The sequence below is a fragment of the Schistocerca americana genome, chromosome 4 (genome assembly GCF_021461395.2).
Source record: "Schistocerca americana isolate TAMUIC-IGC-003095 chromosome 4, iqSchAmer2.1, whole genome shotgun sequence".
Classification (NCBI taxonomy): Eukaryota; Metazoa; Arthropoda; class Insecta; order Orthoptera; family Acrididae; genus Schistocerca; species Schistocerca americana.
In genome coordinates, this window is record NC_060122.1 from 705,923,463 (window position 1) to 705,995,551 (window position 72,089).

General features: G+C 43.7%; 1 pseudogene; it reads left to right on the forward strand.

Moving 5' to 3' along the window:
• The first annotated feature begins 27,948 nt into the window (after positions 1-27,948).
• On the forward strand, positions 27,949-28,066 carry LOC124614392 (annotated as a pseudogene).
• Positions 28,067-72,089: the final 44,023 nt, after the last annotated feature.

Genomic DNA, 72,089 nt, shown 5'->3' on the forward strand with positions numbered 1-72,089 from the left:
CACGGGGAAGGGGTACAGTGTCAGCCCAACACCTCCTGACACATATCGCTATTTTGGCCATAGCAACCCACGGCGGTCGTCAACGTGGGAACACGCTCCAGGTACCTCGCAGATGAGAGTGGCAGACTCACCATCGCACTCCTCCAGGGCGAGGCGCTGTCGCGGGAGCCGACGCCACCACACAACCAATGACTACGAAGACTGGTGGGATGATTCATTCCCCCATCTTTTCCATTAATAACTGAGTCGTGTCAACACACAGTCAAATAGACCCTAAGATTTGTAATTTTGTGTAGGACATGTTCTGTAATAAATGCAAAAATTCATGTTTTAATCCTCATATTAATCTGTTCCACCCACTTATCAATCTCTTAATATCATAACCTTTTGCTGTTTGATATAACCTAACTATTGATGTTAAGCAAAGAAATGCAATTCTCAATCTAGTGCTTCATTTCCAAGCGTTGGACCGTAAGGATTCGTCCATTTAACATAGAACAGAAAAAGAATGACAAAGCGACGATCGACAATAGGATGGAAGTCAGGATCAGATTCAAAGTCAGCAGACTAAGTAGGCAACGGACGAAAGAGATTCCACGTGCTTTCGCGATGTCTTTCTGACTTTCACTGCTCTTCCTCTCCCTCTGCTTGGCTGACAGACTTAGCTCTCTTTGTAACGTCCCATTTTTCATAACCTCCTTTTGTAAAAGTATATTTGACTGTGTTCGCATGTGCCTAACAGAAAGAAAATCTGGCAAGGCTATCCTTTCCGAACACCAATAAGTGAGCGAGAGGTTTACAACAAATTATTTCTGGGGATAACTTATTCCATCTACACAACTTTCAGTTCAGTTATCGAAAATTGTGGACTCGTTCACGTATTGTTTCAACGAAAAGGAGTACCACAGCACTGGGGATAAAAAACAATAAAATTTACTAATACTTCTCAAATAAATGAAAAACGTTCGCCAGCCCAATTGGGCACAGTAAGGAATAATTTGAATAAGTGCAGAACCGGATGGCTACAGTCACAACTGAAGTAACAAAACACGGCACAAAATAACAACGAGAAAGAATTTTCGTCACTACTACTCACGTTATTAAACACACTGCAATGAAACCGGAATAATTAAATCTCATTGACTAATTGGACGCTGCCTACTGTTATGCTAAATAGTTGTATAACTTCAGAGTAGCGTTTCTGACTTTTGCTAACTTGGAAATCGGCAATGAAAGAAAAGTTCAATGATTTGGAATTATTTAGATAAAAGAACTACCACTGAATATCAACACAACTGCAAGGCCGAAATACGAACCAGGCCAACACACAAAACAGCATCACAAGTTTACGTATAATTAGCAAGTATTGTTACGGAATAGAATATTAGCGGTTTAAAAATTACAAAATTTTATTAAAACTCGTTCACCTCGTTACAATCAAAGCACGGCCACGCCAGAGGCAGAGACAGAACTAGGAAATAAGCAGAATGTCGCAAGAACCAGTAGCACACAACCTACACAGCAGTTAAGAGCCTGTTTAGCGAATACAGTAGAATAAGGGCACATGCGGTCATTACGAACCGAGCATCGCGTCATAGCCTCACGTTAGCTCTCGTTAAATACTCGAGCTCCCCAGCTCTCAAGGAGTTGATCATTGGGATCGACGGCGTTAACGGTAATAGCATTCGATTCTATGATTACGATACTGTACCGAATCTGTATCCTAGATACTCCAGAACAGTCTATGAACCAGCTGAAGATATACGTGAGCTGACGGTCTCCATCTGATGAACTTCGTGCCGTTGGCCGCCTGCGATTGCTGATGGAGAAACTGACTGTCTCCCGACAGCACATCGCGGAGTGCTGACAGCACCGAACTTCAGCGCGGAAATCGGCCGAAGGGACTCGTGGGGTCCACGTTCCTGTTCAACACTTGGGCGCATCTGGGTGCTGAAACCCACGTGGCCGTCAAGAAGGAGATCGACCCACCACCCGACTTCCGATAGCACCTCATCGTGTATGAGTCGTCTAGGGTCAACATAGAATTCGGAGTGGAATCGAGCCACACTCCAGCCTCTAGTACGAGACCATTCGTGCTAAATCTTAGCAAAGCCGGCAGCGCGCCGCAACGTGAGGTCACTCACTCTTCGCCTGGAACTGCAGACGAGAAGTTGGTTCGGGATCCGTAAGCGGGAATCCGACACGTAGCTGAATGAGGCATTGACTGCAAGGCTAGTGTGGTACAAGACGACCGTAAAAATGGTTAATAAGTCCAATAGCTGAACGGTCAGCGCGTTGGATTGCCACGCACGGTGGCCCGGGTTCGATTCCCCGCTGAGGTAGGAGATTTTCTCCCCTCAGGGACTGGGTGTTGTGCTGTCCTCATCATCATTTCTTCCCCATTGTCGATGCGCAAGTCACGGTATGTGGCGCCGCACTCAATAATACTTGCACTTGGAGGCCGAACTTTCGCCTGGGAATTCCCGGCCACTGACAACATGTGCTCATTTCCATTTCCATGGTTAATAAATAACTGAACTTTGACAATGTTTTACCAGCGCCAGGAACGCTTCATAGGTACCCAAATGCAATCCCGACTTGATGCAGAAGTGTCTCCACTCGGCCCCTCTGTAGTATGAGTAACTGTTCTCTTTTAAATAAAATATTTGTGTCAACAGTGAAGATACCGAGGTGATTAAAAATACTTTTACTTCTGTTTTCAAAATTTTTAAAAATATAGAAACTAACTGCACTGAAATTAATTTTTACATATTTCTTTCTTTTCAAATAAACGATACTTGGATTGTTTCAATAACAGGAATGGATGTGGGACCTACTTGGTAACAATGACTTGGGATGATTATTAAGCTGAATTTTCTAGGTTTTTTAAAACTAAAAGATCACCAGTGTTATTGGGTAACCCCGTATTAGTTCTAAAAAACATAAAGAAAGTAGAACAGTCTTGCAGTCATTTTTTGTTGACGAGTTGAAGCCGTAACCGTCGTCGACAATAATGCAGTACCTCCAGAGAAAATTTGCGACCTCAGATTTACTAGTGACCATTGTAGGAGCAGGATCTCGATGTGAATGGAGCTGGATTTTTGAGCTGCTCACGCTCGTCAGTTGCTATTGTACCCCTAATGAAAACTTCTCCTCGCACTGACTTAGCATGCAACTCGAGCGTCCGATCACATCACAGTGCGCACCCAAGTACTTGTGAAGTGTCCGTATTATGACGTCACATTACTAGCGTCAAGAGATGGCGCTAAACAGTGGGTTTTTACTCTTTGGTTCAAATGATTCAAATGGCTCTGAGCACTATGGGACTTAACATCTGAGGTCATCAGTCCCCTAGAACTTAGAACTACTTAAACCTAACCTAAGGACATCACACACATCCATGCCCGAAGCAGGATTCGAACCTGCGACCGTAGCGGTCGCGCGGTTCCAGACTGAAGCGCCTAGAACCGCTCGGCCACACAGGCCGGCTTTGCTCTTTGATAAATTTCCATAACATTTCCTTAATCAGCACTGACCCCGTATAAATTGTAGTTATTTATATGATTATTTACAAAGCTTCTTCATCTCCAAGTACCCACTGCAACCTACATCCTGCTGAATCTGCTTAGTGTATTCATCTCATGGTCACCCTATACGATTTTTAGCCTCGACATTGTCCTCCAATGCTAAATTGGCGATCCCTTGATGCTACAGAACATGTCCTACCAACCGATACCTTTTTCTGGTCAAGTTGTTTCACAAATTTCTCTTCTCCCCAGTCCTATTCAGTACGCCATTAGTTATGTGGTCTGCCCATCTAATCTTCAGCATTTTTCTGTAGCACCATATTTCGAAAGCTTCTATTCTCTTCTTGTCTAAACTATTTATGGTCCATGTTTCCCCTCCACACATGGCTACACTCCATACAAATAATTTCAGAAACGAATTCTTGACACTTTATACTCGGTGTTAACAAATTTATCTTCTTCAGAAACGCTTTCCTTGCCATTACCAGTTTACATTTTATATCCTCTCTACTTCGACCATCATCAGTCATTTTTCTCCCCAAATAGCAAAACTCATCTACTACTTGAAGTGTCTCATTTTCTACAATAAACGTTCTTTGCACGTATAAATATCCTTTAAGATTTACGAGGATATCGAAATACGATATTTGTAGCATATAAAAGAAAAAAATTAATACGTACATCTGTATTACAGTGTTATAACTTGATTTTAGGGTCCCAACGTGCGTCAATCTCATTGGTAATTTGCATGCTATGCACAGACCGCTTTTGAAGGATTCACTGCATTTTTGGCTCCCAGCGCGAGGCGATCTTGTTAGCAATCTGCTTGTCATTTCGTGCAAGAAGAAAGAATTTTGATTTTATGACAATGTATATGTCTAAGTAAATCTTATACATGTATTATGCAGTAGTAGCGGAAAATTATTATTACTTTCCTCTCTTCCTATATGTCTCCGTGTATCTCTCCTGCCTGGCCGCCACACAAAATGCACAATGTAGTAGTTGAACAGCATTACAGTCTAGCCGAAAGAAAAGTTATTACGTTAAAACAAGTGTATTTAGTCAGAATAATGTCATCATACCTCTAGGGATTCCAATTTAAGTACTCTCAGATTATTTTTAACACCTCCTGTGGACTACTCTGTTTACATCGCTATCGGCCGACATCACAATTCGTTTGATCTCATGCTTTAGGCAAGCCTCATGATCATCTCAAATACTAGACCAAATGACAGAGACGCGTTGTACGAGAGTCTATTATCTCTTACTTCTCAATTGCCTAGCTTTCTTGGCAGTGATATAGCAAGAGCCAGAGAGTATTCTGCTTGTATACAAAGAGTTGTATATATCCACAGTGTTAATATGACCTCGCCAAATGGAAATATATTCTAATCTCGTCCGTTTATGTGCAATATTTCGCTGCACCTACGTCTAAAGAGATATGGCCATAAGTATACTAAGTGGATATTCTTGATAAGCCGTTCTTTGGATTTCTGCTTTCTAACTTTCTTTTTAAATTTCATTCAACAAAAGCGATGATTTTGGACATCCTGCAAGTACATCAATACTAATTAAAATAATAAAAGCAGCTTTATTATTTAAATTGATATTTTTCATACCTCATACAGTATCATAAATTGAAGTTTCCTACCAAAAAACCGCACTATGGTTATATTTACAATATTTTTCAGCATTTTAATGCAGATAGGGTTCTGGTAGTCCACGTGCAGTTTGTGCGTTATTTTCGAAGTGATTAATTCAGTCAATAGCGTCTCACAAGCAGAGACCAAAATATACAAAACCCAATGAAGTCTAGTTATTGAGAATGAACAGTATAATATCACCGTCGTAAACCTGCGGAATGCGTAGATATGTCGATTCAGGTTCCTGTGTCAAATTAGATGTTAAGCACATAGAACATCTACACAAGAGCCTCTTATTTACAGTTCTTTGTTAAATGCTTACAGCTGTTCAAAGATCAGCAGATAACTTCACACCTGAATAACATCGCGGGATATCTTCTTCTATTGCCTCAATCAACTAAAAATAACACAGTAGCAGTTAACCGGTTTAACCCACAGCATGTTTGTCATTTACAAAATAAAATCGTAAAAGCTGTATTTTGGTAATTCCGCGGAAAATATAGGCAATAACTCGAATTTTTGTGTGTGATACAGCACTCATTCGAAAAATAGGGGCAGAAGAATTAATGAATCATTATTTTTCCGCAGCATCGGTTTACCACATCGCTTAACGCTGCCTCGGTAATGAGACCCAACTGACATGACATTACAGCTGCGCGATTAATTTCGAAATCAGAGCGATCGTGATGACTTCACGATTAGGCCACTAATTAACGCCGGTTACCATGATATGGACATTTATCGGTCAACAAAAGCCAACAAAAAGCCCTTGTAATGCTGATCCATCATTCACACACAGCAAGGGGAAAAGTACGTTAAGGACCGGCGTCATGTTATCATACTTCATAACTTAATTTCAGGAAGATACTTTTCAACGCCAACCTCAGTACGTCTGTAGTTTTAATAATGCTCGCTTTCTTCCTAGCTGTTGATACCATTTGTCAGATCGGCAACAAGTGAATAATCTTTTGTGGCACCCTGTTTCAGACACTTTTTAAGAATGAGGTAAATAAGCTACACAAATTCCGTAAGAATTATTAGTACTCGTGCTTCTGCAGGTAGTGATAAAATCTTAGCTTCGATCTTGATATTACTGCAATCCATTTTACTTTGGTTACCGCAAATCATTCCAGGGAAGGACGAAGGAATGGGTAAAAGTGGGCGGATGTTCGTAGTATGGTTTTTACCAAATTGTCATTCAGTAATTCATAAATAATTTCTGGAGTGTCCCAGGCAAGTGTAATGCAGTGACTAATGTGCACACACTCTATTAGTGAGTTAACTACGAGAATTCGATTAAGATTTCAGATTTTTCGTAGATATCACGGTTGACTATGGAAACGAATTACACGATAAAAATGCTAATAGTGTTAAGTGAAAGTTTTACACAATGCCTGCACAGTGCCAAAACTGACCACTTCGATATCGAACCTCACGACCAGCAATTACATCACTGGTTATTTTAGCTGTATGGACTTAAGGCCAGGTCTAAAGCACTTTTCTGTGTCTAACGTTTCATCTGCTAATGCTGGAGACATCCGCAGAGGCTATAAAGTCATCGGCAGAACTTGTACAAACTCAGCAAAGATGGTAACGTCCAAACAGATTGGATTGGTGACCGCGTTTATATTCTAAAATCATCTAACGAAGTCTGTATATCCTCCATGGATGTCCCCAACATGCAGAGACGAAACGTTGCCTTAGATTATGTTCTAGCACCTTACTACTGAAAGCAGCAATATTTGACAATTTTGTCTTAGTAGGCCTTATATGAAATGTAAATTCGTTGGGCATCCGGCCACCCTGTATCACTATCACTGCCAAATCCAAAAATTAGTATGTCGACTCTGTGAAGATATGGGATAAATGCCAGAAAAAGGAAGAAGACTATGAAATGTAAATTTATGCCCATCTAGAAATTAAAATTGTGACTGCTTTTCACAACCCAATGGATGAATAACAGTTTTTGTAATGAGTCATGTGATACAAACATTTGGGTGAAACAATAATGGTTGGGAGAGAGTCCCACAGGGTTCAATTTTGGGTCCACTCCTGTTCCTTATATATGTGAATGACCTTCAACTTAAATTCAACAAGCAAGATTGGTAAATTTGGACATGATACTAGGCTTATAACAAACTCCGTTAGAGAGAAAGAAACAGAAGAGATTCTAAAATATATTTTCCAAAGAATTATAAAGTGATACTCAGAAAATATACTCTCCTAAATTTTAAATAGCACGCTGTACTCGTTTCTGTACAGCAAATAGTCATACTACCAATGGATGTAGCACATGAGCTGGAGTCAGTAAGTAGGGTAAAATGCTGCAGTTTTTTGGTGTACATAGTGATGAAAATTTGAACTGGAAGAAGCATATTATTGAGCTTCTCAAACAATTAGGTTCAGCTACTTTTGCTCTTTGTATAGTTGGAAACACTCGAATTAACCTCCTGACATATTTCCACTCAGTAATGTCTTGTGAAATAATTTTCTGGGGTAACGCACTACTTAGGAAGGAAATGCTGATTGCACAAACGCGAGTATTGTTCACCCAAGGACGTCATTTAGGTATCTCCTTAAGGATCTAGGCTTTTTGACTTGTCACTTACAATATGTATACATTCAGTAGTTAAATAACCCATCACAACTTTAGAAGTATGGTGATATCCATACCTACAAAACTAGAGGGAGAAACGATCTCTAGCACTCATTACTAAAGCTGTCAGTGTCTCCGAAAGAATTTCAGTATGCACTAACATAGGATTTTGATCATTTATCTAGTACCTTTAAATTTCTGACAGCTAACAAAGCAAGCATTAGACCTAACTGAAAATAATTTCTCGTAGACATTCCATTTTATTCCATTGACGAATTTCTATTTAAAAACTGGCAGATAGGAAAAAAGCGCTTGTTTTTTAGGTGTAGTTGTATAAGTACCAGTAAGAAAATAATGTGCTCATTAACATCAACACTACTCGTGTACACATATCCTATAAATTGACCCCATTTACGTCATTTCGATAAAAAAAAACTATTTCAAATGTAATACTGAAATGGAACGATCGCATAGGCTCAGTTGTGGGTGAAACGACAGCGGGCATACACTAGTTGGTAAGGTGCTGCACAACTATTCCTCCTAGAAAGATTCTGCTTTTAAAGCAGTTCTACTTGCTGCTGTAGAGAACTGTTGGGGTGCAAAAAAAAGAAGAGCGGGAATGGTCGAGAGATTTCTTAACTAACAACTAACGGGAACGTGTAATGGAAATGATACAGAACTTATTTACTTAATGTGACAGATACTTGACGACAAAGTTGTAATACTTGTGGAAAACTGACCTAGAAAATCGTAGACACCATTTGTCTGGCCGGAGTATGTAGACATTCTACAACGTGCTACATAACTGCTTTCCTGACGGTCGTCGTGAAGATGAAACTAGACTGAAAGCACCTTGCAAGAAGCGTACGGGCAGCCATTCTATCCACAATCCATTCTTAAATGGAACCAGAATAAACTTCAGTATTTAGTGTCCTAAGGAGTCTCCTCTGAAGCTTTTTTTACATTTATAAGGTGCGGTAAAACATGCTCCCTAATTTAAAGTTCAAATAAAAAACAGATGGATCAAGATAAAGAAACTGTATTGACATGAATGATATCTGTACGGTGGGAATTTTACATTTCTTACACAATGTTTCACTCGTGTGATGTCCTCCACTATCAGTGTATTGTTGCAAGTGACTTCGGTAATTCTGCATCACTGTAACGAGCATTTATTGGGCAATAAGACTAATTTCTTAATGTGTTGCATTTCTTGGAGCTGGCAAAGTCCTCGGCCGATGTTTGAAAATCTCAGCATTAAGATGCGCCCATAAAAAATACTGAGAGTGTAACGTCCGGTGATCGGTATGGCCACAGGAGGCGCTAAGTGAAGAAATTGAGCCTCCGGGCAATGGCTGTCTCTGCACTTGGAGAGATATGTGAGCTGTGTGAGCGGTGCCCTCGTCCTGCTGAAACCATAGCTTATAAATCTGCAGCGCACTGAATCTCGGTGCAGAAAAAGCATCATCTTCAAAAATTGAGAACCAAGTATCTCGACTCTCCTAACAGTGTACGATACACTAACACTGTCTTTATGTAGTGGTTTTTCATGAAGTTCACGAAGGTTCTGCCCACTTTAACTTCGGGAATTTTGACGGTTATCGCATCTTCCCAAGTGGAAATGTGCTTCGTCACTGCAGAGGACCACTGTACCTTCAGACACATTTTCAAGGATTTTTCCACATCCCCGGACAACTGTGATAATCACATTCAAACAATTGTTGAACAACGATCGTCTTGGACAGGGTGAAATCGCAAGTCACGTCGCAAAATTCGGCACACTCTCCGATCAGATAACTGAAGAGCGCTAGTGTGTTTCCGAGCAGATCTCTTTGGAGACTGCTGGAATTAGCGCCTGACAGCATTATTGTTTTCTGTAGTTCGAAGGTGCGTGGCCTTGCTCCTCATTTTCAACCATGTCACCACTTGTAAACAAAACTTTGCAGTCCATAGATATAATTCATATTAATACAGTTTCTTTGTCTTGAGCCATCTGTTTTTTATTTGAACTTTAAGTTAGGGGGAATGTTTTTTTAGGGGGAATGTTTTGCCTCTCCCTTTATATATATAATATAAATGTTGTGGTGTCTGTTGATATAGAATCATACTGAACACGCAGTATTCCGTCGTTCATTATGACGTCTCCATTAGAGGACGCTATTCGAACAGCATACAAGATGAAGAAATATGTAAACACGAAATATTTAAGTGGTTTTTCAGTCGATAATTGACAGAACATGCCACTAATATTAAATAGGCAACGCATTCCAAATGTTCTGAAAAGAATGGTGCCTATAGACGCCGCGTGCGGCACGTGATCAAATAAATAATATTAGGTAGAATATCAAGAAAGCTTTTGCTATTTAAGTAGAAAGGTTTACTGTTGGCTGGAACTTAGCAGGCTCGTTGAAGGATTATAAAAGGTTTTAATCAACCCCACCAGTCTATCTCGATAACTGGTGAAACGTTAATTTCAATTTGAAAACCTAAACATAAATGTTTTTTAATCAGTTGGGAGCCAGTGACCATTTAATTGAGTGTAAAAGTACCACCCTCTCCATTTACAAGGGCGGGCAGCATGCCAACGGCTATCTCACGTTTATGAGATGCCGTCAGCGTCACAAACCCCAATATTTCACCATCTCGACAAAAGACACTCAAGGACAGTCTTGCTAATCCACTCTCGTAGATACACTTTGTAACTAACCAAATCATAATCATGTTGAGTGGTCTGGGATTTAGGGTAGATTAGCCACGAATAAAAATAAATGAATTGCAATAAACATAAAATGTAACTGATTGGCCCTTTTTCCTCTAATAAACAGCCCTTGCAATAGCAAGGGATTGATAAAGTTGATTTTTGGCAACTATTGTTTAACACGAGAGCAATCGAAAGACAGAATTATCAGGTGAGCGTATTCACGCCTTTTATGATACTCCCATCAGGCATGTTAAACATAATTCTCTTTATAAATCACATTCTCACAATGAAGAGAACGCTTGCTTACGTTAGCTATTTCCAGAACTCCAGAAGCCTGTCTCAAGCACTTGGTATTTTAACTTAGTTACAACACGAAAAAATAATATGTAAAGAAACGTTCACTTACATTAATCAATTTTGCACTGCCACGTGGGTCTTTCAGTAACTATTCCGAACTATACTCATGCACATCTGCATATAATAAAGAAATTAAAAAATCGGGATTCAATACTTCCATCACGCCACCAGCCGGCCACCTGCGTAATTAAACACTGAAGACGCAACCATAAGAAATCTCGCATGCACTAAGCCATGCGCCGAAGTCACTTACCCACCATGTCATCATGTTGAGAAAGCATAATGACCTGTGAACGCGGTTCTGTCGTCGTTCTAATAAGCGTCACAGTTGGGAATGATACTTGTACGCACATTCAAAGTCACTTCTTACTGGTACATGTTACTGGTGTAATATTTTCGGAATAAACCGTCGCTACTTAGATGCTGTGTACGACGTTCAGAGCAGTATACGAAAAGCGACAGTAATCTAAAAGCACTACACTACACCGAAATGAAAATTTCTGCCGAACTTTCGTCTACATTACCTGTTTGTCAGGCAGCCCAGTAGTAACTCAGTGTTTCGAGCACGCCAACACCTTAGTTGGTGTCCTCTCCCACTGAGCATATGCTTCTACGCACATGAGTCACAGTAATGAATGAAAACATAAGAACTGAAACATAAGAAACTGAGCCATTAGGCATTGTCCTCTATTACCTCTTTAATTCACAATTGAACGAAATAGTTCCTAACTTGAAGGGTTAAGAACTTCTGGGACTATTTTATGCTTTGTGCGATATCTCGATCTACTGCACAGCAGACAAATTTGGGGATTTCCCTTCAGCATAGCCATTCCGCCTGCTTTTAAGCTGACGGAAAGGTCTACCTACGCAAAGATCCTTCTAGAACAGTCAAGAAGTTTTCCGTATTCCCGTGCAAATGCCATGCCGATATGACTTCCAGCTACTTCACTCTCCACTTCCAGCGTTAAGCAACTGACCAGCTTCCATGCGTAACGTTCAGCCATGCGTCAGCCTAGTGTCATTTCAAGTGCTCCCTCTTACTTTCATTGGAGTATAAAGTAAATAGTTTATTTCATGTCGCCTTGTGGGAGGTGTGAATTCCTTATCTTTAAATTTTGGTGGATCCTTTAGTTATGACTATTACTGTCAAATGCAAGTAAAAAGGAAAATAGACGAGAATACATTAATACATTACTATAACGTAATTGTTGCGCTACAGTGCCTTCGTTCAACAATTATCGAAAAATTAGAACAACGTAGTTTATGCAAGTATAGATTTTGTATGATAGACAGTTGCCGTAGATGATGTCCTTTCAGAACTTAGTTTAAACTGGCCATTTACTGAGAAATCTAATCAAGAACGCAGAATACACACAGTGAGTAACAAAATGAATGGAATTTCCAAAAGAGGGCTATCAAGTAGCAAGTAAAGGAGGAAATAAATGTATGATGAGTAAACAATAGATTTACGATGGACCGATACAGGCAAAAAGAGATGACGTATCATGAGGATGATGTTTATGACACGCCTATGTCCCTGATCACTGTCTTTTACCTCCATGTGACAGCTCCAAAAGTGAGACTAATATTGACTGTTTAAAGGAAGGTATACAGTAATGAGCAAAGACGTTATGACCAGTGACCAACGCCTGTTGGCGTTGAGGTCATATGACGCGGTAAGAAAAGTATGTCAACGAAACAGGGACGAATGTGTAACAATTCTGGTGACGATCCGACCACCGCAGGCAGAGAGCCACTGATTTAGACGATTTTGACACAAGAAAGACTGTTACGGACCAGCACGTGGGAATGATCGTCTCGGAAACGGTGGATGTGATCGTGTGTCCACGCGCTAGTTTCGTGGGCATCTATAAAAATTGGTTGAAGCATGGTGAAATCACAAGTAGACAAGGTGTTGGACGTCCACACCTCCCCACGGAACGTGGAGATTGGACGCTTTCCCCTCTATATATCTGGATACGCAGCGATATCCGGCATATCTGACCACCGAGCAGAGGAAAATGTTTGACACTGGGAAACTTCTCAGATTTTCGCCTACTGCCCGCCCTGTAACAGAAGTTTAATATATTTTATTAATCCAATTTAAAATTAAAAACAATTTCCAACGTGTGTGAATCCCTAAGATTCAAATGGCTCTAAGCACTATTGGACTTAACATCTGAGGTCATCAGTCCCCTAGACTTAGAACTACTTAAACCTAACTAACCTAAGGACATCACACACATCCATGCCCGAGGCAAGATTCGTACCTGCGACCGTAGCAGCAGCGTGGTTCCGGACTGAAGCGTCTAGAGCCGCTCGACCACAGCGAATCCCTAAGGGACCAAACTGCTGAGGTCATCGGTCCCTAGACTTACACACTACTACAACTAACTTACGCCAAGAACAACACACACGCCCATGCCCGAGGGAGGACTCGAACCTCCGGCGGGAGGGGCCGCGCGATTCATGACATGGCACCTCTAATCACGCAGCCACTCCTTTAAAATGAGGTATTCACTCTATGCAGGCTGCAGCCTTTTTCTGAAATTACAATAATTACTCCCGAAATGTAAGATTTCTCCAGATGTGAAAAACTGTTCCAAGATACAACATGGCATGCACATAGGAACACCTCAAGTTTAAAAATGCTGCAGAGGAGAAAATCGTTTCAGGACTCTATTAAATAGACTACGTGTTACATCATTACTCTACACAGTAAACGAAATCAAATTAAGAAGAAGTAGTAGTAAAAATCTGTTACAAGTTCAAAATATTTTGGAGCAGAAACTGTTGGCAACCTAACTCAAATTTCCATTTTCAAGAGAAGAAAAGTTGTTAAGACATTAAGGAAACTCAGCTCATTTTCAAATATGGAAGAAGAACTTTCATTTCAAAATACAAGATGGTGCACGACGGAAGACGTATGGCCGAACCGGCATGAAGTTATGTAACTAGTCTTACAAATATACAAAATCTAATCCACCATACAACTCTGTAACTGAATAATTAACAATATCCTCCAAACAGCTTTAGTATGTTATACAGCACTTAAATATGTATGATTTGTGATACATTATTTACAAACGCTGCACAAAACACAACCTCATGTCTCACAACACCAAAAACATTAGATAACGCCAGTCTATGGTGCATCTTACTTCGTGTGATTCTAAAATCGGTCACTGGGCTGAAAGACCGACCACGGAACATCGTGTATTCCTAGGTGCACATTCCGCAAGATACAACACTTTCCCCTATAGTTCTGGTGTAATCACTACTGTACTGGAACACAGCGTTCAGCACACGTTGTGCAACACGGGGCTGCACAGCAGACGACCGACACGTGTTCCCTTGTAGACCAGACGACGTTGTCAATTACGGTTGCAGTTAGTCATCCAGGCGAACGGTTGCGTACAACAGTGGCTTCAAGATTATGTTTGTAAGGTGGCTATAATTTCGCACCTTACAAGCACACAGCCACATACTTTTCCGTGACCTACAAACACAATTAAGTATCATGTGATAGGTTGTACATCGTATATATGAATATATAAAGGAGACTGACATTGTCACATACGCCTTGTAAATAATTGTTAACGCTTATTGCATGAAAGGTGACGAAGTGTCTTTATTATCATACTAGTAAAGGTTGGAATGACAGGGGAAATGAAATGGTGGGCGGAAGTCAAGCCCTGGGTGGAAGGCCCACACAGGTGTGTTGGTCCTGTTGAAACACAGAAAGTAGCAAGATGGACGTTGGGACAGCTGAGCGCTGGGGCACAATAGAGTTGCGACCGGCCGGTTTTGTAGCCAGATGGGAAGGATTATACTTCGAAAACTACGAAAATCTTGGACACGACTGAGAGGAACGAGGAAGCGTCACCTCGGAAACCATGCAGGCTGGGTTATTTCCAAGGATTTTTACTCAGAAGCGTACCATTGTAAAAGTATAGGTTTTTCCTCGCAAGCTCTCCGCGTTGGACGACAAAAGGCTAAAATATGGTTGTTCGGCGTTCGGAAGGCTCTGTAGAAAGGGGGAATATTCCGTGGTTTCGGGAATATGATTCGTCTTCGGAATTACGATGGTGGGGAGCGGAGCCTTGCTGGGGAGCCAGCAGTGGAGAGACGAGGTCTTCCATTGTGAGCGCCCGTGTGTGACAGTCGCTTGATGTCAGCTTTGTTAGTACTGACGGACTTGCTGTCTTTGTTCTCAGGAGAGTTTATAGTTAGAACAGTTAGGCACTGTACTGTTGCGAACCTATACGATTCCGGCCTTCACCTCCGGGTTGGAAGTCGTCGTTGAGTACGCAGCGTTCCATGATTGAGAGCACTTCTTCTGTCTATACTCACGTTGAGACGTTATCTAAATTCCGTCCTTGTAGCTGGGAGTTCGCGTTTCTCGTCTTTAGAACACAGAGAGAAGACAGTATCAGAGTATATTAGTCAGAGGACCGCCTTTTGCCGTCCTAGTGTTTGAAACAGTTTATTTGTAGCTGGAGTTTTTCCATCGTCGCAGACAAGTAGCAAAACCTTCACTTCGACGCACCGGACGCAGTACATACGGTGATATCGCAAACTGCTCCAGCTTATTACGGCTATAAAAGCGGAACAGCTGTGATCACGTTAGTTTATTTCCACTGAGGTTCCACACCATCGTAGACCATCTTTGAAAGTAGTGTCTTCTAGTGTTTGGTACGTAGATATGTCACTCATTTCGCGTTATTGATATTAGACCACGCACTCATAATAAGGGGCAGAGTTGGGCAATTGATTAGTAATTTTACTTAGGAAATGTAAACTTTGTAATATAAAGGTTTTTTTAATCTACAATAAATATATAAGCAGGAACAATGTTTATCATTTAGTAGGATTAGTTGCCTTCATCATTCACTTATGTTTAGATTGTAATTTATAGAATTAAGAGATCCTAAGATCTGCTTCAGGAAGTAGTCAGACAGGGCCAAATCTTCATTTTAGCGCTTATTATTTTCCTTTGGGCACATACATTTCACACCAGCCTGAAGTAGCATCTCGGATGCTATGGGGGACATTCACACTGGGTTACCGTGTGATATGTGCTAGTAATCGAAGGCACCCAGACAGCTGTAAACTAAGTGAACATTGTTGTTCCTTCAACTTCCAGAAGGGTAACAAGGGCAGAATCGTGCTGCAGTGGTTTGAGGAGCGTACTAGTGAAATCACGTTGATTACGTGCCCAGAAAATTCAACAGATCCGAACCCGATGGAACAAATGTGGCATTCTATCTGCCGCTAACTCTGTGCACACTAAAAAACTGCCCTCTAATTTAGAGAACTGCGTAGCCTGTGCTTAGACATGTGGTGCCACATCTCTCGGGAAACCTATAAAGGACATGTCTGATCCGTGCCACGTAGAATCGCTTCTCTGTTGCGTCCCAAAGGTAGTGTTTTGGATATCAACGTCCAGCATATAGGCGAGTAGGAAAGTCATGCTTAGCAGTGTTTCCCTACGTATTATTGTGTTCAGGCTGTCCCCCATGTTGCCAAGGTTATTCCGACTACGCTGCACAAGTTTCAATGGGAAACCGTTACACACCCTCCGTACAGTCCCAATTTCTCCCCATGCGCTTCCATATTTTTTTGGAGCCCCGAAGAAAAAGATTCATGGTCGTCGGCTTACTTCGGAAGGCCTAGAAGACCAAGATACAATTACGGTCCGGTAGGTAACCAGAAACATTTTTCTATGAAGGCACTGACCATTTTTTCTTACAGTGGGATAAATCCATTAACAGATATGGCGATTACTTTTGAAATAATAAACAGTTTACCTGGTTTTTTCCATTTGTCTAATTTTCATTTGACTGCCGTTTATAATTCTTTTCTAATGGTATCAGTCCTCGAGAAGGGTAGGATACCATTCCTATTCCTTCAAGACATTCCTGAAGGACAGTTGCTGCCATGTCACCCAATGAGGCGTTCGTTTGAGCACAATCAGGTATAGCCAGCAAAGGTGCACCAGCCATACCCTTCTGCTGACCCTGGAAGGCAATTTGCTGAGTATCGTCCCACTGAAATTTGCAACCCTTTTTCCTTAACTCGTACGATGTACTAGGTAATTGAGCAAACTTAGGCACTGTACCCTTTAAGAAACTTACGTCCTGGTCCTCGTGTTTTATTATTGTATTATTTATTACAATACCTTGTAATGCCTACATTAAAGGTTATATGTGACTAGTTAATAGCTCTGGTCGCCTTCTGGAATAAATCTAGCAGTGTAGCGTTCAGTGGATGTTAAAGGTTGTGTTACAAACTTTACCATCATCTTATTTCACCCGTTTGGTGATCAGTTGCTTGTTTTTTAATTAGCCTTTCCTATTGTATTTGCTGTTTTACAGCAGGGTTCTAAATTTTTTATGTTATTGCCGCTCCTGGCATTGTAAGGCCTTCAACCGTGATTGTGGTCATTTACCTTAAAATTCTAATTTGGTATTGTATTTTAGCAGTAAGCCTTAAAACCTCATTTACTGCCATTCCTGGTGTGTGACGCCTTCTGCTGTGTTTTTGGCGACTTGCCTTAATATTTCAATACCTGTAATTTGTGAGTTGCAGCGAGTCTTGAACAATTCTTAATTTATTCCCATTCCCGGCGTGTAAGGCCTTCTGGCCAGATCACAGTGGCCCGGAACTGCGCGACTGCTGCGGTCGCAGGTTCGAATCCTGCCTCGGGCATGGATGTGTGTGACGTCCTTAGGTTAGTTAGGTTTACGTTGTTCTAAGTTCTAGGGGACTGATGACCTCAGATGTTAATTCCCATAGTGCTCAGATCCATTTGAACCAGATCACAGTGGCTTGCTTTTAAAACATTATCTGCTATATCTGTATTTAATAGTGATTTGCTAAATTGTAACTCACTGAAAACACTATTATTTACACAGTTGTTGATTCCTTCATTAATAACGGGTGCTATGTTTTATTTATTGTTGAGTCTGGAATTACTGGTCTAAAATAAATTGTGTGTAACTGTAAAAGGCAACCAATAGTAACTGATTACCGCCCCGTCCACAATCGTAACCGAATCCTGCCTTCCCTTGACTGCCAGGCTACACATACATTAAATGATTACATTTTCATATCAATAGCTCCAGCGATTCTGGAGTATCGACCCATGCTGAAACACTCATATTAGTAATGTGGTTTACCCTTCACAGGCGGGGGTTGTAGGAGTTGACTCTCGCGTCCAGTCGATCGTACAGATGGCGAAAACTGTCGTGGGATATGTTATACGACGCCTGCTCGATCTGTTCACGTAGCTCTGTAAGAGTTGTTGGTTGTCGAGTCGCACGAGTCGCTTCTCGTCCCGTCATACCCCACACGTGCTCGCTTGGAGATGAGACCGGAGATCGTGCTGGCCAAATAAGTTTCTCCTCATGTTTCAGAGAACGTTGAGTTTCACAGGCAGTGTGTCAGCGAGCATTGCCCTGCTGGAACAACATTTCATCTTACTGTTACAAGAATGGGTCTAACAACATTCTGCACATACCGAGTGCTGGTTAGCGTCCCCTCCAGAAGCACCAGAGGTGAATGAGAGTTGCAACTTACCGCCAAACCATACGGCCTGGGGTGGGGCCAGTGTGACTTGCGAGACTGCACTCTACGAGACAGCGCTCACCAGGTCTAGGTCGCATGCAAAAAGACCATCACCTGCGTGCAGGCGGAATCTACTTTCATTCCGTCTTACAAATGATCATCTGACGGTACCAGTCGAGCCCTGCACGTCGATGGTGTGGCGTCAGTGGAAGACGGGCTACAGGTGTGCATGTCCGTAGTCCGACTACTGATAACCGTTTCACAACAGTTCGTGTTGACACGTGTGGCTCACAAGCGCTCTCATCTGTGCTGTACGATATGCCACAGCTGCCCATACAATACGACGATCCTGGCAAACGTCCGTGCTGCGTGGACGCAGAAAACCTCCTCTACGGGCGTGAGAATGTTCACGTGACCACTGATACCAACATGATTGCACAACTGATTCAGCACAACTAACTTGTGTGGCAATTCTCCGAAAGGACTGTCCAGGCTTTCGAAGGCCACAATTTGCCCCTTTCGAACTCGCTCAGTTGGCTGCAGCAAGCGCGAGTGCGTCTCCGTGGCATGGCTGCCTGCTTGCTTCACACGTTTGCACCACGTTGTGCCTTTTGTCTGCGAGCATTCCCTGTAGAAAGGATAGAGACAGAGGGCGCTCTAGTAGCTATGCCACTACTCTATCTGTCGCTGGACGACGTTGAAAACATTATCCACATTTACTGTTCCCAGATGGCACATGTCGTGATCGGATCACAATCGACGTCGTCTTTCGAGGTGCACAAATTTTTTTCTGGCAATGTACACTCATGCTCAAAAATTAAGGATAATGCTGATACATGGTGAAACAACGCTCTGGTGTGCGGTTTGCGGGTTTAAATCACCTCAGGATATGACCATGCGGTGCATTTGATCTGCGGTCGTCGCACGGTGGCTCTGGCAGCAGAGGTGTGTTGGTGCATGTCAGAGTCCGGTGCAGCGAGTCAGTGTGCAGATGTTCTCAGACGTGCTAATGGTGACTGTGTGTTGAAAATGGCTCAAAGAACACATAATGATGACGTTATGAGGGGTAGAATACTAGGGCGACTGGAGGCTGGTCAAACACGGCAGGTTGTAGCACGGGCAATAAGTGTGCCACAAAGTGTGACCTCAAGATTATGGCAACGATTCCCGCAGGAAGGGAACGTGTCCAGGCGCTACAGTGCGGGACGTCCACAGTACACAACACCACAAAAAGACCGATATCTCACCATCAGTGCCCGCAGATGGCCACGGAGTACTGCAGGTGGCCTTGCTCGTGGCCTTACCGCAGTCACTGGGACAGTTGTCTCCAGACACACAGTCTACAGACGACTGAACAGACATGGCTTATTCGCCCGGAGACCTGCAAGGTGGATTCCACTGACCCCTGGTCACAGGAGAGCCCGTAAAGCCTCCTTGTCAAGAACACAGTACATGGTCATTGGAACAGTGGTCCAAGGTTATGTTCACGGACGAGTCCAGGTATAGTCTGAATAGTGATTCTCGCCGGGTTTTCATCTGGCGTGAACCAGGAACCAGATACCAACCCCTTAATGTCCTTGGAAGGGACCTGTATAGAGGTCATGGTTTGATGGAGTAGGGTGAGATTATGATTGGTACACGTACACCACTGCATGTCTTTGACAGTTGAACTGTAACAGGTCAGGTGTATCGGAACGTCATTTTGCACCAGTATATCCGCCTTTTCAGAGGTGCAGTTTCTCCCACCTTCCTCCTGATGGAAGATTTCGCACGGCCCTACCGAGCTGCCATCGTGGAGGAGTAGCTTGACACAGAAGATATCAGTCGAATGGAGTGGCCTGCCTGTTCTCCAGACCTAAACCCCATCGAGCACATCTGGGATACTCTCGGTCGACGTATCGCTGCACCTCTTCGAACCTCTAGGACACTTCAGGAGCTCCGACAGGCACTGGTGCAAGAATAGGAGGCTATACCCCGGCAGTTGCTCGACCACCTGATCCAGAGTATGCCAACCCGTTGTGCAGCCTGTGTAGGTGTGCATGGTGATCATATCCCATATTGATGTCGGGGTACACGCGCAGGAAACAGTGGCGTTTTGTAGCACATGCATTTCGGGACGGTTTTCTCAACTTATCACCAATACCGTGGACTTACAGATCTGTGTCGTGTGTGTTCCCTATGTGCCTATGCTATTAGCGCCAGTTTTGCGTAGTGCCACGTTGTGTGGCACCACATTCTGCAATTATCGTTAATTTATGAGCATGAGTGTATATTATCCAGTACAGAACACGCAATCTTGACCTACAACGGGCAACTAAATAAAATTTAAAATGTAACATAGATGAATCTCGGCCCTTAGTAGTCACAACAGTTGCACGTTCTTATATTTGAAAATATACATTGATCTAGGATACAAATTGAGGAGCATAGTCACGAAGCACTCCCTACTCTATCACACCCAACCACCAAGGCACTAACTGTTAGCAAGAGTACTCACCTACCTACACTTATGTCTAAATGATCAGTAATTCACTTACACATATGACTAATCAGTCACACAAATCAATAAACATGTTAGTTCACATACATAACACAGTTTCGATATCAACCCGCACGGTTCAAAATAACTGTTTACAGGGCAGTACGACTGTTGTAATAGAAACAATTTCGACTTCTAGTGAACTGGCGCAGTCACTTGCCCAGAGGCTTGCTTACATTCACTATTACACACCCCACGTCCATACACAAACAGGCAGCTACATAAAGCTCGAATGTTCTGTAGCACAATGAATTACAATTACACTCAAGTGCCAAAAAAACTGGTATAGGCATGCATATTCAAACACAGAGATATCTAAACAGGCAGAATACGGCACTGCGGACGGCAACTCCTATATAAGACAAGTGTTTGGCGCAGTTGTCAGGTCGGTTACTGCTGCTGTAATGGCAGGTTATCAAGATTTAAATGAGTTTGAATGTGGTGTTATAGTTGACGCACGAGCGATGGGACACAGCATCTCCAAGGTAGCGATGAAGTGGGGATATTCCTTTACGATCATTTCAGGAGTGTGCAGTGAATATCAGGAATCCGGCAAAACATCTCCGACATCGCTGCGGCCACAAAAAAGATCCTGCAAGAACTGGGCCAACGACGACTGAAAAGAATCGTGCAACGTGACAGAAGTGCAATTCTTCCGCAAATTGCTGCAGATTGCAATGCTGGGCCCTCCGCAGGTGCCAGTGTGTGAACCATTCAACGAAACATCATCAGTATGGGCTTCCAGAGCCGAAGGCCCACTCGTGTACCCTTGATGAGCGGATGGACGTTTACGGGCATGAATCCATGGAACCTGCATGTCAGTAGCCGGCCGTAGTGGCCGTGCTGTTCTAGGCGTTACAGTCTGGAACCGAGCGACCGCTACGGTCGCAGGTTCGAATCTTGCCTCGGACATGGATGTGTGTGATGTCCTTAGGTTAGTTAGGTTTAATTAGTTCTAAGTTCTAGGCGACTGATGACCTCAGAAGTTAAGTCGCATAGTGCTCAGAGCCATTTGAACCATTTTTTTGCATGTCAGCAGGGGACTGTTCAAGCTGTTGGACGTTCTGTTATGGTGTGGGGTGTGTCCAGTTGGAGTGATATGGGACCCCTGGTACATCTAGATACGACTCTGACAAGTGACACTTACGTAAGCATCGTGTCTGCTCACCTGCATCGATTCATGTCCATTGTGCAATCCGACAGACTTGAGAAAATCCAGCAGGACAATGCGACGCCCTACACGTCCAGAATTGGTACAGAGTGGCTCCAGGAACACTCTTCTGCGCTTAAACACTTAAGCTGGCCACCAAACTCCCCAGACATGAACATCATTGAGTATATCTACTGTGCCTTGCCACGTGTTGCTCCGAAGAGATCTCCATCCCCTCGTACTCTTACGGTTTTATGAACGGTCCTGCAGGATTCATTGTGTCAGTTCCCTCCAGCACTACTTCAGACATTAGTCGAGTCCATACCACGTCGTGTTGCGACACTTCTGCGTGTTCGCGGAGGCCCTACATGTTATTAGGCAGGTGTACCAGTTTCATTGGCTCTTCAGTGTATATTGTAGTTTTACGTTTTCATTTATCAACATAGAGTAAGCATATTTGGTTCATGCATGATGTAGTATAGTTCATTTGCGCCTCACACATAATTAATAGGCACTGGATTGGTCGGGTAGGCCCATCACGTAGGCAAGCTAGTTCCCCTGAACTTCATCCCTTGGGTTTTTAGTTGTCGGTACACTGAAATCTTTGTGCATGCAAGACCCAATAATGATGTACAAAAACTATAGGAACGCGTGCCTGCCAGCTCATCCGTGACCAACCTGGAATTCTTCAGAGTGGGTGTAAGTCCCTAAGACATCGGACAGAAGCGTTGTTACTATGAACGGACATCGTATTAAGGGAGGCGATGTTACGTCCGCAGCATACCCTAAGCTGTACGTAACCCCTGGGTGGTTCCAAACGAGTAGCAATTCTGACGTCAGCAAATCCCAGTATTCTCCTGGCATACATTACATCGTCACACATAAAGTCGATATGACAAAGTAGAGCAACTATCTGTATAGGAAATTTGGTCCCTGTGTTAAAAAGTGTCAACTTAACTCGTTAGTAGAGCCAAATGCTAAATTCTACACAAGAAACTACATGAGAACAAAATTTATTTGGTAGCCATCGCAGGAACTCATGCATAAACTGTAGAGTAGCTTGCTTTGAGAGGTTAAATACCTGGATTTTATTTAGTTGGTGCTGCATACGACAAGGTTTATTGTGTAGTAACGCACATTGTGAAAGATATAAAAAAGGCCCACACAGTTGCTACCAGAACAACGAATAATATCAATGAAGCCACTGTCAGACCTGATGAAATAAATGTTGTGAATGTCCATCAGAAGCTATGTGACCTGCACATTTACTAAATACTCATAACCGTCCGACTTCAACTTGGACTAGGTAAATATAAACGTAACGATGTAAATGGAACATGGTGGTTGACTGGTCTGAAGAACACAGCCTCGACCTTGTTTCTGCCGCTAAATATTGGTGTAAATTCTGTTCTAGTGCCTGGAGAACGGCTCACAACTGTGATTTATGTTTCGTGTCCTCTGACAACAATGGCCAGCCGTTACCAGTGTCAAGGAAAGTCCTGGACGACTTGCCGCACAGCCACCGTCGCCCAGTGTTTCTCGAATTAGGTATCATTTCCCAGACCTATACGGAACTTTAAAAAAGCCGACTTCTCTTCATTTTCTGACAATGTGGACAAATGTGTGGGCTGAATCCCACCGGTAAGCACAAACTACAAGAGGTTAATTTGAGCTACTCTGTACGCAACAATGAAATGTATCCCAAGGGGTTTCCGAAAGGAGTATATACCTCGATAGCCCGCGCGGTTGGCCGTGCGATCTAATACACGGCTTTCCGGGCGGGAAGGAGCGCCTGTTCCGCGGCACGAATCCGCCCGGCGGACATGTGTAGAGGTCCGGTGAACCGGCCAGTCTGTGGATGGTTTTTAGGCGTTTTTCCCTCTGCCATGGCGAATGCTTACTAGTTCCCCTTATTCCGCCTCAGCTGCACTATGTCGGCGATTGCTGCGCAAACAAGTTCTACACGTACGCGTACAAAAAAAATGGCTCAAATGGCTCTGAGCACTATGGGACTCAACTGCTGAGGTCATTAGTCTCCTAGAACTTAGAACTAGTTAAACCTAACTAACCTAAGGACATCACAAACATCCATGCCCGAGGCAGGATTCGAACCTGCGACCGTAACGATCTTGCGGTTCCAGACTGCAGCGCCTTTAACCGCACGGCCACTTCGGCCGGCGGCTGCGGTAGTCGTCGTGGGGTTGTGCACCACTGCGGCTGCGGCGGGGACGGAGCCTCTCCGTCGTTTCTAGGCCTCCGGTTAACATACAATACAATACATACAATATACCTGGATGGACGGAAATCTGCGAAACTCTGTACAAACTGTTTTGCGACAACAATGACTGCGAAATAGCTGATGAACATCTGCACAGTGTCGACGCAGCTCGTCGCTTGCCGTGGACTGGAAAAGTTGAAGCCTTATACTTCCGCAGCTCATCAGAAAATGCTGGAACCTGCTGAGAAAACTTGGTGCCAACCACTAAACCGCACGAAGGAGGCTGTTACTCAAAAAAATGGTTCAAATGGCTCTGAGCGCTATGAGAGTTAACATCTGACGTCATCAGTCCCCTAGAACTTAGAATTAATTAAACCTAACTAATCTAAGGACACCACACACATACATGCCCGAGGCAGGATTCGAAACTGTGGACCGCAACGGTCGCGCGGTTCCAGACTGAAGCGCCTAGAACCGCTGGGGCTGCTACTCCCAAGCATGTAGCAAGTAACATCCCCTCCACCTACAGCAAATCCAAGATTCGATCGCATACAATTAAGGTCATAAAGGAGTTGAAGGCTCTCAAACTATGAGGGTATTCCCAAAAGTAAGTTCTCCTATTTGTTTATAAGTACACAGACCTGCTTATTTCTACGATGATTTACATCAGTTTACAGTTTGAACATTTAGCTATTTTTCGAGATAATCATCATTCCTGTCTATGCACTTTTGTAGACGCTGTGGCAGTTTTTGTATGCCCATGTCATACCAGTTCGCCACCTTGCTGTTAAGAAAGTTATGAACCTCTTCTTTCACCTCGTCGCCGGAGCTGAATAGTTTCCGGCCAAATGTTCTTTTAACCTAGGGAACAGGTGATAGTCACTGGGCTCCAAGTCAGGAATATAGGGTGAGTGGGTGATTATGTTCCACTGAAACTGTTGCAGGAGAGCAACGGTTTGCCGAGCGATGTGTGGGCGAACATTCTCGTGGAGAATGTGCACGCCCTTGCTCAACATTCCTCTTCTCCGGTTCTGAATTGCCCGTTTGAGTTTTTTCAGAGACACACAGTACCTGTAAGCGTTAATTGTGGTCCCAGCGATTCAGCTCCGACGACGAGGTCAAAGAAGAGGTTCATAACTTTCTAAACAGGATGGCGGCGAGATGGTATAACATGGGCATACAGAAACTGCCACAGCGTCTACAAAAATGCATCGACAGAAATGGTGATTATGTCGAGAAGTAGCTAAATGCTCAAGCTGTAAACTGATGTAAACCACTGTAGAAATAAACAGGTATATGTACTTAAAAAAGACTAGGAGACCTTACTTTTTGGATTACCCTCGTATCCTGTAAGTGCGACTCAGGCTACTCCATAATATCAAAGAGCTTGCAATAAAAGAAGTATGTTTCGCACTAGTGAAGATGAACAGGTACGCATTTAGAGCACATGTTTACTGGACATTTTCTCTCTTTTTTGTCGATATAACACCACCCGAAAAGTGGAATACTTTTTTTTTAAAATTCCCTTTACATGTCAGCATGTCAGCTGGTAGAAGAGTTAATTGCTTCCAAGATTCTCGGGTGTTCTGCCGGATCCAATAGTCGAAGGTGGACATTCAACGATTGGTTCCACCACCACATTCGAGAATCTTCGAAACACACATACGGCGGGAAAGCTCCAGAGCATATAAGAGTTAATTAGATAAACATGCAATTAAGTTACGTACCTTACCTTGAACGGTTAGCAACATAAGATTTAAAATTTTAGGCGTTTCACATACCGTTATAAGATTTAAAGTCTGCGGGCTATAACATGATGTCGTTTATGAAAGCTGTGGACTACATCTTAAAGAATATTTTATCAGTTACCGTGACTTACTTTCGATGCACCCTCGTTTGTATTTACGTGCTACCAGTTTTGAGCCTACGACGGAGACGCTCTCGATTGTAGTTTGCATGTCCCGTTCAGAAGAGGGGTGAGCCCACGCCGGGGTGGATAGCGCTAATGCGGGGGCAGCTGATGAAGCAGAGCACTCGGCCCTGGGGCGGGGTTGGGGAGCTGAGCTGTCACGCCGTCTCCCGGGAGCGCGGCGCCAGCTGCGGCGCGCGCACCGACGCCGACGCCGACGCCGACGCCTGGCGACGGCGGCGCCGCAGCGCGGTAATTGCGCCACCTGCTACCGCGGCGGCGGTACAGCCCACGCCGCTGCAAACGGGCACAGCAGGGGCGTCCGGGATGGCTCGCTGCTGAGGTCGGCGCCCTCGTCTTCTGCTGTTCGATTGCTCGTCTGGCCGCACAGCTCCAAGGCTCAGTACGGGCTTTGGCTTCCTTCAGTATTAGCCTCCGTTCCTACCTGTTGTAAATTCTACTTTCCAACGAAATACAGTATAACACAGAGCATCATGAAGGAATTGTCCGAATGGGACAGAAATCGGTAGATGTGATGTACATATACAGACAAGCAATCCAGTTTCTGAAAAAAATGGATGATTCATTCAAGAGAAGAGCTTCGCGAATTGAGCAAGTCAGTTACGAATCGGTCCACCTCTGGTTCTTATGCAAGTAGTTACACGGCTTGGCTTTGATTGATACAGTTGTTGGATGTCCTCCGGAGAGTTATCGTGCCAAGTTGTATCCAGTTGGCGCATTAACATGTTTGAGAGCCCTGGTCACAACACTTCAAACGCTCTCAGTTCGGAGGAGATCAGGCGACCTTGATCCCAAAGGTAGGATTTGTCACGCCAAAGACGAGCAGTGGAAACTCTAGTCGTGTGAGAACTGTAATCCTAGGATGGCTTGCCATGAGGGGCAACAAAACGGGGCATAGAACATCGACGAAGTACCGCTGTGCTATAAGACAGGTGCGAATAACAACTGAAGGGCGACCCAGACAAACCACTCTTGGTTGTCCGGCCATATGGCAGGCGACGGTCGGGTTGGTATCCCTCACCTCTCCAGGGTGTCACCAGACACCTCTTCGCTGGTCATTGGGGCTCAGTTCGATGCGGGACTTATCACTGAATACAATTTTACTCCAGTCAGATTCCAGGTCGAAGACGTATCTGGAGACTGCCCGTACAGTGGTGGGATATCAATCTGCCTGACTCCCAGCTGACGGACTGACAACCAGGAATGATGGTCTAGGGTGCAGTTTCTTTTCATAACAAGACTCTCATCGCTTGTCATCCGCGGCACCCTTACAGCAAAGCGGTACGCCAACGATATTCTTCGCCTCGTTTAGTTGCACTTCAAGGCAAGCCATCCTGGGCTTACAGTCCAGCAAGATAATGCCCGTCCGCACACAGAGAGAGTTTATACTGCTTGTCTTCGAGCTTGCCAAACCCTAGCTTGGCCAGCAAGGTCTCCTGATCTTCCCTCAACTGAAAACGTTTGGAGTATTATGGGCAGTGCTCTCCAATCTGCTTGGGTTTTTGACAATCTAACAGGCCAATTGGAAAAAATTTGACGAGATAATCCTCAGAAGCACATCCAACAGCTCTATCAATCAGCGACATAAATGCTTTCGTAAGGACCAGAGGTTGACCAACATGTTATTGACTTGCTCAATTGTGAAGCTCTTCTCTTGAATAAATCGTCCAATTTTTCTGGAACTGCAATGATTTGTTTGTCTATACATATCTATTCAAGGCAACGGCCTTTCCGCAGTGGATACACCGGTTCCCGTGAGATCACCGAAGTTAAGCTCTGTCGGGCGTGGTCGGCACTCGGATGGGTGACCATCCAGGCCGCCATGCGCTGTTGTCATTTTTCGGGGTGCACTCAGCCTCGTGATGCCAATTGAGGAGCTACTCGACCGAATAGTAGCGCTTTCAGTCAAGAATACCATCATAACGACCGGGAGCGCGGTGTGCTGACCCCACGCCCCTCCTGTCCGCATCCTCCAGTGAGGATGACACGGTGGTCGGATGACCCCGGTAGGCCACTTGCGGCCTGAAGACGGAGTGATTTTTTTTTTACACGTATGTATTCATATCTACTGCTCTTCATCTCATTAGGATAATTCCATCGTGGTGCGCCGTTTTTTATCTTAGAGTGCACATCATTAATTCCTGGTAGTTTCAGACATCTCTGTTTTGGTTCACCATTGTTCATCCTCTTCCGTAGTATTTTTTTGGGAAGAGATCTACCTGATATTTATCGAAGATGGCATCATCATATTAGTCTCTTAATATAAGAATGCAGAATCCTGAGGCGGTAACACTGAGAAAAAAGTTTTCGGCCTTCCAGCCGCATCAATTGAATAAAAAAAATATGCCGTAGAAGACGGTCACCGGATCAAATTTGACGAAATCTCTGCTGTGGCTTACCCTAACGGTTTATGGAACTGTGTAATTAAAGAAGCCACTCCAATAACGATCCTTGATAACACCCATAAGAGACACCAAGGCCTACAGCTCAGCGCGGGCTGGTATCCTGCGACCACGCATCAGAGCCGGCCGAAGTGGCCGTGCGGTTAAAGGCGCTGCAGTCTGGAACCGCAAGACCGCTACGGTCGCAGGTTCGAATCCTGCCTCGGGCATGGATGTTTGTGATGTCCTTAGGTTAGTTAGGTTTAACTAGTTCTAAGTTCTAGGGGACTAATGACCTCAGCAGTTGAGTCCCATAGTGCTCAGAGCCATTTGAACCATTTTGAACCACGCATCAGACGCGGAGTCAACGTATGCCCTGTACAGCGATACCGCGGACACCAGTGAAGTCACTTCCAGCAGGTAGAGTACACCAGTAGCCCATCTGCGGTCACCGCACCTGACAATCACCAGCGAGTTCTTTCTCGAAAGCTCGTGGTATTTTAATCACTTGATTTGGCTGGCAGCCGGATAATAATTTATTTCGTATTAGCACAGGCTAACATGCACAGTCCGCGACACATTGCTGTGGAAGTTATTACCGTCTGACAATTGGAACGACAGTACTGCACATGTCGGCAAGAAAGTAGTAAGATTAATGTCTTCTTTTAACTATTTTTCTACATAATTAACAAAATAGTTGTTATATTTCTGTCTGTCAAGCTTCACTTAAATATTCAAAGAGATGAATCCTCTCGAAATAACAACTGAAAGTCACTGATTCATATTCAGGAAGAAATCCTTTCGAATATGTGTACAATTGCACTGAAATCAAGAGAAAGTAAACATATTTCATGTATGAGGAGCATGTATTTCTGTTGTTGTCTGCCGGCCGGAGTCGCTGAGCGGCTCTAGGCGTTACAGTCTGGAAGCGCGCGACCGCTACGGTCGCAGGTTCGAATCCTGCCTCGGGCATGGATATGTGTGATGTCTTAGGTTAGTTAGGGGTAAGTAGTTCTAAGTTCTAGGGGACTGATGACCTCAGAAGTTAAGTCCCATAGTGCTCAGAGCCATTTGAACCATTTGTTGTTGTCTGTTCTTATTATGATAGGCACTTTCCTTGAAAATAACAGTCGATTCGCAGATTCTTAAGCTTCACTCGACTTTCCAACCGACGAATATTATTGTACATGACACTACTTTTGCTTCAAAAGCGGAGTTGTTGAAGATTCTTGTCCTTTGCGGCTCACATGTGACAGCAATAGAGGAATTGGTTTCCTCTGTGTTGAGAAACAGTTTGATTACTTTTGACGTTTTGTTATCACGACTGTGTGGTTTTCCGTCCAGTTACAGTTGTGGTGGCGTATTTGGTAGTTTAAATAAAGTAGGGTATTGCATTCGATACAAGTTTCCTACGTCCCACATTTTCGGATTAGAAGCTCCCAATGGTCAGCACTTCGGCTGTTTATTTGCCTTGTTTAAAGAAAACGATATTCTTCTATAAATAACTGTACAAGATAATCGTAAATACTATTCTGTAATGCATCAATTCACACCACCCATCGCTCATAGGAAACCAAAAAAAAAAAATGAAATATGATGTCATTTTTTAGTCAGTGTCGATTTTTATGGCACTACATACGTTCCCCATAGCAAAAACCATGTTACAGATAGGCATAAACGATACTATTCGCACAAACCGATATCGTATTCAGAAGTGTAGTTTGCTGGCCACTTGGAACGCTGCTGTCGTATAGTAGAACAGGGATGAACAGTAGTGCGGTAACTAAGTGTGTTACACTGTGATATTAGTCCCTCGATTTAAAAAATATGACGATTACACTTTATAAAGCATTATTAGTTTCTTCATATGTGGGCAGATGGGACTCGTTATTTGATAGATGTTCCGTATTTCCCTTTATTCAGTAAATTATTTGTGTCGGACCCTGCCTTATGGGTAACAAGTGACGTAACTTAATGTTTAACAACACTTAAATTCGCCTTTTAGCTAATTTGCTGTCAAAAAGGGTATTTTCCGGTGTTTCACTTCTACCTCTGTTTCATTCTTTATGTTTGGGTACTGCTTTCATTGTGTTTATAAACTGACCTACATATCTGAATTTCAAAATGGGTAGAAAGGAGAAAATTTACGAGGCAGCACATGAGTAATACACAAAGCTTTTTTAAACACTCTATTTTATTTTTTTATTTTTACGTAGAAATGCTCGAAAGACAGCCAAGGGGATACTTTGTTAATACACTCCTGGAAATTGAAATAAGAACACCGTGAATTCATTGTCCCAGGAAGGGGAAACTTTATTGACACATTCCTGGGGTCAGATACATCACATGATCACACTGACAGAACCACAGGCACATAGACACAGGCAACAGAGCATGCACAATGTCGGCACTAGTACAGTGTATATCCACCTTTCGCAGCAATGCAGGCTGCTATTCTCCCATGGAGACGATCGTAGAGATGCTGGATGTAGTCCTGTGGAACGGCTTGCCATGCCATTTCCACCTAACGCCTCAGTTGGACCAGCGTTCGTGCTGGACGTGCAGACCGCGTGAGACGACGCTTCATCCAGTCCCAAACATGCTCAATGGGGGACAGATCCGGAGATCTTGCTGGCCAGGGTAGTTGACTTACACCTTCTAGAGCACGTTGGGTGGCACGGGATACATGCGGACGTGCATTGTCCTGTTGGAACAGCAAGTTCCCTTGCCGGTCTAGGAATGGTAGAACGATGGGTTCGATGACGGTTTGGATGTACCGTGCACTATTCAGTGTCCCCTCGACGATCACCAGTGGTGTACGGCCAGTGTAGGAGATCGCTCCCCACACCATGATGCCGGGTGTTGGCCCTGTGTGCCTCGGTCGTATGCAGTCCTGATTGTGGCGCTCACCTGCACGGCGCCAAACACGCATACGACCATCATTGGCACCAAGGCAGAAGTGACTCTCATCGCTGAAGACGACACGTCTCCATTCGTCCCTCCATTCACGCCTGTCGCGACACCACCGGAGGCGGGCTGCACGATGTTGGGGCGTGAGCGGAAGACGGCCTAACGGTGTGCGGGACCGTAGCCCAGCTTCATGGAGACGGTTGCGAATGGTCCTCGCCTATACCCCAGGAGCAACAGTGTCCCTAATTTGCTGGGAAGTGGCGGTGCGGTCCCCTACGGCACTGCGTAGGATCCTACGGTCTTGGCGTGCATCCGTGCGTCGCTGCGGTCCGGTCCCAGGTCGACGGGCACGTGCACCTTCCGCCGACCACTGGCGACAACATCGATGTACTGTGGAGACCTCACGCCCCACGTGTTGAGCAATTCGGCGGTACGTCCACCCGGCCTCCCGCATGCCCACTATACGCCCTCGCTCAAAGTCCGTCAACTGCATATACGGTTCACGTCCACGCTGTCGCGGCATGCTACCAGTGTTAAAGACTGCGATGGAGCTCCGTATGCCTCGGCAAACTGGCTGACACTGACGGCGGCGGTGCACAAATGGTGCGCAGCTAGCGCCATTCGACGGCCACTACCGCGGTTCCTGGTGTGTCCGCTGTGCCGTGCGTGTGATCATTGCTTGTACAGCCCTCTCGCAGTGTCCGGAGCAAGTATGGTGGGTCTGACACACCGGTGTCAATGTGTTCTTTTTTCCATTTCCAGGAGTGTATTTAGATAAGACAGCAGTAGCACAAAGAAGACATAATATACAGTGTTCTAGAAGATGATATTAGAGAAGTTGTTGTTGTTGTGGTCTTCAGTCCTGAGACTGGTTTGATGCAGCTCTCCATGCTGCTCTACTCTGCGCTAGCTTCTTCATCTCCCAGTACCTACTGCAGCCTACATCCTTCTGAATCTGCTTAGTGTATTCATCTCTTGGTCTCCCTCTACGATTTTTACCCTCCACGCTGCCCTCCAATACTAAATTGGTGATCCCTTGATGCCTCAGAAACATGTCCTACCAACGGATCCCTTCTTCTAGTCAAGTTGTGCCACAAACTCGTCCCCAGTCCTACTCAATACCTCCTCATTATTTATGTGATCTACCCATCTAATCTTCAGCATTCTTCCGTAGCACCACATTTCGAAAGCTTCTATTCTCTTCTTGTCCAAACTATTTATCGACCATGTTTCACTTCCATACATGCCTACACTCCATACAAATACTTTCAGAAACGACTTCCTGACTCTTAAATCTATACTCGATGTTAGCATATTCCTCTTCATCAGAAACGCTTTCCTTACCATTGCAAGTCTACATTTGATATCCTCTCTACTTCGACCATCATCAGTTACTTCGCTCCCCAAATAGCAAAACTCCTTTACTTCCTTAAGTGTCTCATTTCCTAATCTAATTCCCTCAGCATCACCCTACTTAATTCGACTACATTCCATTGTCCTCGTTTTGCTTCTGTTGATGTTCATCTTATATCCTCCTTTCAAGACACTGTCCATTCCGTTCAACTGCTCTTCCAAGTCCTTTGCTGTCTCTGACAGAATTACAATGTATCGGCGAACCTCAGAGTTAATTTCTTCTCCATGGATTTTAATTCCTACTCCGAAATTTTCTTTTGTTTCCTTCACTGCTTGCTCAATATACAGATTGAATAACATCGGGGAGAGGCTACAACTCTATCTCACTCCCTTCCCAACCACTGCTTCCCTTTCATGTCCCTCGACACTTATAACTGCCATCTGGTTTCTGTACAAATTGTAAATAGCCTTTCGCTCCCTGTATTTTACCCCTGCCACCTTTAGAATTTGGAAGAGAGTATGCCAGTCAACATTGTCAAAAGCTTTCTCTAAGTCTACAAATGCTAGAAACGTAGGTTTGCCTTTTCTTAATCTTTCTTCTAAGATAAGTCGTAAGGTTAGTATTGCCTCACGTGTTCCAACATTTCTACGGAATCCAAACTGATCTTCCCCGAGGTCCGCTTCTACCAGTTTTTCCATTCGTCTGTAAAGAATTCGCGTTGGTATTTTGCAGCCGTGACTTATTAAACTGATAGTTCAGTAATTTTCACAGCTGTCAACACCTGCTTTCTTTGGGATTGGAATTATAATATTCTTCTTGAAGTCTGAGGGTATTTCACCTTTCTCATACATGTTTCTCACCAGATGGTAGAGTTTTGTCAGGACTGGCTCTCCCAAGGCTGTCAGTGGTTCTAACGGAATGTTGTCTACTCCCGGGGCCTTGTTTCGACTCAGGTCTTTCAGTGCTCTGTCAAACTCTTCATGCAGTATCATATCTCCCATTTCATCTTCATCTATATTCTCTTACATTTCCATAATATTGTCCTCAAGTACATCGCCCTTGTATAGACCTTCTATATACTCCTTCCACCTTTCTGCTTTCCCTCTGCTTAAAACTGGGTTTCCATCTGAGCTTCTGATATTCATAAGGGTGGTTCTCTTGTCTCCGAAGGTGTCTTTAATTTTCCTGTAGACAGTATCTATCTTACCCTAGTGAGATAAGCCACTACATCCTTACATTTGTCCTGTAGCCATCCCTGCTTAGCCATTTTGCACTTCCTGTCGATCTCATTTTTAAGACGTTTGTATTCCTTTTTGCCTGCTTCGTTTACTGCATTTTTATATTTTCTCCTTTCCTCAATTAAATTCAATATTTCTTCTGTTACCAAAGGATTTCTACTAGCTCTCGTCTTTTTACCTACTTGATCCTCTGCTGCCTTCACTACTTCATCCCTCAAAGCTACCCATTCTTCTTCTACTGTATTTCTTTCTCCCATTCCTGTCAGTTGTTCCCTTACGCTCTCCGTGAAACTCTGTACAACCTCTGGTTTATTCAGTTTATCCAGGTCCCATCTCCGAAAATTCCCACCTTTTTGCAGTTTTTACAGTTTTAATCTACAGTTCATAACAAACAGATTGTGGTCAGAGTCCACATCTGCCCCTGGAAAAGACTTACAATTTAAAACCTGGTTCCTAAATCTCTGTCTTACCATTATATAATCTATCTGATACCTTCTAGCATTTCCAGCTGTATACGTAAATAATGAATTAACGAAGAATATGAATAATACATTAAGAACAACGAATAAAAATTTTCTAACCTTTTAATCGATAATAAAGATTTCTGTACGCACTTAGTGTCCATCTTAGTTTCCGCGCAAATTACATGAATACCTCCGTCTCTCTCCCACAGATGAAGGAAGGTGTCGCAGCGCGAAAAGCAAAGGACTCGCATTCGGGAGCATAAAGCAGAAACTGCACATCGATAAATCATGGGACAGTTTCGTTTGTCTGAGTTAATTACTCAGGACTGTGTCAAAGGACTGGAGCGCTTCCACTGATGTGCCGCAGCTGTTTTGACATAATACCCCTGATTTTGTAAAACAAACACAAAAGTAATTAAGACATTTCACGAGTGCTCAATACGATCCCATCAACTGGTCCTTCAAATATCGAGTTACCAAACAAAGTCATCCCTCACTCGAAGAAACAAGTTCATCGAAATCTCTTTGAATAGGCACTGCCTGAGACGAACTCTTAGTTTCGGTAGGCCTGCTGGTGAATGAAGCACAAACACAGAAAGTTGCGGATTAAAAAAATGAATGAGGTCATGATTGAGGCCATGCCAGGAATCGCACCACGAGTTATTCAGACGTTTGTGAGAATCGTGTTTATGATTCACGAACATCGAGAAGTGACGCGGAGGACTGCCGGGTTTCTAGAAATTTTAGGCTTCAGTCCTTTGCATAAGATCCAAAAAATAGTCAGTGACGGAGCGTTCAGCCCAGTGTCTGACCCGTTTTTAACTTCAACGACATGAGACGATCACTGTGGCCACGCGCCAGTAGACGCTAGGACTGACGTTTTAATTAACTTACGCGTTAATAACACGAAACTTTTTTAAAATTAAAGTGAATGGAATATTATTGAAAAACTTTTGATGAAGCCTGATAATAATCAGATAAGCAGCTGCAGTTGCAGGAGTACATTAATATATAGTTAACCGAAACACAGCAACGGCACATCTCAGCGCGTGCAATCTATTGTCTCACTAATTAACATGTATATCTTCTAGGTTCAACTATATTAACTTACCTAAGGCGGCTAACACACAAAAATTAAAATTGAATGTTGTTGTGGTTGTTGTTGTGGTCTTCAGTTCAAGAGACTGGTTTGACGCAGCTCTCCATGCTACTCTGTCCTGTGCAAGCTTCTTCATCTCCCAGTACCTATTGCAACCTACATCCTTCTGAATATGCTTAGTGTATTCATCTCTTGGTCTCCCTCTATGATTTTTACCCTCCTCGCTGCTAAACTGTCGATCCCTTGATGCCTCAGAAACATGTCCTACCAACCGATTCCTTCTTCTAGTCAAGTTGTGCCACAAATTTCTCTTCTCCCCAATTCTATTCAGTACCTCCTCATTAGTTATGTGATCTACCCATCTAGTCTTAGGCATTCTTTTGTAGCATCACATTTCGAAAGCTTCTATTCTCTTCTTGTCCAAACTATTTATCGTCCATGTTTCACTTCCATACATGGCTACACATACAAATACTTTCAGAAACGACTTCCTGACTCTTAAATCTATACTCGATGTTAGCAAATTTCTCTTCTTCAGAAACGCTTTCCTTACCATTGCAAGTCTACATTTTATATCCTCTCTACTTCGACCATCATCAGTTACTTCGCTCCCCAAATAGCAAAACTCCTTTACTTCTTTAAGTGTCTCATTTCCTAATCTAATTCCCTCAGCATCACCCTACTTAATTCAACTACATTCCATTATCCTCGTTTTGCTTTTGTTGATGTTCATCTTGTATCCTCCTTTCAAGACACTGTCCATTCCGTTCAACTGCACTTCCAAGTCCTTTGCTGTCTCTGACAGAATTACAATGTCATCGGCGAACCTCAAAGTTAATTTCTTCTCCATGGATTTTAATTCCTACTCCGAATTTTTCTTTTGTTTCCTTTACTGCTAGCTCAATATACAGATTGAGTAACATCGGGGAGAGGCTACTACCCTCTCTCACTCCCTTCCCAACCACTGCTCCCCTTTCATGTCCCTCGACTCTTCTAACTGCCTTCTGGTTTCTCTACAAATTGTAAATACCCTTTCGCTTCCTGTATTTTACCTCTGCCACCTTCAGAATTTGAAAGAGAGTATTCCAGTCAACATTGTCAAAAGCTTTCTCTAAGACTACAAATGCTAGATTCTATCTTCTAAGATAAGTCGTAGGGTCAGTATTGCCTCACGTGTTCTAATATTTCTACGGAATCCAAATTGGTCTTCCCGAGGTCAGCTTCTACCAGTTTTTCCATTCGTCTGTAAAGAATTCGCGTTAGTATTTGGCAGCTGTGTCTTATTAAACGGATAGTTCGCTACTTTTCACATCTGTCAACACCTGCTTTCTTTGGGATTGGAATTATCATATTCTTCTTAAAGTCTGAGGGTATTTCGCCTGTCTCATGCATCTTGCTCACCAGATGAAAGGCTTTTGTCACGGCTGGCTCTCCCAAGGCTGCCAGTTGACTATAAACAATTACACAGTAGAATCTGTGTGGTTAATTTAACTATATTTAGTAGCAGAATCACAGTTACATGATATATTTGTCATTAGCAGTCGCTAAACGATTCAGAATGTGGCAGCCCTGTTTAGATTGTGAAAGGTAGTACTCTCCACAAAGTCTTTGTACTGTCACCTGTGTTTGACATGTGTATTTGTCTGGCAGTGTTGTTGTTATTATTATTGTTAACTATTTAGCAGTAAACCTAATTTTAGTCTGATATACTTCATTATGAAATTAGTTTTTATTGTACCATTTATTTTGTGCAATTATGGCGTGCTAACACAGAATGTTCCCCATAGTATCAACAAAGATAGACTACTGCCAACAACATGAACAATAATTAGGATTGCATCAAGAAATCAGGGCAGTGGTTTCTCGAAAATGAACAATTTAAAATAATTAAGCCTCGATAATAAATGAACAAGCTAAAAATATCAACAAGTTATCAGAAAGAAAGTGAGATAACAAATTGAACTTCTGTGATGGAAAGATAAGGAAATAGGTGGAAGCGAGGACTAGGAGGAAAAGAACAGAGCAGTAGGGAAAGATGACTGGCCAGACGTGCGCATGACATTGAGTCTGTGTTTGTGATCGAGACTAGGAAAAACGCCCGGCTGTATTTTGTAGATTACGAAGCCATAAATTCAATAATTTACACTCGGAAAGGTTAGTTACATCGTAATAGAACTGATATAAGAGTAACGTTCACAGTAGTTTAACTGTAAGACAGAATACATTACACAGAATCATCGTCTGTGTGTTTAATAATTCGTTTCATGGTAACGGACGAACGTCTAACAAAAGTATTTGTTACATATCTAGCGTTGAAGGGTTGCAAGGTTGACGCATCTAGTAGGTAGTGAGCTAGGGAAGTACGGACATGCTAACGTAAAATGAAACAAGTGCGCGAATTCTGTGAAGGGAGCAAATAAAAGTGTATGGTAATCGCTAATTACAACGTGCTGCCTTGTTACGCCGATTAGTTTGTCGGCCATATATCTGGGCGCACAGCTAAATCACGCTCCGCGGACAGCGGACAACGGCCTTATTAGACGTACCGCGGCCGCGCGCGCTGATAATGAAACAACACGCCGCACGCCAGCGCTGCCGTGCGTGGGCCGCGACAGCGCTCCGTGGAGCGCCCAGTCGCGCCTGATTCTGGCTACCGTGGAGATGTACCTCTGTCACGATAATGCACCGAGGTGACAAGACTCACAGGATACCTCCTAATTACGCGACGGATCTCATTTTACGCGGTGTAGTGCAGCAACTCACCGGAGGTCCCCTGTTGAAATACAGTGTCACGCTGCCTCTACAGCCGTCCACAAGTGCGAAAATGTTTCCGGTGCAGGATTTTGTGCAACAAACTGACCTCTCGATTATGTCCCATTACTGTCGGGCGACCTGGGAGGCCAAATTATTCACTCAAATTGAGTAGAATGTTATTCAGCCGAATAGCGAACAATTGTGGCCCAGTAACATGTCACACTGCCATCAATAAAAAATCTATCGTTGTTTGGCAACATGAAGTCCACGAATGGCTGCAGATGATCTGCAAGTACCCGAACATCACCTTTTCAGTCAATCATTGGTTCAGTTGGACCAGAGGATTCAATCTATTCAATGTAAACGCAACCCACACCATTATAAAGCCATCACCCTAGCTCGCACAGTGCCGTGCTGACAACCGGAGTCCACGGCTTCAAAATGGTTCAAATGGCTCTGAACTCTATGGGACTTAACATCTGAGGTCATCAGTCCTCTAGAACTTAGAACTACTTAAACCTAACTAACCTAAGGACATCACACACATCCATGCCCGAGGCAGGATTCGAACCTGCGACCGTAGCGGTCGCGCGGTTCCAGACTGAAGCGCCTAGAACCGCTCGGCCACACCGGCCGGCTCCATGGTTTCGTTGGGTCTGCGCCACATTGGAACCCTACCACCAGCTCTCACCAAATGAAATCCGGACTTATCTGTTCAAGCCACGGTTTTCCAGTCGTCTACGGGCCAAACGATATGGTGACGAAACCAGGAGAGGCGCTGCAGACGATGTGCTGTTAGCAAAGGCACTCGCGTCGGTCTTATGCTTTGTCTCCTGCCATAGCCTATTAACGGCTAATTTCGTCGCACTGACCTAACGGATATGTTCGTCGCACGTCCCACGTTGATTTCTGCGGTTATTTCACGCGAAGTTGCTTGTCTGTTATCACTGCCATCTCTACACAAATGCCGCTGCTCTCGGTCGTTAAGTGAAGGCCGTCGGCCACTGTGTTGTTTGTGGTGAGGATACTGCTTGAAATTTGCATCCTCTGCGTACTCTTGACACTGTGGAACTCAGAATACTGATTTCCCTAACAATTTCCGAAATGGAAAGTCCCACACGTCTAGCTCCAACTGTCGCCCAGTCTGGCCAAGCGGTTCTAGGCGCTTCAGTCCGGAACCGCGCTGCTGCTACGGTCGCAGGTTCGAATCCTGCCGCGGGCATGGATGTGTGTGATGTCCTTTGGTTAGTTAGGTTTAAGTAGTCCTAAGTCTAGGGGATTGATGACGTCAGATGTGTAAGTCCCATAGTGCTCAGAGCCATTTGAACCATTTGAACCATTTGAACCGAACCACATATTCTATTACGATTGCAATGGCACGGGATCATCGAGATTGCAAGGAGAATCTCAAAATCCTAATGAAAGTTACAACTCTCTGAGAGGGGAACTATGTCACAGGACAACATTTGCTTCCACAACAGCTGATGAAATTGCAGCGTATGATGCTTGTCTAGTTTTTAGCTGCGCTAATCTTTGCAGACCACGGAGTCTAGAGAGGCTAGGACTTGATCCAGGAGCATCACACTGTCGATATTGAGGGTAATCGATAACAGGAGTATTGATGCTGCTGACATTATTGCTACTCAGTTTGAAAATCAGGTTAACCTAAGAGGGCAAGCGATGCAAAGAATGCTTGAGGACGAAGAGGAGAATGCATGTGGTTTGCTCTAGTTCACCCAGTTAAGATAATCCATAATACAAAAACTGTCAAATCTTTGATTAAGCTTTCCCCTAACTTACACTTTGGAAACATTACGTACCTTTCCCTCAGAAACCACGGTGCTTACATTTGTAACGCAATTATTCAGTACTGTAGTGAAACATTCTGTGGAAAGAATTTTCAGTTATTAAAATAGTAATGCGTTTATGTAAGAGAAAAATCCCAACGATTTTTTTTCAGAGAAATTTGGCAAGCAGTAAAAATATTGCAGAAGCAGATATCAATATTACGTCACACAGATATTTGTAATAATGGTACATCGAACTGTATAAAAATGCAATAATTTCATTCAGACAGATATTTCGAAAGATGAACATTTGTACTCACCCTACTGAAAAAATTTCAACTGTTTGTATTTAAAAGCATACAATTTCAGTAAGCATGGAAACATGTGTGGAACCACATAACATTCCATAAAAACTATGCCAAATTTAGTTACATTGCCTTGAAAACATTGGACTTTATAAGGTTTTTGCAAAGTTCTGCAACTTCGCATACATCCCGCCTTAAGCCCATCAGTTTGTGTTCTGCTGTAGTAATAATCAGGTAGCCTGCTCATCAAGCTGTTCAGTCTTTTAAAACGTGTAAGACAATCGACAAAGTGGAAACGGTTTTCGCTAAACAGAGCAGGGGTGACTGCGTATGCTAAGAGGTGTACTTACCGTGCCAGGCCTTCAGGCCTTTTGAGTCTGCTTTTGCAAATATTTTGAAAAAGTTCACAAATGAAATACTCCAATGAAAACTGATGACAGACATGTAACTAACATTTTAGCAGCGAAACACAATCCTCATTTTACTCTGAGGCACCTTTAATTTGTAGCTAGGATCAGAGAAAGGAATGTTCCAAAAAATTTCATTCTTTTCACGTTTCGCTTTATCAGCTGCTCTCTGCAATGGCTTCCAAAATCGGTTACAGGCCGGCGAATGATGCCTACGAAAACTGCAAGGTGATGCAATACATCCTGTTTTGCTATGCAAGATTGTTTTTTTACAGACGATACACAATTAACAAATGACTCTTCCGGGCAGATTAAAACGGTGCGTCGGTCCAGGACTCGAAGTAAGGACCTTTGCCTTTCGTGGGCAAGATTTCAAGGTACTGGGGGAAGCAAAAAAAAAATGATCGTATGGCATTGTTGGTCGGGAGGTCGCCATATTGCAAGTCCTTTTTGGGTGACGCCACGTTGGCGACTTGTGAGTCAATGATGACGAAAATGATGATGAAGCACACACAACACCAAGTCCCCTGCCGGGATCCAATCTTTTTTTTTTTTTACAATATCGTAAAACTTTATTTCTTGTAACTATGTACAAAGATAACAGTGAGGTATAAAATTTATTAATTTCGTCTGTTACAATTTTTCCAAGTAGTAAATTTTTCTTTTACATTTTCCTTTTGTTGTTTGTTTTCATATCAAGTGTTCATCGCATAGTTCCTCCGTGTTATTTGCTTGCCTTCAGTTTTAGGTACACAGTCCGCTACAGTCAATGTCAATTTTGTTAATTTTGCGGTGTCGCAGTAAATACAGTAACAGTAGTGGCAAATATACAATACAAATTATTACAATGAAGGTTATTATGTTTAACAAGGATTACATGAGGCTTGGAGCGTAGAGACACAACACATATTAACGTCACAAAAAAAGAGAAAAAAGGAAGGAGGGCTCCCCGCATGGTAGGAGGTAACGCTACCGCTACGCTGCGGAGACGGACTGGGGGAAGCAAAGCTGTGGGGATGGATCATGAGTCTTGCTCGCGTAGCCCGGCTGGTAGAACACTTGCCCGTGGAAGGCAAGCATCACACGTTCGAGTACCACTCCGGGATGCAGTTTTAACCTTCCAGGAAGTTTCATATGAGCACACACTGCGCTGCATAGCTATAAATTCATCATTTACAGATGATGGGGAAATAAATCCTTGCAATATAGAGTACAGTCTGTTGAAAATCCATGTTGGTTGAGAGATGTGGCTAAACAACGAAACTGGGCTGTTAGCGTCAGGCGCCTCATTGGTTCTCTGTTTTATTTATGGTCCATTAAATAGCTACAAGTGTTAGCGGATATGCCACCGAGGTTTTGTAGCACATTCCATGGAGATAAAGCAATACATGTGGTACCACCATGACGGATTTCTCGCCCATTCTATACAGATAATTACTGACATTCTTAGCAGAACATTTGGAAATCGCTGGTCCGGTGGTCTTGGAAACACATAGTCGCTTAGCTTTCTCTGTAATTTTGTCTACGAGGAAATTAAAAATAAAATAAGGGGCATACAAGGAAACACTAACGATTACCGAGGCTATGAAATGCCAGATAACATTGACCTGTGATGCATTTAGTCCGGATGATATTCTAGGTGCAACAGAATTATTTTATAGCACGTATTGCAAAACTCCTCGTGTGTAAAAATGTTTACCCTGACACAGAAATTTAATCAAGAGCCGGACGCGCCTTTAAGACCCAAGCTGTAATTATTACGCACCGTGGAATGGATAAAGCGAAGAATTTGCAACCCTAGCTATCGATCCCTACCGATCCTGGAGAATTAGAAAGAAGTGAATTTGATACGAACAGAGAGTGGGAACAGAGTCAAGCTTTGCATTAATGTATTGATTAATTCAATTAAAACGACCCCATCTCCTGACAGCAGGACAGTGCATTTCGACGTCGTTATTTGCTGCCTTTTGTAAAGTTCCACATATGTCATGTCATTGACGGCCTCTTTGACGCAAATTTTTCTATTGGCACAGAAAAAAGTATATCGTCGATTAAAAAACCGTTTTCGTGTTATAATTCGCATGCCAACCACAGAAAAGTTGCCACGTCTTCCACTATAAGGTAGCCAAAACCACCACACCTTGATAGTATTACTCGTTCTGGATGTATCTCTCTTAGCTGCTTCACTCTCCATACAGGTTGTATAATTATAAACAGTAAAGTGTTAATGTAGGCTAATCTGATGTAAGTAGAATCCTTAGGAAAATTACAAGGCAAAACATATGCAGAAAATAAGACTCAAAGTGTTTTCTGTGCATGATTGTGGAACTTTGATAGGTAATTTATACCGCACTTGGAATAACGTATTGATTTTGCTTATTTTTCAAAATTGTAACATTTGAGTAAATTTTCTCATTTTGAGAAAACCAAAGGAGCGATCTGTTTTACTTGTAAAAAGCTTCAACGCCCTAGATGGGTTAAATATTTCTTTATTTAAAACAACCGGTTTGACAAACTTTGCTGTCATCTTTGGGTTTTAACAAATATTTTATTATGAAACGTGTTCATTTTACTCTGGATCAGTTTACGTTGGCGTGAGATCCAATGCAAAGTGAACCCATTTCACAACAGAAAGATTTTTTAAGACCTGAAGACGACAGCAAAGTCTGTCGAAATTGATTGTTTTAAACAAAGAAATAGTTATGTGATCTTAGCTGTTGAATGCTTTAGATTGTAACATTTGATGCAACTCATAATTGTTTATACAAGAAGAGGCGAAGCATTTGCTTTGGTAACTTCAAAGCCTGTTCTCAAAGTAGACAGCTATCCTGCAAAGTAAAGGCGAATTCTACTGTCGCTGAAGGACGTGGGGCTGATTTTGTGAAAGATGCACATGCAATAGCCAGCAGTTAGTATACCAGTTGGCACTGTTTTCTCGCATGAAAGGAGACTAAACGTTAGGCCACTACAAAAGTCTTAGTTTCTCGCTTACATCACAATCATTCCTGTTCGTTAATGAGGGTTCAGTTTGCAACACCAGTCCTGTTCCAGCAAAGTCATCGACGCCATGACAGTTCTATGTATGGAAGGGTAGTCAGTATGTAATTCGATATATCTTACGTTTGGATAGGGTTACTTTCAATTCACGCTCAAATCACTTTTGATTTTCGAGTCACAAGTGGATCACTACACTTCGTCACGGCAATTGGCCATGTATCTTGAAAACGTTTGTAGGTCTTGTGTCCTCTCAATAAACAGAAAGTATCTCGAAGGGAAAAAATGTAAAATCCAGGTTTAACGTTGCTGTGTTATCTTGTACCGAGAATTTCCAGTTTTCCACAGAATGTATACCAGCCATGGAATGAACCGGAATATTCCGAGATAATGAGAGAGCCAGTTTGCTGCGAATCAAGTACTATCCAGTGGTATGCTGACTGAAGACTCGTCCTGTACTCGTACACAATGACCTCTTGAAAGCAGTGTTCTTCGTTTCACGATAAGGAACAGGAAGTCAGGACTATGAGTCATATCACTTGCCTCTTTCTCTTCGAGAATCAAGAATGCACTAAATCTCAGTTATCTTATTACCCGCAGCTGATTTGGCATTGTCCTTATGTAAAATCAGCTCCTTCTGACTCACGGCTAGATAGGCTACTAAGTTTGGGTAAAGATAAAGGAGTGTCAATCCATCGACATCCTCGGTACATTAGCTGTCTGTAACTAGTGGCGTCAGCTTTGACGCTACTGAGCACTGTCTAATAGAAATATCGTTTCTAGAATCCTTCAATATTTTTTTGCTAGGCTGCGAATTTTTATCGTGTTGGGACGATTCCTTCCACAGGACAATCGTCTTATTTCACCACAAAAAATAAAATATAAACGAGATAAGGAGTCAACAAAGCAAATTTGTCTGACAGCTTTGTTACAATAAAAGCCACAAAATTTTAACATAACTCCAGTAACATATATACCGAATAAAACCCTGGGGATAACATCACATTTTGAAGTTCCTTTTAAAAAGACAAATGAAATGGCAAATACATTTGTCATGGAACTAAGAGCTACTCGGAGAGTAAAATAGACCTTAATTTTTAAAATATTATGCAGTGTAACTGTTCTTGGACAATGAAATTATCTGAGACATTTTCAAAGTATTGAGTGAATAGATTAAAATAAGGAAGAAAATTTTATCAATCCTGTATAGTTGATCACACACAATACAGAAAGAAGAGGCCTATTCGTATATAATAAATAATATTCGTAATTTTTCATGCCGAAAGGTGATTACTTACAGTGCTCTGTCGTATGGTATAGGGAGCTATCACAGAGTAGCAGTTGGCGTGGTTAGGCAAAGTTCTCAGCCTACTTAAGTTGGTAAAACCATCATCAATGATGAATGCCTAGACTATAAAAGTGAAGGAATGGAACTAGAAATCAAAAACTGATCTTTGACAAAAAAAGCGGTAGTAATCGAAAGAGATGGATGTCATTTGACTATTAAAATATGTTCCTGTGGGCCTATGTCAAGCAATGGACGATGCCCCTCGTAAATGTTATCGGAGAAGGTATTGGGCCCTGGAGTGAGTGAAGAATAACAAATAAATAAATTTAAAGATGAAAAATAATGAAATTAATGTATAAAAATACATTGAGTAAAATTATTTTTTAACCGTGTTCGGGTGGACCACCAGTTAACGAAAGGAAGGAGATTATTCTGAATATCAAATTCACCGGAAACCGACACGCTTATGTGTGTTTGTCCCCGACATAGGACAGAACGGAAGGATGTGTTCAGGCACGCAGTTCTGCTCATGGTAAGTATGGTCCTCCGTCGTTACCGTACGAATGGTCAGCCAATTACGTATAGTCACGTTGATGTCTTTTCCACTCAATTCGCCTGACGTGAAGCCAATGGAACATATCTGTGATGCAATAGGGGACCACCTCGGCGTCCATAAACCACTGCCCTTAGTTTACAGGAAGTGTGTGACCTGTGGCTGAACATATGGTGCAACGTACCTCCGGCAAACTCCCAAAGACTTGTCGATTCCATGCCTCAGAGAATCACTGCTGCATTGCTTTCCACGCTATTAAGGAGGTTGTTGTAATGTTTTTGCTCATCAGTGTATTTATATTTTTGAGCGTTGCATTTGTGATGGCAGGAGATGTCAGTTATGGGTTTACCTTACGTAGTTAGTGATACAGCGTGAAAGCAATGTATGTAGAAACATTCATCCGTAGACATTACTTTTGCTCGTTAGGCATACCGACGTTCGGTTCTTCCCTTCACCACTTTTATTCTTCTTATACGTGTTGCATCTACTGTATCAGATGGCGCTGAAACACGAATAAGAATTATCTCTGAAGATAGCTGATGAAAGATGTAGAGGGTTAAATAAACGAGTTTAGAGGCTCGTGAGTTTTTATGTTTCCCTCTGTCTTTGTTGCTGCCAATACGTTTCCCTCTTCAGTGGTAAGGAATGCGCAACGATCGCAGCAGATGTTCCAGCGCAGCGCCTGCCTCGGTGTTCTTCGAATTGTCTCCTTCGTCCGTAGCTGAGTTTTTGTGGCTGCGCCGTTGCGGCGGATCTAGATAGGACGGAACGGAAAGATGGTTTCGGAGGCGCAGCTGTGTCCAGGATACGGTCCTCTCTCGTTGCCGTGGCAACTTATGTACACGTCAGCGATATACAAGTACAGCGTCGATCACACCAAGGCGTATGGACGGTGTCAATCGTTTTCAAGCCCTGTCCCGTATCTTTAAATTTACTTTTCAGGGACACTCAGTTGCAGCGTTCTTTGCAGGAAGATATTTCTGAATCACAGAAATTTTCCAGAAGGTTGCTCTCAGACGCATTGTCCTTTCTTACGTGAAAGAGTGCCAAGCCAATTAGTGTTCAGAGCTCCTGTACTAATCTTCAGACAACTCGACATTATCTGCACTGACTGGTTTCTGCAGTGTAGCGTTTTCTGCGTCTGAACTATCCTCCGTGGCCTCTGACAGTCGGTAGCTGGATGTTTCTACAGTGGCCATTGGTTAAATCTCTCTCCATGTCCCGCCACGTTTTCCTGATGTTGAGGAGGAAAGTTTCTTCTTTTTATTTTAACACGAGGCTGGTTCCAGGCATCTTTATATCGACATGTATACTCCGAATGCCGTCTTCCGGTATGTGGTGAACGGTAGTTTGTGCACCAGTGTCAGCTGCCCCTTTCCCTGTTTCTGATGCTTATGTTTCGCGGGAGGGAGGACCGCTGGTAAACCGCAATGTGGGCTTAAATTTCTCCAATTTCACCTGCGTGGTCTGTTCGAGAGATAGACGAAGGAAGAAGCAATATATTGGCTGGCTCTTCTAGAAATGTTTGCTGTCGGAATTTAAATCATGCCGTGATGTAGAGTGCCTCTCTTCAGCATCTGCCACTGGAATTAGCTGAGCATCTCTGTAACATTTTCGCGCATACTAATGAGCTTGTAACGAAACGTGCTGCTCTTCTTTGGATATTCTCGGTTTCCTCTATCTACCCTGTCTAGCTGGTATGTCATACTCAATATTCAATTACTGGCCCTACCAGTCTTTTATACGTTACCTCCTTTGTCGATGGACTGCAGTTCCTGAGGATTCTTCCAATGAATCTCAGTGTATAGTTTTGTGCATCTCTTCGACGACCCTACTTTGAAACGGAAATGACCTGTACCTTTTTCTAGTCACTAGGAGCGCTTCGCCCCTCCAGAAACTTAGGGTACATTGCTCCTAGAAGATGGGCGATTTCTTTCTCATACTCTGTGTATAAAGAAACTGATGTGAGATCCAGCGACCTTTCTCTGTCGAATGATTTCAGTTGATTTTCTATCCCTTGGTCGCTTATTTCGATATCTGTCGTTTTGTCTCTAGTGCTGCTATTTAAAGGTGGAAGTACAGTGTAATCTTCCCCTGAAATAATTTCTTAAAAAGGGATTGGGTACTTCGGCCTTTTGTGTGTTAAGTTCTGTATCAGTTCTAATATGGTCATAGAATGTCTGGACAGATAGCCTCGATCCACTTACTTGATTTTAAGAGACCAAACGTTTTAAGATCTTCTATCAAATCGGTTGATAGAGTTTCGCTTTCGAATAGGCTGAAAACTCCTCTCACAACCTCCCTTACGCTAACTCTGGCTCTATTTTTTGTTTGCCTGTGAGGTTTTGGCTACGTTTCAATTTGATGTGAAGCTGTCTTTGCTTTCGTATCAGCAGGTTTTCTTGTGGAATTCCATGTTTCTGGTACCTCCAAAAGCTATCATTGAATCTCTTTCAACAGAAGCTGTTAAAATTATGTCAGACACTGCTCATTCACCCTCATACAGTGTAGTTTGCTTCCTTCTGTGAGTGTTATCGTATTTAGTTCCTCAGTCAACGAAGGCCACAGCTGTGAAACCCTTCTCTCAAATGTCATTGAGGTATTGTGTCAAATGTTGTACTTGCCCTTTCAAGATCGGAAAGATGGACGAATCTCTCTTGCAGGATTAGATGGAACTTCAGTACTTCAGGATCATTAGGAATGAAAGGTTAAGGGCGAAGACGTTCAACTTCTTCCATGTCTTTGACATTTTCCAACTGGTGACTTAGTGAAGCTCAAGTTTATCGATTTCAAGATCCGTTTACATGTTCTAAAGTCAAAGAGTTTTGATAGATCCTTAACACATTAACTCCAACTTCTTTCAGTTTCATGTTAGTAAGGGGTACCAGACGACTGCAAAGTTCGCAAGCTCCAAAGTCGCCACACAAAACTATTAGGTTGGTGCGTAAGTTCGTAGCGTTTTTGCGTAAGTTTAATAAACACAACAGATACACATAAGAGAGACTTTGGTGGTCAATAGTATTTTCTCCTTCACTATTTACCCCAGTCTGCAAGCTTCGCGACTGTAGAAATCACTTGGGTTGACTCGAATTACACATCCAGCTATCGTAGCGCGTTTTCATCCGTGAGAGACGTTCCTTGAAGACTGTTCGACAGAGAGCGGAAAAGTTGAAAATCTGAGGGCGTAAAATCAGTTGAAGAAGACGGGTGTGGAAAGACATTTCAACCCAATGTAGTAGAATGTGGGAGGGTGTTCCTGTGGAGTAGCATTATTTCACGCAATCTTATTGCTCGTTGTTCTTTGACTGTGTCTGCAAGACGTCCCAGTTGTTGACAATAAACGTCAGCAGTGATGGTTACACTTCGGGCAAGCAATTCATAGCGCAGCACTCCGTCACTGTTCCACCAAATGCATAACATTATCATTAGCGTATGCACGACGGTCTTCGTACGGGGAGTTGCCGCTTTGTTTGGGCTCAGACATTCCTTCATTTTCCTTATATTAGCATAAAGATACAATTTCTGGTCGCCAGTAACGATACAGGATAGGAATGATCGTCACAATCCAACTGATGACGAGCCATCAGAGATGCAAATATGACCACCTGCAGAGTTTTGTGATTTTGATAAGAGCATGCACCCGATTTTTGATCCTTCCCCATTGAATGCAAATGTCGCACGATGGTGGAATGATAACAGTTCGCCACATGCGCCGGTTCTCGAGTATGCTGACGTGGATCGTTGTGGATTTATGCGTTTAAATGATCTTCATCAAACCCCAAAAGTCTTCTTGAACGCGGAGAGTGTTCTGGCTGCTTCCACTGCTACTGAAGTCGAACAAAAGAATATGTTGGAAATCTTCAAAAATCTGTACTTGGCACTCGATTTTCTAGCGTCCACAGCTCCTGTTGGTAAATCCAAATGACAAAATGACAACATGTAAGCTCAAATATCCACACTGAACTACAAATAAAAATGAAGGTTAATAAATAAATCCATAACAACCAGAACACCAATACAAAAAACAAAAATGCTAAAAACTTATGCACCAACCTAATATTTTACCACCCATCCTTTCCTTTTTTCCCCAAGCGAATCTTGTAAACTGCAGACAACCTTCTAGGGAGGGCGACCACAGCTATGAGTAGTCATCTTTGTTATTACTGACTGCTTCAGTTGTATTTAGTCCTTTGTTATTGGATCACTACCGGTTTCGTGATACTAAAAGTCACATCTTCAGGTGAACATATGACTAAAAGTTTATAGCGGACAACGAATGTTGGGTAAAAAGTTTCCGAGATTTTCCACTCTAATAATTTAGTCATATATTCACCTGAAAATGTGGCTTTTAGTGCCAAGAAATCGGTAGCAATCCAATAACAAAGGACTAAATACAGCTGAAGCGATTATTAATACCTAAGAATATTGTAAACGTCTGCCATCACCGGAGAGAACAAAGTAGGCCCGACCAAAACCAATTTATAGAGGCTATGAAGAGATCGTCATTCCAGGCTGTAAAAATCCCTTTACTCGAACATCAGAAGCTGGCCCTGACGTCAGTACCCTAGCAAGTGAGCCCCCAGACGCGTACTGAAACAAAAAAATGGTTCAAATGGCTCTGAGCACTATGGGACCTAGAACTTAGAACTACTTAAACCTAACTAACCTAAGGACATCACACACATCCATGCCCGATGCAGGATTCGAACCTGCGACCGTAGCGGTCGTGCGGTTCCAGACTGTAGCGCCTTTAACCGCTCGGCCACTCCGGCCGTCTCGTTCTGAAACAATGTGTTAGAGTCAGTTCTACATCTACATCTACATACATACTCCGTAATCCACCATACGGTGCGTGGCGGAGGGTACCTCGTACCACAACTAGCATCTTCTCTCCCTGTTCCACTCCCAAACAGAACGAGGGAAAAATGACTGCCTATATGCCTCTGTACGAGCCCTAATCTCTCTTATCTTTGTGGTCTTTCCGCGAAATATAAGTTGGCGGCAGTAAAATTGTACTGCAGTCAGTCTCAAATGCTGGTTCTGTAAATTTCCTCAGTAGCGATTCACGAAAAGAACGCCTCCTTTCCTCCAGAGATCCCCACCCGAGTTCCTGAAGCATTTCCGTAACACTCGCGTGATGATCAAACCTACCAGTAACAAATCTAGCAGCCCGCCTCTGAATTGCTTCTATGTCCTCCCTCAATCCGACCTGGTAGGGATCCCAAACGCTCGTGCTGTACTCAAGAATAGGTCGTATTAGTGTTTTATAAGCGGTCTCCTTTACAGATGAACCACATCTTCCCAAAATTCTACCAATGAACCGAAGACGACTATCCACCTTCCCCACAACTGCCGTTACATGCTTGTCCCATTTCATATCGCTCTGCAATCTTACGCCCAAATATTTAGTCGACGTGACTGTGTCAAGCGCTACACTACTAATGGAGTATTCAAATATTACGGGACTATTTTTCCTATTCATCTGCATTAATTTACATTTACCTATATTTAGAGTTAGCTACCATTCTTTACACCAATCACAAATCCTGTCCAAGTCATTTTGTATCTTCCTACAGTCACTCAACGACGACACCTTCCGGTACACCACACAATCATCAGCAAACAGCCCCACATTGCTCTCCACCCTATCCAAAAGATCATTTATGTAGATAGAAAACAACAGCGGACCTACCACACTTCCCTGGGGCACTCCAAAAAAATGGTTCAAATGGCTCTGAGCACTATGGGACTTCACATCTATGGTCATCAGTCCCCTAGAACTTAGAACTACTTAAACCTAACTAACCTAAGGATATCATACAACATCCAGCCATCACGAAGCAGGGAAAATCCCTGACCCCGCCGGGAATCGAACCCGGGAACCCTGGCGTGGGAAGCGAGAACGCTACCGCACGACCACGAGCTGCGGGCGGGGCACTCCAAATGATACCCTCTCCTCCGATGAACACTCACCATGAAAGTTTACCGTCTTACCTCCTTGCCTAGGGACGCCAGATGAAAGTTGATGTCGTCAAGCCCTGAATCAAAATAGCGCAACGGATAACTGGGGAGGGGAGCTTGAGAGCGCTACTTAGAGAGCGTTCCCTTTCTGTACGATACTAGGTAAGGGGCTGGAGGGCTCACACGCTCATGTGTGGGTCCCTGCATTCTATACCTTTTATTTTAAATTAATTCCTTTGACTTCTTTGTGATTTTTAAGGTATGTTAAAGATTGATGACAATTGATTACGTATTTATTTCAAATGTTATCACTCGATTTTACACCGATTGCAACAATTGTTCCAGCTTACAGATATTACAATTTTACAACTTATAGTTCGGGTATGTTACATAGGAATCTGCACGCACTTTTCTACGGGCAAGATGGAATTGCGTTGGCCAGATGTATACCACGGAAGGCTCCCAATATCTTACATATGACATCCACTACGTGAGGAGGATAACATGCAAAGTGGGGACCTGATACATTAACACCGGGGGTCAAATTTCCTAAATTAACGAGATCATTCATTTCCTTACACAATCCGAAGCTGGAAATAAAAGAATTAGTACAAATATTCAAATACCTCTCTTCCATGCGTGAACATTGAGACAACGCGCTGAGGGCACATCTGCTCACTTACCCGTCTTCTGTAACACCCCACTACGAATATGGCGGGCACCCGGAGGTCTTCCTGGGCCCCGGTGGTCGAACCACTTGGCCGTGACCAACCTCTCCACCCCAAATCTTGTGACACTGGAAAGTCTTTGACTTTTACCTGCCTGTGCTGTCTCTCTGATCCCCTAGCCAGGAGTAAGGTTGGCACTACTATACTACAGAACTACTTCCCAACAAAGATTTGGCCACGCTTTACGGAAAGGTGTGACGAGGATTAGGAAAGTTCATGTGCAGATTCACATTCACGTACAAGAAATGCATAATACACGACACATATAAATATGTATTATGAAGCCTGACACATTTCTTTCCACCCGTCAACATGGGTTCTGTTGCACCCGCGGCCGGCCGCGTCGTGTAATAAAATTGGCTGCGGAGCCGCCTCTGTTTCTATTTCCCGGTGCGAGCGAGCAGAGAAACCTGCTGCTTATAGAGCGGAAACTACTGTACCGTTTCAACCATCGAGGAGAACGTACTGGGTTCTATCACTTAAGACGTCTTCGAGCCGCGAAGACTTCTATAAAATCTGCATCATTAGTCCAGTAATTTGTCAATATTCCGCTCTGTGTGTGGAGCACTGACACCTCGGCCGCCGCTCTTGCTGCCCAGTCTTCTCAGCGGGCCCGACGCGCTCCGTGAATCCTCACCACGACACTTCCAGTGGGGCGTCTGGCGCTGCGCCCGAGTAGGCGCCCCCGCCCCCCCCCCCCCCCCCCCCACCCTGGCGCCACCTAACGGCTAAAAAGTTGTCTCCGGGCTCGGACAGCGAGCCTCTCGCCCGCATTACGCTAAGGCCCATTGATGTAAGCATTACAGTGCATTTAATCTGGAGTAAAATATATAATTCCGGCGGGCGGGTGGCGCGTAATCCCCGGCTTTGTGAGGTAATTCCGGCACAGCTGCAGCCGCCTTGGGAGCGCCGGAGCCCGACCCAGGGCTCAGCGCGCCAGCTGCTCCCAAAAACTTGCGCCGCGCCCAATAAACTGCCGCCACGGCGCGCGCGACGCACCGGCGGCCGTTCCTCCGGCTCGACGCTCCGAGGGAGGCACACTGCGGGAGCGGTCGCTCACAGCTAGACCACCAGCCAGCCCCACCCAGTCACAGTCCCACCCAGCCACGCGCACGCACGCCACGTAGATCACAGTCTTTCTTTCAACTCTGAGAGTTGAAACAAACCGACGAGGAGAACATGGCGAGTGCCGTCACCCGAGTTTGAAAAAGCGAACACTTGTTTTGACTTATCCATAGATACCCTGAAAAACGACTGTTAAAGTTTTCGAGGTATTTTCTAGGCACTTTAAAAATGAACACAGGCAGTCTCGACAGCACAAAAAATATTTCCAGAATGAGATTTTCACTCTGCAGCGAAGTGTGCACTGATATGAAACTTCCTGGCAGATTAAAACTGTGTGCCAGACCGAGACTCGAGCTCGGGACCTTTGCCTTTCGCGGGCAAGTGCTCTACCAACTGAGTTACCCAGGCAAGACTCACGCCCTGTCCTCACAGCTTTAGTTTTGCCAGTACCTCGGCTCCTACCTTCCAAACTTTACAGAAGCTCTCCTGCGAACCTTGCAGAACTAACACTCCTGAAAGAAAGGATATTGCAGAGACATGGCTTAGCCACAGCCTAGGGGATGTTTCCAGAATGAGATTTTCAAAAAAATGGTTCAAATGGCTCTGAGCACTGTGGGACTTAACATCTGTGGTCATCAGTCCAGACTGAAGCGCCTAGAACCGCACGGCCACACCGGCCGGCTGAGATTTTCACTCTGCAGCGGAGTGTGCGCTGATATGAAACTTCCTGGCAGATTAAAACTGTATGCCAGACCGAGACTCGAACTAGGGACCTTTGCCTTTTGCGGGCAAGTACTCTATCCAAACATTTTTATTTTCTGGTAACCTATTTCGGTCAGTTTTTGACCATCTACAGAACCTCGAACCATGATGGCAAATGGTAGCGGTGAATGGAGCTCAATGAGCAGTTGACGTTCGTGGAATTATAAATGTTTCTTTGCGGTCGAGACTGATTGTGTTCGTTTTTACTTTTTTCCAGACCGCTGATCTCCACGAGAAATGTTTGCAAAAATTACTGATTTTCCAGGTAATTTATGTACCTTTTACAGAGCGATATCCTCAGACTAAATGGTAGCTTAGTGGTCACCAACGCGGCTTATTGATTTTGCGCCGTGTGTTCGAAAACAGAGTGTTATTTTTATTTCATCTTATTTACTTATTTATTTTTGTTTCCATTTATCTACCCATGACCGTAGAAAGTTACTACACAAATGTTTCTGACCAAATTAGGGGATACAACGGAGTTATATAAATTGTAAAATTATAACTGGATTTCGCAATAAGTGTCACATGTTTATTATATAATATGTGTGTGTGTGTGTGTGTGTGTGTGTGTGTGTGTGTGTGTGTATGTATGTATGTGGTATGTTGAGGAGTAGCAATCATTTTAAATTCTCGCAGTCTGATATTTCATACTCACGCCAGTTGTTATATTAATTCTCATGTTTTATTCATATGTACATTTTTCGGGAAGATTTGGTGCACTGCGTTGGATGATACCAATCGTAGAAACATTCGAAACACAGATATTGCGAATACCACGTGCATAGCGCGGAGGTAGGTTTACCACAGTGACATTTCATCGCATGTATCTCATTCGGGAAATAAGCGTCGTTAATATTACAGAAGATTTCGCGCGTTGGCAATGATTTCGCGGCAAATCATGCATAACCGGATCACTTTTCCGGACACTGGCACCTAAAACTGATTTTGAATCAAGATACACTACAAGAATTTCACCGGAAATAATTTCAAAAAACGTTCTCTTTTTTTTTTTTTCAATTACTCTGTCAGGCGTACAGTCAGTAGACGAAGAGGACAATGTTGTATCCACATACACTACTTGCCATTAAAATAGCTACACCACGAAGATGACGTGCTATAGATGCGAAATTTAACCGACAGGAAGAAGATGCTGTGATATGCAAATGATTAGCTTTCCAGAGCATTCACACAAAGTTGGCGCCGGTGGCGACAGCTACAACGTACTGACATGAGGAAAGTTTCCAACCGATTTCTCATACACAAACAGGATTTGACCGCCGTTGCCTGGTGAAACGTTGTTGTGATGACTCGTGTAAGGAGGAGAAATGCGTACCATCACGTTTCGACTTTGATAAAGGTCGGATTGTAGCCTATCGCAATTGCGGTTTATCGTATCGCGACATTGCTGTTCGCGTTGGTCGAGATCCAATGACTGTTAGCAGAATATGGAATCAGTGGGTTCAGGAAGGTAATACGGAAGGCCGTACTGGATCCCAACTGCCTCGTATCACTAACAGTCGAGATGACAGGCATCTTATCCGCATGGCTGTAACGGATCGTGCAGCCACGTCTCGATCCCTGAGTCAACAGATGGGGCGTTTGCAAGACAACAACCATATGCACGAACAGTTCGACGACGTTTGCAGCAGCATGGACCATCAGCTCGGAGACCATGGCTGCGGTTACCCTTGACACTGCATCACAGACAGGAGCGCCTGCGATGGTGTACTCGACGAAGAACCTGGGTGCACGAATGGCAAAACGTCATTTTTTCGGATGAATCCAGGTTCCGTTTACAGCATGATGATGGTCGCATCCGTATTTGGCGACATCGCGGTGAACGCACATTGGAAACGTGTATTCGTCATCGCCATACTGGCGTATCACCCGGCGTGATGGTATGGGGTGCCATTGGTTACACGCGTCGGTCACCTCTTGTTCGCGCTGACGGCACTTTGAACAGTAGACGTTACATTTCAGATGTGTTACGACCCGTGGCTCTACCCTTCATTCGATCCCTGCGAAACCCTACATTCCAGCAGGATAATGCACGACCACATGCTGCAGGTCCTGTACGGGCCTTTCTGGATACAGAAAATGTTCGACTGCTGTCCCGGCCAGCACATTCTCCAGATCTCTCACTAATTGAAAACGTCTGGTCAATGGTGGCCGAGCAACTGGGTCGTCACAATACGCCAGTCACTACTCTTGATGAACTGCGGTATCGTGTTGAAGCTCTATGGGCGGCTGTACCTGTACACGCCATCCAAGCTCTGTTTCACTCAATGCCCAGGCGTATCAAGGCCGTTATTGCGGCCAGATGTGGTTGTTCTGGGTACTAATTTCTCAGGATCTATGCACCCAAATTGCGTGAAAATGTAATCGCATGTCAGCTCTAGTATAATGCATTTGTCCAATGAATACCCGTTTATCATCTGCATTTCTTCTTGGGGTAGCAATTTTAATGGCCAGTAGTGTAAATGTTTCTTTGCGGTCAAGACTGATTGTATTCGTTTTTAAAGTACTTTTTTCCAGACCGAAGTTCTCCACGAGAAATGTCTGCAAAAATTACTGACTTTATGGGTACTTTATGTGCCTTTTACAGAGCGATATCGTCAGCCAGAATGGTAGCTCAGTGGTTAGCAACGCGGTTTATTGATTTTGCGCCGCGTGTTCGAAACCCGAGTATTATTTTTATTTCAAAAAAATGGTTCAAATGGCTCTGAGCGCTATGGGACTTAACATCTGAGGTCATCAGTACCCTAGAACTTAGAACTACTTAAACCTAACTAACCTAAGGACATCACACACATCCATGCCCGAGGCAGGATTCGAACCTGCGACCGTAGCAGTCGCGCGGTTCCATACTGAAGCGCCTAGAAGCGCTCGGCCACAACGGCCGTTTTTTTTTTTTAATTTCATTTTATTTACTTGTTTTTTTTTCCTTTTGTTGGTTGTTTTTTGGCGAAGGAGACCAGACAGCGAGGTCAGCGGTCTCATCGGATTAGGGAAGGACGGGGAAGGAAGTCGGCCGTGCCCTTTGAAAGGAACCATCCCGGCATGGAGCGATTTAGGGAAATCACGGAAAACCTAAATCAGGATGGCCGGACGCGGGATTGAACCGTCGTCCTCCCGAATGCGAGTCCAGTGTCTAACCACTGCGCCACCTCGCTCGGTCTTTTTTTTTTTTTTTTCCTTTTATCTACCCATTACCGTAGAAAGTTACTACACACATGTTTCTGACCAAATTAAGGGATACAACGGAGTTATATAAATTGTAAAATTATAACTGGATTTCGCAATAAGTGTCACATATTTATTATACAGTGTGAGTCGCGTAAGACGTAAATCTCCTTTATTCCGGAGGCGATTGCACGCATCGGCATGCGGTATCGACGAATCATAGCGGACTGTGGGGCACATACGTTGGTACTTGCACAATAATCACAACGTTTATATTGTCCGAGATAATGAGTCAAGTACATGTTTTTTAAATGGGACGCTATCCTTTTTTTACCATCATTCGAACGCTCTGGAAAAGACGCGTATAGTGATGCAACGACGCATGTTGCTATTGTGATTCAAACTTTGCTTAAAAGAGGGCGGATGAGGATTTACCTACGTAGCGTAGGCCGTGCATGCTGCATAGAGCACGGCAACTCGGCCCGCGGGTCGCGAGAGGCGTGTTTACAGTCTGCAGCCGCTTCCGACCGCCTCGACCTTCAATCGTACAATATTTCCCAGCGTCTTTTAAGCGAAGTTTGAATCACAATAGCAACATGCGTTACATCACTATACGCAAGAAAAGTAGGAAACTCATTCCTGCAGAAAAAGTAACAAAAAATACCAAACCCTCACGATCGTGGGCCCTGAGGTGTAAAGGGGTATGGCGTGAGTGTAGACACAATATGTAAGTGATCTTTCACAGGCTAGTATGTTGTATAAACGTTTTTTTTAAATATACACTTCTGTGGACAATTTTTATGGTTTTTAAAACTCTTTGGATAATTTTATATTTCGTTTAAAATATAAATACTGGTGAAAATAGTTCTGCCATTGAATTATACTGATGCTGGTGATTCATGAAACTTATCATCTGCGTGATGGAGGTGGAAAGGTTAGTCTTTCTATGAGGTCTTATGGAAGCTCTGGTAGCGGCAACGTCTCATTGAGTGGGGGAGGGTGGTGTGCTGCAACTAGGGCTGGAAAGAAGGCTATAGCTCGGGATGGATAGATTTCATCGTTTGATAGAGGGAGTTACAGCAGCAGATGATAGATAAGGCGTTGAAGGTGCATGGATGGTGGGATATGGATGCAGTGACGCAGCAGGATTCTTGGAATGGTGCTGGGACTGGGTTTCACATTTAATTTATTAGTTCTGAAGGTGCTCCAAGAAGGGAAGAAGGTGTGGGAAGTGGAAGGGTTGGTAGGAGAAGGTAAGTGGATGCAGAAGGCGAGGCAGAGTGCGTACCTTCCCAGGATTTCAAGAGATTTCTACAACTTTGGACAGCCAGTGGTTGAGGTGTTGTTGGAACATATTGGGATAGGGTGAATGTGAGATTTGTGAGTGATAATAATATTAGAGGGATGCAATTCCAGGTTCAACCTGTTTTAGTCGGTGTCGGGCTTTGTGTTGGATGGTAAGGCGGTGTCCATTCTATGTCGTAAGATAGTCCTGAATACTTTGTAGTAGTAGAGGGGTTTTGGGGGCGCACGACAGCAAGGTCTTCAGCGCCCCTGAATACTTTGTCAGTAAGAGGGACATCTTGGCTGTAGACAGAGAGACGGAAATCGGGCCTACCTAAAAGCCGAATGGTAGGACTTCTTTGAAGTTCCCACGTATTACACCACTCGACGATGACATTCAAGTGGCGCTGGAAGGAGGCAAGGGAGAGTTGGAGAGCGTGGTAGGTATGTACGTAGGCGATGTTGTCAGCATATTGCCGGAGTCAGGTGAGGAATGGTGTTTTGCGAACAGGATTCGAACCTGCGACCGTAGCGGCCGCAAGGTTCCAAACTGAAGCGCCTAGAACAGAGAGAGCAACCACTTTAGGATTAACATTTCTTCCACGCAAGAGTCTTTCAACGGAACTCACAATATAAATCACATGTGTAGTCAAGCAGTTACTAGTTAACAAATTCAGAAAAAAATTACAACACCAAAAGACATTGGTTCAAATGGTTCAAATGGCTCTGAGCACTAAGGGACTTAACATCTAAGGTCATCAGTCCCCTAGAACTTAGAACTACGTAAACCTAACTAATCTAAGGACATCACACACATCCATGCCCGAAGCAGGATTCGAACCTGCGACCGTAGCAGTCGCGCGGTTCCGGACTGCAGCGCCTAGAACCGCTCGGCCACCACAGCCGGCTAAAGACATTGGAGAAAATTTGGAAAAAGTGAGTCGTGGGCTGAAATCATGTTATGTACTGCTTAATTTAAATAACGCCAATCAGCGCAGCCAAACCCACACAAGAGGCTTCCACACCGCTAGTTTAATAGTCAAAAATACGCCAAAAATGACTTTAATAAGATCATTTCAGAAGTTCACAAATCCTTTTCTGCATACGACGATGGAGGAAATGGATGGCAGGTAACAGAATAGCCTTTTCACACATCAACTATAACGGCTGGGACTGTAATCGAATGCTCACCACAATTCCCAGGGAGTAGGAACATAAGTCAACAATCGCCCAGTCAATGGCTGCAATCTGTTGAGCATGTCTACCAGTCGCCCTCATATTTAATCCCTTAGAAGTGGCTGATAGGAAACCAGTTCTGCACAACAGTGGGCACATGCGTCTTCGGACTAATCCAAATCTAAGTACAATTAGGTGCCGAAGCCACACGTCGGGCAATCTCCACTGACGAGGCCCACGCAGGGTATCACATAACCAATTCTAACATTACAAATGCAGCAGCAAATCAAGGATCTTATCGGCCACGACTTCACGGGGCTTACTACCCGCCGTCGCCACACATCGCGCTAGACACCCGAACACCGAGAGAGGCCAATCGCCTCCGCGGCCGCCCTTAAATCGACATCATAGTCTCTGCGCTTTCCTCTGGCGGAGGAAATATCGCTGCCAACCAGAGGGATCTATCAGTGTTGAATCGCGCCACTATGTACGCGTGCCGGCACAGTTGTTTTCCACGAGAATTATATTTTCCGCCTTGCGACGGTTGCGCCCCCCCCCCCCCCCCCCCCTCCGTCGGAGGTTCGAGGTTCGAGTCCTCCCTCAGGTATGGGTGTGTGTGTTGCCCTTAGCGTAAGTTGTAAGTTAGTTTTAAGTTCGACTGAGTTGTGTGTAAGCCTGGGGACCGATGACCTCAGCAGTTCGTTCCCGTAGGAACTCACCACACATTACCAAATTATCTAACCGTTCAAGTTACGTAACAAGAATGAATGCAACTTCCACAATTTTCCATCCAACTGCAGAAGTATCCGCCCCTTAATCTCCTATGCACAGACAAAGCCCAAAAACGACCTCGTCCTATGCTGACGATAGTGCGTTCCCGCCACCCATAGTAAATTCCAAACGATTCCTTCAACTCCACATGATCATTAACTTCTTTATTTTAACATAAATTGTTTGTTATCTTATGTAAAATATTTTGTGAAAATCAGTGACTGAAGAGCGCCAACAGGGCCGCTGACAGACTGTGACTATCACATACTAGCGCCAAACCTCTTGTAATGTTCAGTGCACTTATGAAATGACAGTAAAAGAGCGAAGATAGATAGTGAGACATTTCTTGATGATTCAGAAGAACGACAAAGACCTCAGTTTCCCTTAGGACATTCCTTTTGATCTGAAACTTCATTTTTTCCGCAAGTGTTGAACATAGGCTGGTCCCGGCGGAGGTTCGAGTCCTCCCTCGGGTATGGGTGTGTGTGTTTGTCCTTAGGATAATTTAGGTTAAGTAGTGTGTAAGCGTAGGGACTGATGTCCTTAGCAGTTAAGTCCCATAAGATTTCACACACATTTGAACATTTTGAACATAGTGTAGGTAGCGGAAAGTAAGATATCTCACGGCGTAGTGGCGTCTCCGTAAACATATGAGCACTACAATATAGCAATATAATTTCTCATACACCAGCCTCTTTACGATGCATGTAGTATTCACATTCATACAGTGATGCATGTAGTATTCATACAGTCTCAAGAAGACTCAATGAATCACAAATGTCTTGACAGTTATGGTAGTATAAATAGAATAGAATGCTATACTTACTTAAGGGTAATACGTGGAATAACCGCCGAACTTAACTCATAAATGATCTTTAAAGGAAAGCCCCCTTACTGCCCACCGAGTGAGGTCTCGCGGTTATTAGCATATCAGACTCGCATTCGGGAGGACGACCAATCAAATCCGCGCCTGGCCATCCAGATTTAGCTGTTTCTTGATTTCCCTAAATCGCTCCAGGCAAAAGTCAGGACGGTTTCTTGAAATGGATACAGCAGATTTCGTCGCCCATCCTTTCTTGACCCGAGTTTGTGCTCTGTCTCTGACGTCATCGTTGTCGACGGGACGTTAAACTCTAACCTTCTTTCCTTCCCGTACTGCCCAGTGGATGTAGCGGATATCTACACCTGCACCCAAGTTCTCTACAAGATCAGCCGAATGTAATTGAGCACCATCATCCGCTTGGAAATGGTGACACCTCCAGTATTGTTGAGATTGCTTTCTGTTTTTGATCTATATTGCAAAACAAGAGTCGAAGTGACATTTGTGTGGAAAAACAGGGTGTAATAATAAGAATGATCCAATTTTTTAAAAAAATCATAACTATTATATTATTTGAGATATGCGGATGAACACTGTACTGTTGGAAAGGGCAAGCTCTAGAGTTTTACATGACTGCCGCTAGCTAGCACCAGTGTGCGCCCTCTTCAGTTCTAGTAAAAATGGTGTCGGGACAACAGAAAGCTTATTGTGTTCTACGTTTTGTGCATTGCGGGTCAGTAATACCTGTTCAGCATGACTTTCATACAGGTATGGTGTGGATCTCCTACAGTACAGAGAATTAGACGAGAACATGAACAATTCCGAGAAACAGGTTGTTTATGTAAAGGCAAATCGTTAGGCCGCCCCCGAGTGTCTGACACAGACATCTAACGCATCCGCCATGATTTCACAAGTCATCAGAAATCCGTTCACCGTGCAGCTCGGCAGCTCAACATGCCCCCGGTGTCCGTATGGCGTGTATTTCGTCGTCGTTTGCACATAAAACATACAAAATTCAGAAACTGAAAGGTTTTCGCGAAGGTGACAAGCAACAAAATGTGGAGTTCTGTGATTTCGTTCTTTGCAAGATGGAGGATGAGAGTTTTCTTCCACTCTTAGTGTTTAGTGACGAGGCAGCATTCCATTTAAATGGAAGGGTGAACCGTCATAATGTGAGAATATGCTGTAGGAAACAATCACATGAAGCTGTACAGCATGAGGGAGACTTTCTAAAATTTAATGTTTTCTGTGCAGTTTCACAGGAAAATGTGTATCGTCCATTTTCCTTTGCCGAGAACACTGTTACAGGAAGCACATATCTCGATATGCTCGAGAATTTTCTTTTCCCACAGTTGGAGACTGATTCGAACGACTTCATTTATCGCCGCGCGGGATTAGCCGAGCGGTCTAAAGCGCTGCAGTCATAGACTGTGCGGCTGGTCCCGGCGGAGGTTCGAGTCCTCCCTCGGGCATGGGTGTGTGTGTTCGTCCTTAGGATAATTTAGGTTAAGTAGCTTAGGGACTGATGACCTTAGCAGGTAAGTCCCATAAGATTTCACACACATTTGAACATTTTTTTTTTAACATTTTGACTTCATTTATCAACAGGATGGGGCACCGCCCCACTGGAATCTGGAAGTGCGGGAATTTTTAAACCAAAGGGTTATTGAACGATGGATTGGTCGCACTGAACCAAGTGATTCAGCCTTACATCACTGGCCTCCATGGTCAACAAGCCTGACTGTATGTGATTATTTCTTGTAGGGGTTTAAAAAAGGCTCCGTTTATGTGCCTCCGTTACCAACAGCAATGAACGAACTGAGACATAACAGCAGCTGTGGAAGCTGTAACTCAAGATATGCTCGCTGCAGTGTGGGAACAATCTGAATACCGTATTGACATATGCCGCGCTTCTCAATGGCGGCATACTGAATACTAAAAACCTTTTTGAGTTCCCCGTTATCAAAAAACAAAGTTCACAGTATATATTTATTAGTTTCAGAAATATAGAAGTGCCAAATCGGATGATTCTTTTTCAAACACTGCAAACGTCAGCAACAGACAACACTATGTCCAAAGCGGGCCTGTAAACAGGACTGAAACACGTAGGTCTGGCGCAAGACTTTTTTGCGATCTTGAATAGCGTTAATATTTGAAGCATAGAGCGCTCGTTTCATATTGAGATAACACAAATCCAATATGTAAGGAACCTTCACCACAGTCGCTAAACGCCTGAATCTTGTTTCCAAATGCAGCGTCTTCCTCCTGTTCCTACCTTCCAGCCACTAGTGTGTATATTTTCGAATGTTCACTGATACTGACGCACAGAAAGACAGCACCGGTCTCCCATACTCCTTGCAAACGGGACCGCCCTCTTGCGTTGTCAGCCGCCAACAACGACACTTTCCCCCTGGCCCGGACCCCATGACCAGGCGGTTCCGCTGCTCGCCACTAACTCGAGAACTAGCCACTCCGGCGCGAAGACAGCGCTGGACGATGTGCCCTCCGTGCGTCTGACGCCGCTCACGAAGTGTTGTCCGTCAGCTGCCGCTCACGGCCCCGGAGCTGGCCGCAAGTTGTGACTGCACTCTGTCACACACCGGACTCCATCCTGCTGTCGCCCTCGCCCACTCGCCGACTTGCAGTGACACGGGCTTGGCTGCGTTCATGGTCCACGTACACCCTACCGCGGCAGGAATGCAGACATGGCTCCCACTGTCGAGTGTGGCGGGAATTTAACTGTGCCGCTGAACAACGCCGCCTTTTTCCTTTATTGCATTTCGATTCCCCCCCCCTCCCCCCCCCCCCCCGCCAGAGAGGGGGGGGGGCTGACATAAACGTAGTATGGTGCTCTACAGCCTACAGAAAAGTAAAAAAAAAAATAATGAGAATATAAACAAACAACAAGAGAGGCGATAAAATCGTGATATTATAAAAAACTGAAAAATGGTGGAAAGTTGTGGAATTTAAAATATAAAAACACTGCGGTGACGATGCGGATGAAGACACACAATAAGGAGACAGGCACAATTATAAAAACAAGACGAAAGTCTGGTTTCTGTTCGCATGAGATAAAAAACACAACTAGCGACAGTGTGGTGGCTGCTTCCAACATTGACAGGGGTTGCACAACACTGAACACTCACTTAAAACAGCACTATATGGGTGACACGGCGGCAGATGTGGGGAGGGGGGGGGGGGGAGTACTGGACCAACGAGGGGAAAAAGGGGGAGAGGAGAGGAAAAGAAAAAAGAGGATGCCGATGGAGGGAGAGTACTTAGAAAAGGGGGGGCAGGGCGGATGCGAGAAGAAGTGGGAAAGGCAGTGGAGGGGAGAGCAAGAAGGACTCAGGGGAGAGAAGGGAGGCAGAGAGAGTGAGCAGGGAAAAAACAGAATGGTTGGGGGGGGGGGGCGGGGGGAAGAGGGAGCCCAGGAAAAGGACAGAGGAAGGGAGGGGGAGATGAGGATCAGAGTTGATAGGAGGGATAAATGGAGGGAGAGGGGTCATCATCAGGGAGGGGGAGTCGATGGAAACCATCTTGGGAAAGGAGATGAAATGTGTAGAGGAGAAGGGTAGGGAGGACACAATGGTGAAGGCATGGCAGAGGGTGGGGGTTGCAGACGAGAGGAGCAGCCAGGGGATGAGGTGGATCAAGGTCGCAGGAGGTGTAGAGGACACAGATATGTTCGAGGAAAAGGAGCAGATGTGGAAATCAGGTCGTAGAGGATCTGCGTGGGGGATGGGAGGCGTATATGGAAGGTGAGGCAGAGTGCATAGTGCTTGAGGATCTGGAGGGACTTAGAGAATTTGGGGGGTCAGATATCCAGGTGGGACTGGCATAACAGATGATGGGATGGATTAAGGATTTGTAGGTGTGGAGGAAGGTAGAGGCGTTCAACCCCCATGTCCAGCCAGAGAGGATTTTGAGGAGTCAGAGGCAGTTGTGGGATTTGGATTGGATAGAACGGAGATGAGGGATCCAGGTGAGGTGATGGCCAATGATGATGCCGAGTTAGGTGAGGGTGGGGGAGAGGCGGACAGGACAGGCGCAGATGGTAAGGGAGAAATCCAGGGGCCGGAAGGTGCGAGTGGTACAACCTACGATGAATGCCTGGGTCTTGGAAGGATTGATTTTCAGGAGCCACTGGTTACACCAAGCAGCAAAAAGGTCAAGGTGATTTTGGAACAACGCCGCAGCCATCCTGTGGATTAATTTAAATTTTAGGCAACGTAGCTAGAAGGTACATATGATTTTCCTGGAAACCTGAGAGGCTTTCTGGGTTGTATTTTCCAGCAACTAACGAGTTGGTTGAAATCAGATTCACTTATAATATAGGGCGTTTACGTAAGAGCGATCAAAAATACAACCGGACATATAGAATGCTCCGCTGAACAGTTTGAGACAGGGAACCAGTGGTCAAAGACGCCAGCCTAAGGATGTATGGAACTAGACCTGTCTACCGCTTTGTCTAGCATTACTGTTTTCCAGCTTATTTACAACTAACATGCCTACAAGTTTACACGTACTGTGCTATTTATTTACAAATATATTCTTTATTTCCTGCAAGGAAACAAGTAGGACGAGCTTGATTTCTGGGAAATAATGATGCAGGTTTTGTTTTCTTTACTTGTCCATAAGGTGACTCCGTTATATCGTATTTACATTGCCCCATGACAGAACGTGTTATTAATCAACGACAGAACAATTCATTACTTAGAGCTATTCAGAGACGTATAGTACAATACAATGAAGCAGTAACGGTACATTATTTCCTGGTAGCTGGACTGGAAGTGCAGGTCCTATTCATGGCCTGCGAAGTCACCTGACCTGAATCCCCTTAATTATTTCCTATGGATATATCTAAAGTCACTTGTACACGAGACCCCAGTGTATACTGAGATGGAATTACTTGCCAGAATTGTAGCTGCCTGTGATGTGATTCGAAACACACCAGGGGCATTTGTCAGGATGCGTCAGAAACTTGTTCGCCGTTGTCGTGATTGCACTGAGGCTCATGGGCGTCAGCTTCAGCACATTCTGTAAGACAACGTACAAATGGTATTTTCATTGTGTCAATGATGGTATTTCCAGTTAACTAATGTAAATAAAAATATACACAGTAATTTGATTTTATTCCTATTGTCTCCTTACGCTGGCTTCTCCAACCCCAAGTTCCCTACCTCAAACTGTTCAGAGGAGCGTCCTCTATGTTCACTTAAATTTTCGTATGCTTGCGGAAACACCTTGTAGAAGGAAAAGCAGTGTTTAACATGCAGCTGTAAGCTCTCGGAGGAATAATACGTTCAATTTCTGTTACGTATCGACACATACTTTCGATGTACAGCGTGCTTCCCGTATGATATTAGAAGCTTTCAGGGATGACAGTGAAGGAGAAATGTTCAATTTAAGTTAAGGGATCCTGGTCCGGTATTGATCGAATCGAAAATGATAAGCGAAAACCGTTCTGATGCCTCTGATAGCAGGACACATCTACTGGTAATGCTGCTGTTAAGACTGCAGAGTAGGTAATTTTCAGAGGTGATGGTACGGACCAAAAAAAGAAAAAAAGCTCCACTAAACATGGGTCTCAAAGGCACACATTAACAGCTATGAGCGTTTGCTCATCTACCTCTGAATATATTCCTATACTCCACAAAGCACCTTGTGGTGTTTGGCGGAGGGTACTTTTTGTACCTTCGATACTGTGAAACACGTTTCTTCTGCTGCAGCCCTTTGGCTTCCATACAGTTGGAGGTGGTAGTATGGACAAAAACAAGAAAAACAGTAAACGAGGCCTGTAAAGTACATACCACAAGAGCTATGAGCACTTGTTCATCTCCGCTATTTTGAAATACACTGATGAGCCAAAATATTAGGACTACCAGCTTGATAGCTTGTTTGTCCGTCTTGGAACGAAATAGATCACTGATTCGGCATATCAGGGATCCGGCAGTTTGTTGGTAGGTTTGTGGAGGTATCTGACATTAAATGTCTAAGCACAGGTCATGTAATTCGGGTAAATAACGGGCCTCTGATTTGCGTATGCGGAAATGGCGCCCGATAGCGACCCAGACGATTTCCATAGCACTAGCAACTCAGATGGGTTCCTTAACATTTACATCAAGTAAGTTTGGTCGACGAGACATCAGCGTGAGTTCACTATAACGCTCCTAAGGCCACTACAGCACCGTTCTGGCTCCGAGATACGGACAATTATAATACTGAAACATGACGTCGCTGTCGGGGAAGGCATAAAGCATGAAGGGATGCAGATGGTTCGCAGCTGTCAGCGTTTCTTCGGTTACCACCATAAGCCCCGTGCAAGTGCAGGGGAATGTTTCCAATAGCATAGTGCTGCACCAACCAGCTTGTGTTCATGACGCTCCGCACGTTTCGAACCGTCATTCACCTCGATGACGGCTTTTGTGGAGACAACCATCGATATGGTGTAGCAAAATTGTGATTCACCCGTATATGCTCACGACAGTAACTCCTGAACAGCCGACAATCTCCGCCGATTTCGAGATACTCGTTCACATGCTCTGGATAATAATAATACGCCCTTTGTCAAAGTCAGTTACCTTAGTGGATTTCCGCATTTGCAACCCATATCTTCGATAGGGTGATCCCCGTCCCTGTCTGCTCCGCTTAAATACATTCGTTACCGCGTGACGTGTCCGCAGCGAGACCAGGCGGCATCCAATAATGTTTTGGCCTAACAGTACGTCTCTTCTACTGAACAAGCGCCCTTAGCTCTTAAGGTATGCATTTTATAGCCCATGTTCAATTCACATTATTTTCTACCACCTCTGAAAGATCCCTATCCTACACAACAACAGTAGCGCTGCATGTATTCCACTGCCAGAGGTACCACAAGAGTTATTGCTTATAACTTTCGACTTGGTCGTTTCCGGGCCATGGTCCCTAACCTCACATCGGTAATTTACATTTCTCTGTGAATCCTAAAAGTTTGTAACACCGTGGCGGAATCAGAAATAATAGAAATTTGATAATCAACACATACAAGTGACATACAAGCCGAGGACGGAGATAGTTGATGGTCGAAACAGTTCAATCCCGATTATTTATTAGTCATGTTAATCTTCTGCGGCAGCGAATTTTTACCTTACACGGAAACCGGCCCTCCTTCTAGCATGTAATATTACCTTACTAAAGCCGATGATATCGAAACATATTGATACATGGCAAAAACAAAGAAGCTACTAATTTAATGCTAAAAATTTTCTCTCCCACTTTCTACCTAGATAGGTGCAAAGGTATACATAAAGTCTGATCATTTAACAAATTTTGAAACGATCTCTTGTCGAGGCTATAAATTTTTATTTCTTCTAATGCATCAAATAATAAACTTTTTGGAACATTATGTAATATTTGTAACTGTCGTTCGTGCTGGTACTGGCTACTCACAACTTGAAAGGTGCTGATCAAGTATTGATTTGCTGCTTTATTACAAGATAAGTCGCATTACAATAAATAGAACTGTGTAGCGGCACAGGAAGTCGGCTCAGAATGTTTTGAATGAGCAGACAGACTTCAAGGAAAAACATTTCCACGACTTATTCACTGAATTGTTGCCGCTTTGACGGACTGCTCTTCGGTTTTTACAGTTTACATTTGAAAATATTTTGTAATGTAAATAGTATGGTATACTTGAAGCATTAAGATTTTACCTAAATTCCTAATATCAAAAGTGTGCACGAAACAGTGTGGTTTCATAACGAGATACTCATTTACTAAATTTACAAGGCACAGATGTTGTTGTTGTTGTGGTCTTCAGTCCTGAGACTGGTTTGATGCAGCTCTCCATGCTACTCTATCCTGTGCAAGCTTCTTCATCTCCCACCATCTTTCTATAGTATAGTTTATTATTTTTCCATAGTGTGTTATTAATGAGTTTTGGTAATATAAATTAAACAGGGACCTATGAAAGTAGGTAGAAAGGTTATGTTTAGATATTCCAGTGGAACGACGTTCCCCAACTCCAGGTACCGGACGGTGCACTTTACGTCCTGGAACACCAGCGAGGGCAGCTACTACTAGGCGACAGTACGAGCTTATTTGCTCCCCAGTGGCAACTGTTCGGGATTTCGCTTAACACATTCGTTGTTCAACAGAATTATGCCTTTAGTGCAGAAACACAATTTCATAGGGACGACGAGGGAGAAACTGTAAAGAAACCTCAATAAATAATTGTAAAACTCCACGCCGTCTCAGTCTTTGGCGCAGCCATTATCTCTGCTGCTAACGAGTACTGCAGAAGTCGTACAAGTAGCAAACGGCCATAACAAGTACTGCAGAAGTTATAACAAGTGCATCCTGCCGTAACAGTTTGTTTAACTACAGGGGAGAAGGCAATTAATGCCATTATTATGTTTTGATGTAATATGCTTTTAATTTTGGTTATGATAATTGGTAATTTTAATAAGTATAGTATCTATATATAGCCGTCCGGTGTGGCCGAGCGGTTCTAGGCGCTTCAGTCTGGAACCGCGCGACCGCTACGGTCGCAGGTTCGAATCCTACCTCGGGCATAGATGTGTGTGATGTCCTTAGGTTAGTTAGGTTTAAGTAGTTCTAAGTTCTAGGGGACTGATGACCTCAGATGTTAAGTCCCATAGTGCTCAGAGCCATTTGAACCATCTATGTATGCAACTGTACAAGCTGTGATTAGATACTGCATAATGCTATTAGGCGAGACACACAGCTTCACTGACCTGCCAGCGGTAGGAGCTGTCTCTGGGATGACAGTACAAGCTGACTTGCGTCTCCGCGGCGACTTTAGCGTCCTGCACAGCATGAACTTTGCTTGGCCGAATGGATCTTCTGTGATAGGCGCTTTTGTGTCGTATACACAATCGAATAATTCGGTGGAGTACACGATAGAGAGCAATTTTTAATATTCTTATGATTTCTATCGGCCTTTTCAACTTTTTAGACCTTTTAAAATGTATTGGTACATTTTCAGGAATATTATATTATTTCTGGTGTACAATATGATGTTTCCTGTTTATATACACACTTTTTGCGGGTTTTGGCAGCTTTTATTGCGGATCACGCGAGGTTCGGTGGGAACAGCTTCCCCACTATAACGCCTAACTTGTAGTTGAGAGTCAGCAGTTCGTGCAGCTCCGTCAACCGGCTCCTCACGTCATGAGTAGCCCATCGTTTTATTTTATATGATAACTAATGTTGCTTTTATATGATTTTTGACGTAAAACTATTGTCGTATATCACCCATTATAAAGTTGTATATTTCAGAACCTTTGGTCTGAAGATATTCGTACAGATCGAAACCGGCTATTAGAATTAAAAATAAGTAGTTCATTGCATCTGGACAGCTGTTTATTATGGTATTAAATACTGTAGTTCCTGATTAATGTCAAAGACTTCTTTTAGACATGACTGCCCTCGTTGCCTGTGCTAATCTACTTTTTGTGTCCTTGTTTCATCCGTCATGTATTTAGCTTCAAAGTTAGCAGAGTTAATAATTTCATCTGCTTTTGGCCACAAAGTTTCCTGTTAAGTTTATTGGTAATCTCATTTCAGCGCCTCCTTAATTCGTTTGTCTTTCTTCGGTGTACTCTCAGTCCATATCGTTTCTCATGAGAACATTTCACTCAACATGTCTAGCAGTTCTTCCTCATTTTCACTTAGGTTAGCAATGTCATCAGCAAATATTTTAATTGGAACACTAGAACATTTCTTTTATTTGCGTCATTGCTTCATTGATGCATGTATTGACCTGTAGGGGTGAAAGACTACATCTGTGCCCTACAATTTTTTAAAAAAATGGGCATTTCGTTCTAGTTCTTCCATTCTTATTTTTCCTTCTTGGTTCTTGGACATATTTTGTACATATTACCCTACAGCTTACTCCATTTTTCTGAAATTACCTTACTCTATTTTGCATTGTGGAACTGTTTTGTGGGTCCATAAACGCTATAAGGATTGAAGTGTAACTTCACAACTATCTCTCCCGTGTCATTATCTTTCCGAAGGCCAAACTGTTCATTTAAGAAATCCTCAATTTTTTTTCAGCCTTACACATATTTTTCTTGTCAGTTACATGACTGCATGAACTGTTAAGCTGATTGCGCATTAGTATGTGCACTTACCTTCCCTTGCTATCTTTGGGACTGTACAAAAAAGAAAAAAGCACTCCGTCTTCAGGCCACTAGTGGCCTACCGGGACCATCCGACCGCCGTGTCATCCTCAGTGGAGGATGTGGATAGGAGGGGCGTGGGGTCCACACCGCTCTCCCGGTCGTTATGATGGTATTCTTGACCGAAGCCGCTACTATTCGGTCGAGTAGCTCCTCAACTGGCATCACGAGGCTGAGTGCACTAAGAAAAATGGCAACAGCGCATGGCGGCTTGGATGGTTACGCATCCAAGTGCCGACCACGCACGACAGCGCTTAACTTCGGTGATCTCACGGGAACCGGTGTATCCACTGCGGCAAGGCCGTTGACTATCTTTGAGACTGTATGGATGATATTTTTCCGAAAGTCAGATCTTATGTCTCCAGTCTCCACAGAGTTATGGCGT